Source organism: Benincasa hispida, chromosome 8 (genome assembly GCF_009727055.1).
Source record: "Benincasa hispida cultivar B227 chromosome 8, ASM972705v1, whole genome shotgun sequence".
NCBI lineage: Eukaryota > Viridiplantae > Streptophyta > Magnoliopsida > Cucurbitales > Cucurbitaceae > Benincasa > Benincasa hispida.
Window position 1 is genome coordinate 61,581,099 of NC_052356.1, and position 72,089 is coordinate 61,653,187.

The 72,089-nt window shown below is 32.0% G+C and overlaps 6 protein-coding genes across 10 annotated transcripts; 2 read left to right on the top strand and 4 right to left on the bottom strand.

Annotated features, from left to right (window-relative positions):
* The first annotated feature begins 12,141 nt into the window (after positions 1-12,141).
* LOC120083029 lies at positions 12,142-16,179 on the top strand. Of its 2 annotated transcripts, XM_039038520.1 has the most exons (6): positions 12,142-12,359; positions 12,479-12,668; positions 12,905-13,801; positions 14,339-14,539; positions 14,958-15,153; positions 15,726-16,179. In XM_039038520.1, the coding sequence occupies exons 2-6, from the start codon at positions 12,543-12,545 to the stop codon at positions 15,908-15,910; spliced, it is 1,605 nt and encodes a 534-aa protein (XP_038894448.1). In that variant the 5' UTR covers positions 12,142-12,359; positions 12,479-12,542; the 3' UTR covers positions 15,911-16,179. The 2 variants fall into 2 exon arrangements, with proteins under 2 accessions (XP_038894448.1, XP_038894446.1); XM_039038518.1 differs by having other exon boundaries at positions 12,142-12,668; positions 15,726-16,163.
* A 111-nt stretch (positions 16,180-16,290) lies between these two features.
* On the bottom strand, positions 16,291-19,244 carry LOC120083030 (BES1/BZR1 homolog protein 4-like). 3 transcript variants are annotated; one of them, XM_039038521.1, is made up of 3 exons: positions 18,891-19,244; positions 16,605-17,368; positions 16,291-16,530 (listed from the first exon to the last, which is right to left on the bottom strand). In XM_039038521.1, exons 1-3 carry the CDS (start codon positions 19,104-19,106, stop codon positions 16,527-16,529), a joined length of 984 nt encoding a protein of 327 aa, XP_038894449.1. In that variant the 5' UTR covers positions 19,107-19,244; the 3' UTR covers positions 16,291-16,526. The 3 variants fall into 3 exon arrangements, with proteins under 3 accessions (XP_038894449.1, XP_038894451.1, XP_038894450.1); XM_039038523.1 differs by having other exon boundaries at positions 16,605-17,487; positions 18,891-19,075; XM_039038522.1 differs by lacking the exon at positions 16,291-16,530 and having other exon boundaries at positions 16,601-17,368.
* A 9,167-nt stretch (positions 19,245-28,411) lies between these two features.
* LOC120084169 (calcium-dependent protein kinase 4-like) lies at positions 28,412-28,969 on the bottom strand. Its single transcript, XM_039040064.1, has one exon. It carries the CDS (start codon positions 28,967-28,969, stop codon positions 28,412-28,414), a length of 558 nt encoding a protein of 185 aa, XP_038895992.1.
* A 6,183-nt stretch (positions 28,970-35,152) lies between these two features.
* LOC120084170 (mitogen-activated protein kinase kinase kinase 17-like) lies at positions 35,153-35,817 on the bottom strand. Its single transcript, XM_039040065.1, has 2 exons — positions 35,322-35,817; positions 35,153-35,214 (listed from the first exon to the last, which is right to left on the bottom strand). Exons 1-2 carry the CDS (start codon positions 35,815-35,817, stop codon positions 35,153-35,155), a joined length of 558 nt encoding a protein of 185 aa, XP_038895993.1.
* Positions 35,818-49,721: 13,904 nt separating this feature from the next.
* On the top strand, positions 49,722-52,152 carry LOC120083392 (heat stress transcription factor A-4a). Of its 2 annotated transcripts, XM_039039142.1 has the most exons (3): positions 49,722-49,930; positions 50,093-50,682; positions 50,791-52,152. In XM_039039142.1, exons 2-3 carry the CDS (start codon positions 50,464-50,466, stop codon positions 51,799-51,801), a joined length of 1,230 nt encoding a protein of 409 aa, XP_038895070.1. In that variant the 5' UTR covers positions 49,722-49,930; positions 50,093-50,463; the 3' UTR covers positions 51,802-52,152. The 2 variants fall into 2 exon arrangements, with proteins under 2 accessions (XP_038895070.1, XP_038895068.1); XM_039039140.1 differs by having other exon boundaries at positions 49,722-50,682.
* A 3,227-nt stretch (positions 52,153-55,379) lies between these two features.
* On the bottom strand, positions 55,380-58,285 carry LOC120083072 (U-box domain-containing protein 17). Its single transcript, XM_039038606.1, has one exon. The coding sequence runs from the start codon at positions 57,772-57,774 to the stop codon at positions 55,627-55,629; it is 2,148 nt and encodes a 715-aa protein (XP_038894534.1). The 5' UTR covers positions 57,775-58,285; the 3' UTR covers positions 55,380-55,626.
* Positions 58,286-72,089: the final 13,804 nt, after the last annotated feature.

Here is a 72,089-nt window from a genome sequence, read left to right on the forward strand (position 1 = left end):
GATGTATGTGGATCTACAAGAGAAAACAACGTGGAGATGGAAAGGTGCAAACCTTTAAGGCTAGACTCGTGGCAAAGGGTTATACCTAGGTTGAAAGAATGGACTATGAGGAAATCTTCTCACTTGTTATCATGTTGAAGTCTATCAGGATTCTCCTATCTATAGCCACATTTTATGATTATGAGATACGCCAAATAGATGCCAAGACTGCCTTTCTTAATGGTAATCTTGAGGAGACCATCTATATGGCTCAACTAGAGGGTTTCATTGTTCCAGATCAAGAGCAAAAGGTTTGCAAGCTTAATAGGTCCATTTATAGGCTGAAACAAGCATCTAGATCATGGAACATTAGATTTGATAGTGCAATCAAATTATGGCTTTGATCAAAATGTTGATGAGCCTTGTGTTTACAAAAAAATCATCAACAGCTCAGTAGCTTTCCTGGTGTTGTATGTGGATGATATTCTACTCATCGAGAATGATATAGGTTTTCTAACTAATATTAAAACGTGGCTAGCCGCCCAATTCCAAATGAAAGATTTGGGAGAGGCGCAATATGTTCTAGGGATCCAGGTCATTCAGGATCGTAAGAACAAGAGGTTGGCCTTGTCTCAAGCATCATACATTGAAAATATGTTGATCAAGTACTTGATACAGAATTCCAATAGGGGTTTATTACCCTTCAGGCATGAAATTATTTTGTCTAAGGAACATTGTCCTAGGACACCTCAAAAGGTTAAGGAAATGAGACAGATTCTCTATGCTTCGGCTGTTGGAAGCCTCATGTATGCAATGTTATGTACTAGACTTGACATTTGCTATACAGTAGGGATTTTTAGTCGATATCAGCCCAATCTAGAATTAGACCACTGGATGCCGGTCAAAACGATCCTCAAGTATCTTCGGAGAACGAGGGATTATATGCTCGTGTATGAAGATAAGAATTTGATCCTTACAGGATACACAGACTCTAACTTTCAGACTGATAAAGATTTTCGAAAATTAACATTAGGGTTAGTTTTCACTCTGAATGGAGGGGCTATAGTTTGGCGAAGCATGAAGCAAGGATGCATCATGGACTCCACTATGGAAGTCGAATACGTAGCCACTTGTGAAGCTGCTAAAGATGTTGTTTGGATTAGGAAGTTCCTTACAGATTTGGAAGTTGTTCTAAATATATCTTTGCCGATCACTCTCTATTGTGATAACAGTGGGGCTGTGGAAAATTCTAAGGAACCTTGGAGTCACCGAAGAGACAAACATATTGAATGGAAGCATCATTTGATCAAGGATATTGTGCATCACGGTGATGTGATAGTCACAAAGATCGTGATGGAGCACAACGTTGCTGATCCGTTTACAAAGGCTCTCACGGCTAAAGTGTTCGAGGGTCATCTGAAGAGTCTGGGGCTACAGGACATGCGACACCTTGTCTAGGGCAAATAGAAGATGATACTGGGGTATAGAGTATGCCCTAATTTATTGTATATTGTACTATTTTTATGTATTGTACGTTAATCTCCTAAGGCATTAGGACAAGTAGGAGATTTTTGGAATTGGTGTCCTAATTCTCCTGGTGGTCTCGTAATTTGTAAACATTTTGTGCACATTGTTATTAATAAGATAAATGTTAGTTTTTTTTGTATTTACTCATATCCAATAAATAAAGATCTGTGGTTATTTCATGTAAGTTAAGCATGTATGTGAGACATACAAGTGGATCATGCCTTAAGTAATAACTTAAATGGTCTGTAGTATATGGATAAAGGAGGGATACCTTATCCTAGTGACACTAAGGATACACCCCGCTTTGTAGATTTTACAAATGTTGTAAAGTGCTACAAATGATCTGATCCTGACCATTCATGTAGAGACATATGAACAGGGGTGTCTTATACAAAGAGTTTATATAAGACCTAACCACGAGATGATTAGTCTCTTTATATAACGTCGTTGATAATTGAGACTTAGATTTCACTAAAATGACCATAAGTGACATGACCTTAATCTTGAGTGAGTTGGAACTCTTGCCTATGAGGGCAGTTCTTTGATTAATATAGGTGAGAGTGGTCAGATTGCTAACTCGATAAGTCTACCTTTTCGGGGATTCGTCTGATTGGAGAGCTGAGAACTCAACTACACATGACAAAATTCACTCATTCGCCCAAGTAGGGGTAAGTAGATAAATTGCTCTCTTAAGGGCTGATTCCGGGTCTTGAACATAGTGGTCACACCCTCTCTTTGGAAGAGAGAACTTAGTCATGGTAGGACTATGACTTATTGTTCATTAGAAGAATCAGTGGTACTTAAGGAGTTAGATGTAACTATAGGGAAAAACCGGTAAATTGGCCCAGCTGTACTTACAAGCGATATGTGAAGGGTCATCGCATTGTTGATTGATCATATGGACACAGAAATATATCTCTAGTGCAAAAAGTGCAGTTGTTGGTCTTTAGTGGAGTGACCAACAGTTAATGGATGGTGGATCTCGTGACTAAAGAGTTTAATCAGTTCACGTACCATTGGAGCTTCAAGCTATAGGTCCATGAGGTCCCCTTGGTAGCTCAATGGGTTCAAGTTGAGAATCAAATTTTAGGTTAGTTTGAAGTGTTCAAATTAACAAAAGGAAATTCAATTATATGTAATATAATTGATATGATGTATTAGATACATTAATTGGAGGAATTAATATAAATATGATTTATATTAAGTATCATAAAATAGAAAAAGAACAATGGTTTATATGTTTCATATGATGAAATATTAAAACTATAGGTTATAAATATAGCATGATAAGTTGGTTATCATATTTATTTATAATTATATGATAATTAATTCTTTTCTCTAATAACTGAATTGAGTAGGAGGTTATTGGAAGTTTTATGGTAACCGTAAGATAAAAGGAAAATTATTTTTTCCAAAATTAGTTGATGATTCATTCGGAAAATCTCATGAAAAAGACTATCAAGTAAAAAGTGCTTTTATTAAGCGATAGGGTTAAGAGCATACACGATCGAGCTAAAAGTTAACTACATGATATTTACTCATTTATCGTTGCTACACAACCGAGTAGCAAAGTCTATACGATGGGCTTCTGTTTTCTAAATGATTGAGTATATTGCCTATACGATAGACAATTTTCATCTCCCACTTACTCGATCATCTATTCGATCGTATACCTCTTGTCTTCCTCAATCCAAGATAATACAGAGCCCAAAACTTCTGAATTCTCACGTCGAGAATACCAAGGTAACCATTGTAGTGGTGTTCTTGATTCGTTCGTGGATCGAGTTGGATTCGATTGGGATCGGGGCTCATTTAGACATTCGTGGAAATCGTGTTCTATTCTTTGCGTTCGAATGCTGCTTTGGACGCATTGGAAACTGATCGAGGGATATTTGAAGAAGAATTCTTCAAAGGTTTGCATACTCTATCCCTTGTATTTTTACTATTTTCTTGTAACATGTTGTAATTTATAATTATGCATAATATGTTTGTTTCCGGTTAGACTGTGATTGTTGTGTTCATTCTGAATGGTATTGGAACGATCCACTTCCGTTGCTCATGGAGAACTTTGTTTAGATTTCCTTCATGTAATCCATCCATAATGGTGAAGAAAATCTAAATAGAGATCCTTTGAGCAGTGTAAGTAGATCATTTCAAATCCCATTGAAAAAGAACACAAACAATTATAGTCCACACAAAAATGATTATGCATATTCATAAATTATAGCAATATGATACTTATAAAGGAACAAACAGGGATAGAGCATGCAAACCTTTGAAGAACTATTCTTCAAGTATCCCTCGATTGATCAGTAGCTGGTTCAACAGCACGAACTCGAACACAACGATCAGAGCTTGATCTCAACGAACATCTGAATGCACCTTGATCCTAATCGAGTCCATCTGGATCCTCAAATAGAACGGGAACTCCACCACAAGTGTTACCTTGGTATTCTTGGTGTGAGAATCCAGGAGTTGTGGGATCTGTATGATTTTGGATTGAGGAAAGCAAGAGGTAAACGATCGAGTAGACGATCAAGTAAGTGAAAGATGAATACTATCTATCGTATAGACGATGTACTCGTCCGTTTAGAAAACAGAAGCCTATCGTATAGACTTTGCTACTCGATCATGTAGCAATGATTAAGTGAGTAACTATCATATAGTAAATTCGTAGCTCGATCGTGTATGTTCTTTATGCTATCGTTTAGTAAAACCTTTTTACTTGATAGCCTTTTTATGAGATTATTCCGAATGAATCATCAAATTAATTTTGGAAAACAATTTTCCTTTTTATCTCACAGTTACCATAAAACTTCCAATAACCTCCCACTCAATTTAGTTACTAGAGAAAAAGAATAATTAATTATCATATAATTAATATGTTATAAATAAATATAATAACCAACTTATCATATTATATTCATAACCTATAGTTTTAATATTTTATCATATGAAACTTATAAACCATAATTCCTTTTCTATTTTATAGTATTTAATATAAATTATATTTATAATAATCCCTCTAATTTATGTATCTAATACATCATATCAACTATACCATATATAATTGAATTTCCTCTTGTTAATTTGAACACTTTAAATTAACCCAAAATCTTATTATCAACTTGTACCCATCGAGCTACCAAGGGGACCTCATGGACCTGTAGTTTGAAGCTCCAACGGTACGTGAATAACTGATTAAACTCTTTAATCACGAGATCCACTATCCATTAACTGTAGGTCACTCCACTAAAGATCAACAGCTATACTCTTCGTACTACAGATATATTTCTGTGTCCATATGACCAATCAACAGTGCAATAACACTTCACAAATCACTCGTAAGTACAATTGGGCCAGTTCACCGTTTTGCCCCGTGTAGTTACATCTAACTCCTTAAGTACCACTAATTCCTCTAATGAACAATAAGTCATAGTCTTACTATGATTAAGTCTTCTTGGGCTAGGAGAGGGTGTGACCACTATGTTTAAGACTCGAAATTAGCCCTTAAAGGAGCAATTTATCTACTTATCCCTGCTTCGGGGAAGGAGTGAATTTCGTCTTGTGTAGCTGAGTTCCCAACTCCCTAATCAGATGAATTCCCAAAATGGTAGGTTTGTTGAGTTGGCAATGTGGTCACTCTCACCCATACAAATCAAAGGACTACCCTCATAGGCAGGAGTTCCCAGCTCACTCAAGATCAAATCATATCACCTATGGTTATTTTAGTGAAATCTAAGTCTCAATTATCAACGGCATTATATAAAGAGATTAATCATCTCGTGGTCCGGTCTTATACAAACTCTTTGCATAGGACACCCCTGCTCGTATACCTCCACATGAATGGTCAGAATTAGACCATTTGTAACACTTTACAACACTTGTAAACATCTACAAAGCGGCTCGTATCTATAGTATCAACAGGATAAGGTATCCCTCCTTTATCCATCTACTACAGACCATTTAGGTTATTACTTAAGTCATGGTCCACTTGTATGTCTCACATACATGCTTAAGTTACATGAAATAACCACAAATCTTAGTTTATTAGATTTTGAGTATATGCTTATAAAATAATATTTATTTTATTAATAACAATATGTGTACAAAATATTTACAAACTACGAGACCACCGGGAGAATTAGGATACCAATCCCAATAAAGGGTACCCATTATCATGTGATTGTGTCCATTTTTTCAAGTCAATATAAGAAAAATTGCTTCAACTCAGATACAATTTAATTAATTATGTCATATATAATTAATTCCCTCAATTAATTTGAGCACTTCAAATTAATCCAAAATCAATTCTCAATTAAATCCCAATTGAGCTACAGAGGGGACCTTATGGACCTGTAGATTGAAGCTCCAATGGTACTCAGATAATTAATTAAATTCTTTAATTAAATTAACAACATCCGTTAACTGTCGGTCATTCCACTAAAGACCGACAGCTGCACTCTTCGCACTATAGATGAATTTCTGTGTCCATTGGATATAACCAATCAACAGTGCGATGACCCTTCACAAATTGCTCGTAAGTGCAGCTAGATCAAAATTGATGTTTTGCCCTTGTAGTTACATCTGACTCCTTAAGTACCATTGATCTCTCTAGTGAACAATAAGTCATAATCTCACTATGACCAAGTCCCTCCCGAGGTAGGAGAAGGTGTGACCACTATGTTCAAGACTCGGAATCATCCCTTAAGGGAGCAATTTATCTATTTGCCCCTGCTTCAGGGAATGAGTAAATTTCGTCTTGTGTAGCTGTGTTTCCAGTTCCCTAGTCAGACGAATCCCCAAAATGGTAGGCTTGTTAAGTTGGTAATCTGGCCACTCTCACCCACACAAATCAAAGGACCGCCTTCATGAGCAGGAGTTCACAACTCAGTCATGATTCAGGTCATGTCACCTATGGTCATCCTAGTGAAATGTAAGTCTCTATTATTAACAACGTTATATAAAGAGACTAATCATTTCGTGGTTTGATCTTATACAAACTAGTTTTATAGGATACCCTCACTCACATGTCTCCACATGAATGATCAGGATCAGATCATTTGTAGCACTTTATAATACTTATAATACCTACAAAGCGGGTCGTATCCGTAGTGTCTCCATGATAAAGTACCTAGCCTTATCCATTTACTACAGACCATTTAGGTTATTATTTAAACAAGATCCACTTGTATGTCTCTATATACTTGTTTGAATTACATGAAATATCTCAGATTTTAGTTATGCTTATAAAATAACACTTATTTTTATTAACAATAATATGTTTATACAAAGTTTACAAACTACGAGATTACAAAGAAATTTAGGACACCAATCCCAACAACAACCTGATCGTTACTTCAGTTTAAACAAAAACTCAGGTTGTCATACCAAATGATGGTGTTGAGGACCCATTGTCCTATAAACGGATAATGAATGACGTAGACAAGAACCAATGGGTCAAAACCATGGACCTTGAAATGGAGTCCATGTACTCCAATTTAGTATGAGAGCTTGTAGATTTACCTGAAGGGGTCAAACCCATAGGGTGTAAATGGATCTACAAAAGAAAGAGAGATGTAGCTGGAAAGGTACATACCTTCAAAATTAGACTAATAGCAAATGGTTATATCCAAATAGAAGAGGTTGACTACGAGGAAACTTTTTTCCATGTTTCTATGCTTGAGTGTATAAGAATTCTCTTGTCCATAGCCACATATTATGACTATGAGATATGACAAATGGATGTCAAGACTACTTTTTTAAATGACAATCTTGAAGAGAATATATTTATATCTCAGCCCAAGGGGTTCATAACCCAAGGTTAGGAGCAAAAAGTTTGCAAGTTGAATTGATCCATTTATGGGTTGAAACAGGCATCTAGATCTTGGAATATTAAATTTGATACAGCGATCTAATCTTTTGGTTTTGATCAAAACGTTGATAAACCTCATATCTACAAGAAAATCATCAACGATAAAGTAGCTTTTCTAATACTTTATGTGGACGATATCCTACTCATTTGAAATGATGTAGGGTATCTTATTGACATTAAGGAATGGTTGGCAGCTCAATTCCAAATGAAAGATTTGGGAGAGGCGAAGTATGTACTTGGGATCCAAATCATCAGGAATCGCAAGAACAGAATGCTAACTCTGTCTCAAGCAACTTATATCGATAAAATATTGACTCGATATTCGATACAAAACCCTAAGAAGGGTTTATTACCTTTTAGGCACGAGGTTCACTTGTCTAAGGAACAGTGTCCTAAGACACTTCAAGAAGTTGAGGATATGAGACGTATTCCTTATGTCTTAACTATGAGCAGCTTAATATATGTTATGCTCTACACTAGGCCAGACATTTGTTATGTAATAGGAATTGTCAATAGGTACTAGTCCAATCCAGGGTTAGACCACTAGACAATAGTTAAGAACATCCTCAAGTATCTTAGGAGAACGAGGGACTACAAGCTGATGTATGGAGTTTAGGATATGATCCTTACATGATACATCAACTCTGATTTCTAAACTAACATGAATTCTAGGAAATCCAGGTCAGGATCAGTATTAACCCTAAACGGGAGAGCTGTAGTACGGCGTAGTATCAAACAAGGATATATTGCAGATTCTGCTATGGAAGTTGAATATGTAGTTGCTTGTGAAGCAGCAAAAGAAACAGTTTAGTTAAGGAAGTTTCTGCATGATTTGGAAGTGGTTCCAAATATGAACTTGCCTATCACCTTATACTGTGACAATAGTGGGGCAGTAACAAACTCTAAAGAACCTCGCAGTCACAAACGAGGAAAGCATATTGAGAGGAAGTATCACCTGATATGGGAGATTGTGCAAAGGAGAGATGTGATCCTCACAAAGATTGCCTCAGAGTACAATATTATTGATCCATTTATGAAGGCTCTCTCGGCTAAAGTATTTGAGGGTTATTTAGAGAATCTAGGTCTACGTGACATGTACATTGTATAATCTAGGGAAAGTGGGAGATGTATAATGGGTATATGGATGCCCTAGTTTATTGTATTTAGCATTATCCCGCCTTTTGGATTGTGTACAACCCACTAACTAGAGTTTTAGTTCAAGTGGGGGTTTGTTGGGTTTTATGCCTTAAAACTCATAGATAGTAAATGTTATTAATTGACGGTCATCAATAAAGAATTATAAATGTTAAACCAATAAATATTATTGTTTGTATTGTTGTCTATTTTATCTTAATAACCTTAAATCTAATAAACTAACATCGAAGGCTATCTTATGAGTCTTGAAGTGTATGTAGAGACATACAGGGATCAATGTTCAAGATATAACCTAAAGGGTCTATAGTATAGGGATAAGGCTAGATACTTATCCTGGTAACACTATAGATATGTCCCACTTTGTATTTGATACAAACGTAATGATCCAACATGTTTGAGTAGGTGAAATGCGAGCGGTGGTATCCTATACAATGAGTTTTCATAAGACTAGATCGCGAAATAGTAACCACTAGATGTAACACCATTGACTAGTTAGGTTTCTATTCCAATAAGATGACCTAGGCGACTTAGTCTTAATCCTGAGTATATTATGAACTCCTGTTCACGAGGGATTGTCCTTTGATTTGTATGGGTGAGGGTGGCCGGATTGTCGACCCAATATGCCTACCATTTTGGGGACAAGACAGAGTGGGGAGCTGGGAATATAATAATACAAGATGGAATTCATTCCTTCCCTCCTTTAGGGTAAAAAGTAGATGAGTGTTCCCTTAAGTGGTGTCTCCGGGACTTGAACAAAGGGCCCTTACCCTCTCATTGACCTGAAAGGGGTTTCTGTTTATTGGTTGGACTATAAGCAGGTTATTCATTAGAGGAACACTAGTACTTAAGAAGCCAAAGGTAACCCAAGGGTAAAATGGTAATTTGACCCAGTTTGAGTTACGAACACTCATGAAGGACTAACTTGCTGGTATTGGTCTATATTCGTGGACAAAGAAATATATTTATAGTGAGAAGAGTGCAACTCTGGGCCTTTAGTAGAGTATACACACAGTTAACGAATATTGATTAACTTGGTTAATGAGTTTAACCAATTAATCTCATATCATTGGAGCTTCTGATCTACAGGTCCATTAAGTCGCCCTGTTAGTTCACTAGAGAATACTTAAGAGGGATAGTTTGAATTGTTCAAATTAATTTGAGGAAACTATATATTAAGATGATTAATATATAATCAATTATGGATATGATCTATAATCAAATTGGAAAGTAATATTTGAATAAGATTCATATTAATTAACTCAAGTGAATTAGATACACAAAGAATTAATTAATAGAGAGATTTTGCACATATACATGGGATTTATATGACAATTAAATGTATACATTACATTAGATTTAATGTATAAGTAGTTATTTGATTGGGCTAATTAATTGAATAAGTATTATTTAATTAAATGAGCCGATCAATTAAGTAAATGTTATTTAATTAATTATAGAAAAAGAAAATATATTGGGAAATATCTTAACCCTTCTTTATATGAAGATCTTCCCATGGCCCTTTGGGAATGTACTAAATACACAATTCTCATTGTAAAGGAACTTTGACAATACACAACTCCTTATTATTATTGTGCAGAATTTTCTCTAAGCCATAAATCCTCTCTACTCTCCAAAACCTTATTCTCCTCTCCTCTCCTCTCCTAATAGTTGGATACCACCCATCTTTCTATTGGAATCGCATAGAATAACGAGGTAATTCTTGTGGTAGAGTTTGAGATCATTCAAGGAGTTGTTCGTGATCAATACCGTTTTGGAGATCCGTTTATTAGAACCTTCGAGAGGATTGCTCATGGCACTTGGAGAATCTACAAAGGTAAAAATCGTTCTAACTCTTTCCCCAATAGCATGCTAGTTTACTTGTTTATTCATTCTATTTAGTAGAACGATTTTGTTTAATGTAAAATTGAATCGCGGGATGCAAGGCGATCTCACACGAGAATGCTTCTGCTGCGAGATTTGATCCCTTCAGTGTCAATTCTGAGTACAAAAATGAGTGCTCCCTTCAAGTCTAGTAATTTCAAACATCCCATGAGTTTACACCTACAAGCATATAACCTTCGGTCACAATCATCCTTTCACTGTTTGCATCTCACGTACCAAATATCTTGGTTCGATTCTATTACGAAAATTTGATAGTGTTCTATCCGCAATACTTTTATATGACAAGTTCTAGATCGTCTTAGTGTTAAATAGCATTTATTTTTGTATTAAACTAGAATTATCTATATATTTACTTCTTTCCTCCAATGTTGATCCTTGTTCACAAATTGAATAAGTAATTTCTCAATCTATTTGGGTGAACATATTTGACAATATCAACTCATTTTCATGTTTATACTTCCTTCATTTCCAAATAATTCATAAGTTCTATATCAATATCACTGTTCCCAACATTTCTAGGTTTAAGAATGACTAATTCATGACGCAACAACATATTTAATCAAATGTTTACAACTTTTATAGTACACAAAATATTAATCTAACTTAATAGGTTAATACCAACAAACTAATCCAAAAGATAATCCAAACTCAAAATTATGACCAGTCCAAAAAAAAAATTCTTAAAAAATAATAAACCTATAGCCTAAGCCCAAATCCAAATTCAAGATCAGTCCAAATATTTCTTTTTTAAAATAAAACAAACTACAACCCACTTCAATATCAGCCTCCATTACAATAATAAACTAAACTAAAAAAAAAAAAGAAATAATCCAAAATTTCAAGTCTAAACTCGAACAATCCAAAAACAAACTTTCAAATCCAATCTAACAGTAGAAAAATATTAAAGCTCGGACAAAACAAACTTTACAACTGGATCTTCCAAATTTTCAACAAAACTAGTTCAAGACTCAAAATTTTCATCCATAATTACGAGGGTTGACGATGGCGACACAATAGTGGCAGTAGAGGAGAACGATGGACGACGGAGAGCACGACAGACAATGGGCGCGCGGGTGGCGGCAGGCTGGGAGAGAGTGGAAGAAAGAAAGAAAGTTAGAGATTGAGGAAGAAAGTGATCGGCGAGTGGTGATGAAGGGTTTTGAGACCATTAACTCGTTACTCGGTCCACAATTTCGTGGTCAATATATCATGTTAGACATGTGGTAGTCATCAGATAGCATGTCAGTGTCAGGTCAACGATTGGTCACGTGATGTGGAGGGAAGTCGTGGACTAGGTACATGTGTTATGTGCTTACTCAGTACTTGTCGACCTGGTCTACGATTTCATTACCCTATTTCTATCAATTCTTTCAACTCAACTCTATTTTTGTCAATACGTATTAAAATAACATTATTTAAAAAACAATCTACAAACTAAATGAAAAATGAACTCAAAATTTAAAAGAAAAATGTAATATTCTAAAATTTAAGAACCAAATAGAAACTAAATTTAAAAAATTCAAGAGTAGAAATGAAATACTTTAAAATGTAAGGTACCACAGGAATAATTTTTCCTAAACGAAATTTTATATAAATGCTTTATTCAATTTACATAATTTATCTATAAGGGTTCAATTTAACCAATATATTCATTTGAAAATCCAAATTCCAAACTCTTTCCCATTTCTTTTTTTAATAATATTAATCCAAACGGAATCAGAGAATTCAAAGAAGAATCATCAACCAAATTTCCACCATTGGCTCTCTCTATCTTAAAATTAGGGATTTATGTACAGAGCATAGCTTCGAAAATTTGACGACAGCAGAAGTTGAAGCTGGCTTTTACAACAGTTCTTCCATTAATTTATGATGGAAGGAGATAAATCCCCATAAACACCAAATCAATACTGTATCATAAAACGTAAGAGTGAGAGAGACGTAAAACAACGGAAACCCATCCTTCTATCTCCTCCACTTCCTTCTGAATCCATTGGAATTTCTTCAATTTCACAATTTTATTGTGCTTTTTGAATTCTTCAGGGATTTTATTCATCTGGGTCTGATCGATCGTTCTTGGCTATCGGGGCGTTCATCATTTTCTTCGATGGAGGAGAATCATCCGTGTTCTCCGACTGATTCCCAAGCCATCGAAGCTTCTAGGACTGCTAAAGCTTCCGATTATCCCAATCCCCAACCGAGCTTTATTTCTGACGATTCCTCTTCTCCTCTGGTAAGCATATACAAATCTTTCGGTTCAATTATGTGGTAGCTATGTTTTTCCCCAAAATTTTTTGTTCTGATTTTGTTCCTTTTGATTATCTGATATTAAAGTTCGTTCTCTGGTTCAAGCAGTTGGCAATTATTTTTTAATACTTTTACATGAACTATCTATTATGGTGCAATCTGATATAAACTGGAAATTTAAAGATTTAGAACTGAATATATGATGATGATGATGTTGTGTAGGGTTATCCAAAACTTGATTCTTTTCGAGAGCTTAACACTTCGTTGGGCCCTCAGTGTTCTCGGAGTGGCAAAATTGTTGATTTTAGAGAAAGTGATTCTGAGTCACTCCAAAGCATTGGGGAAATTCAAAAGTCTTGTGATCAGAACAGGGGAAATTGCTTCTATTATGATTCACCTCTATTGGAAGATACTGGAGTATGGATACCCATTTCTGTTCCACCCATGTCTGAATCTGATCATGAAGAGTGGGCCAAAGGTTTTCACTTGAACGGAGGTTGCTTTCCCGAAGGCGACTCGGGGTGGAGCCAGTGCTTTGAGGGAGAAAAAGAGTTGACAATGTGGGATGTGATGGTAGAAATGTTGCTTGCAGCTCGAGGAAAAGTCGGTTCGCTGGCTTCCACCAGTAATAGTGGGTGTAGGTTTTCATGGATATCTAGCCATATGGTGGAGCAGGCTTTGAATGAACTGGCTCATTCACTCACTGAAGCTAATTTTGGGAATATAAGAGAAATTATTGAAGCAGAGCCACCCAGATGGTTGTCTGATAGTGCTGCTTCTTCTTGTATGTTATGTGGTGTGAAGTTTCATCCAATCATGTGCTCCAGGCATCACTGTCGATTTTGTGGTGGAATATTTTGTGGGGATTGCTCTAAAGGGAGGAGCTTGCTGCCTGTAAAATTTCGTGTTGCAGATCCACAACGAGTGTGCGATGTATGTAATGTGCGGCTTGAATCTGTGCAACCATATTTAATGGATAAAGTGAGTAATGCTGCGCAGCTACCAACTCATGACCTTACGGATCTCAGTACATTGAGGTCATGGTTAAACTTCCCCTGGGGACAGTCAATGGAACATGAGATTTATAAAGCAACAAACACCATTCGAGCATATAATAAAGTTAGTATTGAAATCTCAAGTATCATCTGTCACTACTTTCTGGTTATGTCTTAATTTCTTTTTAGTTTTTGATGCATATGCTTTGAAATGACTATTCCTTAGAAGTATGAGTATCTCATTTTTGTAACTTCAAAACTATCCAAGAGATTAGGTTTGATAGTCAAAGATAGTTTTTTTTATTATTTGTGAACAATTGAAAGGCTGTCTCCGTCTATCCTCTGACAATGTTCACCGGAAGTTTGTTTATAAAATAAAGATCCTATATATGATGTAGCTTGTGTTAGCTCCAGCAGGCTTTCTATTCTTCTATTAAGTTTTGCCTTTTATTTTAATGTTTTCTACGGACATTAGTTTTTAATTTACTCTTTGAGTGACTGTTCAAGATTTAGTTGTAACTCTGTATTTTAGGCTCAGTATATAAACTTTCCTTTGTTCATTAATAAAGAATTGAAGTATTCTTTTAAAGTTTGATTTCTGGCTACATCTATATATCTCAAGCTTTCGTAAAGCTGGTTATGTTTTCTTGCTGTTACTCAGGTGGGTTCTTTAAAGCCCGAGAAACTAATTCCAGATGCCATTCTAGGACAAGCAAAAGGCCTAGCAATTATTACTGCTGTAAAAGTGGGAGCAGTGGTGACTTACAATGTAGGAACTGGTCTAGTAGTTGCACGTAGAGAAGATGGCTCATGGTCTCCTCCATCTGCAATTTCATCAATTGGTATGGGCTGGGGAGCACAGGTTTGTAATTCTTCTCTAACAAAACGCACAAGTTTTTGTCAGTTTAAAGTTTTAAAAAGAGAGACAGATCCCTCTGCTATTGCATCCACCATTGGAAATGGTATGTGTGACATTATATATGCAGTTATGCAATATTTACAACCTTAAAGGACCTAAGATGCAGAAGGCGAGGGCTTGGATAGGTTAGTTGAGTACTACAAAAACCACCTATTTCTTGGTTTAGTTTTAAGTAGAACTAGAAGCAAGAGGACATTTGATTTGACACTCCCAGAAGGATCACATAATGCATAGTTTTTAAATAATGCAATTAATAAGTAAATACTGAATTAAGGTTTCTCCTCATATCAATTTGTGATATCCTGATTTCTTCCTTAGTGAACATCTAAACTATAATCTGGCCATTGCCTCTCTTTCACAGATTGGAGGAGAACTGACTGACTTTATAATCGTCTTGAGGACAAGTGATGCTGTCAATGCATTCAGCGGTAATATGCATCTGGCCATTGGGGCTGGCGTAAGTGCTGCAGTTGGAGTTATTGGAAGGACGGCTGAAGCCGATGTACGAGCTGGTGATGGTGGTTTTGGCCCCTGTTATACATACAGTTGTAGTAAAGGTCTGCTGTTCATATCTGACATTATCTGTTTCAACTTAGACATGTTTTTTATGCCATTTTTCCTGGTATTATATGATTGGAAAACGATATTTTGGTTTGAATATTGTTCGGAGTTTATAAGAGCTCATCTTGCTTGTTAGATAATATAATATTAAATTTATCTTTACCCATAAACTTAAACTTTTGGGTCATCAATGACTTAAGATGGTATCAAGATCCAGAGCATGTGGTCTATGCGATTTTGTGTTCAAACTCGTGTAATATTATTTCCTCTTCAATTAATATTGATTTCCACATGTTAGGTCAAACCCACAAGTGAGGGAATTGTTAGATGATATAATATTAAATTTACCTTCACCCACGAACTTAAGTTTTTGGGTTAATTAGTGATTTAAGAATCACGTTGTGTGTTGTCTATATCCTATATTGAATATTCATCTTTGGTTCCAATGCCTTTTTGATGTCATTTGTATTCTATAAAATGTTGCTTTCTCCTTTAGATTTCTTGTGAACAAAGGAAGAATTGTATATGTAAATGTTCATTGTGAATAACGTTTCCGTATGACTTGCAGGTGCATTTGTTGGATGTTCACTTAAAGGAAGCATTGTTACGACTCGGACGCAAGAAAACGCTCGATTCTACGGCAATCAGTCACTAACCGCCTCGGACATTCTCCTTGGTTCACTCCCTAGACCACCTGCCGCCGCCATTCTGTATCGTGCTCTTGCTGATCTTTATCAGAAGATCCATAAATGATCAAGCTCAGCCTAAGTTTATCATCTTGATCAGCCTGATGAGAAAAATCTTACAGTTTCTTTCAGGTGAAGCATTTGCCTCATTAGGTACACAAAATGTATAGCTCTTCTTCACCATCATTCTTTGTAAGTACATAAACCTTCGCCTATTGTCTTTTATGCACAGCATGTACATATTAAAGGGGGCAAAGTAAAACAAAATTGAAATGTGATCTGATTCTTGGAAGTCGTGTATTGTATATACATTGATGTTATGGAGCTGTTCCCACCCTCCAAGTATTTCATTATTGTTGGAATGTTTGTCTCTCGTTTAACTGATCTTTTTATAATTGCTTTGTAATTGGGGGTAGGGAAGAATTAGAACAGTAGGTGAGAACTTTGACATCCAATTGAATTGAATATTATATGGCAATGAAATATCCCTTTCAACAACCAAGACCAGGGAATCCATTAGTGGAATCTAATTTTCATTTCAAGGAACTAGAACAACAAATCGATTAGGAAAGAATTAAACTATCAACCGAGGGGCAAATCTTTGTCAAACCAAAACCCACGGACATTCAGTTGAATTTTTCCCTTTGAAGAAAGAACCAAATTTGAGAACTTGCAACTTTCTCTCACCTGCGTTTGAACAACTATAGTTACTAATTTAGTTGCCAAAATTGGATTTATGAGAAGGGGTTAACTGAGTTTACCTTGTCCTGGAATTCCCAAGTGTAAGTTCGAGATCATCAGAGATGCATTCCTCATGAATTCTCTCTCCTTCCCAAGGCTTCACCAACCCATTCGAACAACTTCCAAAGGCAAACTCTGCTGCAGTTCCATCCATCATAGGAACATCTGAATTATGATCAGTGCCTGCAGCAACCGTGGGCGAGCATGTCCCGCTTTGTGCAGGAGTCCAATTACGAGACCCTCCAGCGGACATTGCCTCCTTAAATCCGAAAGGATTCCTTGCCACAAGGCTGAAGGTTGGAGATGATGGTCCACTTTGAGGAATCCGCATACTATCAAGCCATGCTGAATCAGCCAACACCTGACGCCCAGGGCTCGGTGGGGTCGATGCAGGCAAACATGAGAAGCGCTGTGCAGCCCAAGCAGGAGCAACTGCTGGATGATTGTCCCAAGCATTTGGTTTTCTGGGTGTTCGAGCAGTTGGGGAACTCGACGGAGGGGTGACGGGCGCACTTATGGAGCCACAAGTAATAAAAAGATGGTGAGGCAGCCTGGAGGAAGCTGATGATGAACCTGAGGAGAGATTCTTCAGCCATGGGATGAGGGAGTTGGGATCAGTAGCATTATCATTGCCATTAATGGCGTAACGAGAAGACGTGGGGCTTGGGAAGGAAGAAGACACAGGACTTGGGTTATAAGATGCACGTGGGCTCGGCTGATAAGATGAACATGGACTTGCAGAAGCTGATCCACCCATGATATCACGTTCCACAGGTTTGCATCCCTGCAGAAATATCAATTGATTATCAGTGCTGAATACAATCGACAACAATTGCAGAAAAGGGAAGGCATCCCATGTTTTCCTTATCACAAATGTTCGAGTGGAACAGTAGAAGGAAGAATCTGTGTACAATCCGGACAAAATAATTTCAACGATTAGAAGATTGATCAATGACTAATAAAGTTGATTCAAATCATAAAAAATCGACCTATGCTGGAGAAATATCATTGACAAATATGATGAGCAAATACAAGTGACACCAAAAGAAAACAAAATACCCCACTACATGTTGTCCCCCAGCGAGTTCCTGTAGCCTCGTGTTATAATTCTAAAAAGGGAACGTTGTTTGCCAAAAAGGACCGAAAAGGTTTGATTTTTCAAAATTTAAAAACGCAGATAGTCAAAGAAGAATCGTGAATGCTTAGTCTGAAATTATTCATTGGGCTGACTGGGATGCAGATTTTCACGCAGCTTGCTGGCCCAGCTCCACTATCAAGCTGTGCTCTCAATGAACTGGAAAAAGAAAGTATCTCAATGAAGCCCGGGAATCTCGGTAAGAGTGACCATAAGTTGATTTTGTAAAAGATGAAAGCAAGCAAGCCAAAAGGAAAAGGGACCGTAATTGCTCCATGATACTGCTATGAAATTGCAGACACCGAAATCCATCCACTGTACACCAGCATGCTGAACTAAAGGATCTAAAAAGATAAGTGGGTGGGTTGGTGGGTGCAGAGAGAAACCGGACACTGAAGCTTTTCTTGCTCCTTTTGACATCATTTGCTGAGGAGAGCAATCCAGGTTAATCATTTGATGCCATTTAACAGAGTTGGGCAACACGCAACGCCTAAAAAATTTGTGTTTCTACAGAAACTTTCCAATGAGTTTGGATAATTAACGAACCCAATGAAAGTAAAACTCAAATCAAGGAGATAAAATTAGCTTCAAAAAGAACAAACACATTCCTAAAAAGTAGCTAAACTTTCAGAGACAAGTGGAGGGTAATTTTGATGGTCAGGGAGAAACATTTCCTTATGTTGGAAACAGCTCTGTGTTGGCGTCTGAAAAAACTCAGAGAAATCCTCGTCGTCTTCTACCAAGGACTTAACCAGAGCGAATCTCATAGTGGGCTCCAATAAAAAAGTAAAGCAGTCAACAGAATTAAGATTGAGAGCTGACCATCAGAGTCTCAAAAACAGGTCCGTGATTCCAAAATTCCCCTAATCGAACCAACTTATTATGCCCAACCCCACTTCCAGAATGCAGACAACATCTCTATTGTTACAAAATTATGTATGCTTAGGTCTAAAAAAGACAATGTCATAAAATTACAGAGAGAGATACAATTACAACATCCTAACCTAACACCGACAGATCATATTAGCATCATTTTCGCAAGTGCCGATCCATATTCAAAGCAATTACAGAAAACAAGAACATAACCTTATCAATCAATGAATCAATCAATCCGAGCGAACCAATTTCAAGTGGCAATTGAAAAGGGTGGGGAGAGTTAGATTAGATATACCTTCCGATATGTAGTGCCGTCTTCTTCGACAGTCCATCCAGCTTCATCACAGAGGGCTTTAAGGACCTCATTATTGTCGCAGTGCTTGGGGAGCTTGTAGTTTCCGTACATTCGCAAGCCGAGAAAGATCTTAGCGGCGATGGCACGACGACGCCTCTCACGACGTTTGTTGTTTTCCCTCTCCTTCCAAGTCGGCATTCTCGTACCGGAAGTCATAGTTGATAAGCTTTGAATCGGAGATTTCGTATTCAGAGTACTGTGTATGAAGATCGGTGGATAAGCTGATGAAGAAGAAGAAGATGACTGTAAAATGGTGCATAGTTGAACAAAGTTTCTTTGTCGAGAAAATTTGTGAGAAAATGTGTTATTATATATAAGAACCAATCAGCTGAAAAATTATAAATAAATAATTAAATAAAAGAAAAAAAAAAGGAGGAGAGAGAAGAGACGTTGGGTTTGGGTGTGAGTAGTAAATTACGAATGTACCACTGGCTTCCTTTGTTTCCTCTCGTCCCCATAATCACGGAGTCGACACGTGTTTAGGATTTTTTTTTTTAACCTTATTATTATTATTATCATCATCTTGATTTTTGAATGTTACATTTATGATTTATAACATAAGATTATTTCTCCGACCCTACATGTACATATATATACGCATTATATACATATACACGTAGATGTATATGGGACTCCCAGCTTAGAAGAGAGAGATTGTTTTTGTTTAATTTTTGTGAAAGATTATTGGTAGACTATAAAGACATTTCGAAAGTTGATCATAAGTAGAACTAGAGAAATATCTAGTTGTCTTAGTTATATTGGTTAAACTCGTTAGATAAGTCATCGGTCTAAATGACCACTTGGTGATAAAAGAAGTAGAAGTGAGAAGTGAGAAGTGAGAAGAAATTGTCGTGTGAGTAGAATCCATAAAAATAAATGCATTTAAGTATTGTTTAAAGTGGAAATATAATTTGTAGGTTTGCCAAACAACATTTACTTGGAGGGAGAGAGTTTTGTATACCTTTCTTTTAGTGATATATTTAGTCATGAGTGTTATTGGTAAATATTTTCAAATAAATGTTTTCTTTATTAAAATAGGATAATACTTATTGATCTAAAACATCACTTAAGTGTCCATGGTTCAAGCCTGTACCTCTCACTTTTTTAACTAAAAAGAAAACCATCACATATTTTTCCAAAACTCTATACAAAAATGTATAAATAATTGTAGTGGTTAGTTAAAACTATCAAAAGTAACTTTCCCACTGATTTTTTTTTTTTTAAAAAAAAAACTATAATAAAATTAACATAATATATATAAAAATTACATTGAACTATTATGTTTGTTGTTTGAGTTTTCTATCGACTTGTGATATATTATTATAAAGGTAGGAGTCGATCTAAATATTCACTTAAAAAATTATTGTTGTTATTATTTTGACAATATTGTAAAGTAAGTAGATTGAACTCCATACATCGAGATTGATAATATAAACTCATATTAGTTGAGGTATATGTTCGCTAGAAAAATGTTAGTTACATACTATGCTGAAATTGACTAAGCATATTAAATTTGAATTACTTATATTATATATTGTGTAGCTAAGTAAATACTTTTATTTATTAAAAGTTAAAATGCAATATTATTTTTAATCTGTCTAAAGTTTAAAAAAAATGGTTGAAAAATGGAGTTTGGGAAAACGGTGGTAAATGGTATCCAATGCTAACTTGTCATCAAATGGCACATAGAAAGAATTGTGACATGATAGGTATGACAAAATAAATCAAATTTGACAAATGTTCGCAAACATTTTTAGACAGAGATTTATACACCAAAAAAAAGAGTATAGAATGGATTTTATTCATTGGTAAAGAAAAAAAAACAAAAAAATTTTCTTTAACTATTTATCCTTTTAATAATTCTTTTTTTTTTTTTAAAAAAAAAAAGCACTTCAAAGAAAAATAGACGTAACTCGATTGATATAAAACTTTATTTTTAACTCGAGATTAAAAGTTCAATTTTCCACGCTATGTGTTGTCTAAAAAAAGAAATTTGTAAGAGAGTTGAGGAATGTATAAAGCGTTGATAAAAAGAAACAATAATTAGGTTCAATAACTATTTGATTTTTAAAATTGTACATGTTTTTTTACCATTATTTTTTTTTCAAAATTTTTCTGTTTTTTGAGCAAATATTTGAATTCTTAACTAAATTTTAAAAACAAAAATGAAGTCTTAAAATTACTCTTTTTTTAATTTTCAAAATTCTTCCATTCTTCTAAAAGATAAAAAAACAAAATAGAGAAATTAAGAGATGGAAATAATATATATAAATTTATTATAAAATTTCACAAATAAAAAAGTTATCTTAATTTTAAAATGTGTATTTCTTTTACATGTTTTATAACTTTGAAAATATTAAAAATTTAAAAATAATACAACTATTAATTTTTTACAACTACACTTTTCCAAGAATTAAAAGTAAAGACAAAAACTTCACATTTTTTAGAACCATAATTAAGAATGGGAGAAACAAACATAAATCTTAAAAACAAGGGAAAATATAAAACCTAAATTATTTCGAACATAACTAATTAAAATGGTAAAGTTAAATACAAACTATATGAATATAGCTCCATTAATTAAAATATATGTTATTAATTAAAGGATTCGATGTTTGAATCTCTCATCAAGTTAATCAAATTTGTAATTTAACCTATATTAAAAAAAGAAAAAGAAAAAAAAAAACATATATAACTCTTAAAAGTTTATCAAATTTGAACCTAAATTTAAATAACTAAACTTGGATATAAGTGTTACAGATATTGAAAAAATATATTTTCGCAATTGATAGAATTTTGACAAATATGACAGTTAATTTCTAATGGAAATTCGTAAGTTTGGGTGGGGTGGAATAATTTAGAAGTCAATTATTCGTGCATTAATCAAATTAAATTTTGTGCAATACTTTCGTTTTGTTAAATTAGTGAGTTTTTAAAATTTTCCGCTATTTATTTGTTAAAATGAACTAGTGAATTAGCAAAATTTATATAGAGGGTAAAAATTACAAAATTTGTTTAAGTTTAGGATATTAATCGATAGAATTTAAAATTTTATGTTGAAAATTGATATCTAGAGAAAATTTGACTTTTTGGGTAAAAAAATTAAAATCAAAATATTGAAAAGCAGGCCTAATCCTAGACTTTTAAAATTCATGAAAAAGTTAATTTATATCCTTAAACTTTAGGAGTTGGATTACTAAAAATCGAAATTAATAATTACATAAATTAAAACGAAATCAATGTTAAACCAATTTAGAGCATTATCTTTTAAGATTCCATTTTGAAAACTTTAATTGTATAATTTTGACACGTTTATTATTTAAATTTATATATTTATGTAACATTATAGTGAAATGTTTGAATTAGATGGATAACGAAAGGTTTTAATTTATCTTATTTTCTTCTTCTATTTTTTCCTACTTGTAAGGAAGAAGTGATAAAATTGCTTGCTATTTTAATAGGATGTTGAGATAAAAATACTTTTATCCAGATAATTTTGAGTTTGAATTAAAATTGAATTATGTAAAGTTAGTTGTAAATTAAGTCCCTAATAAAAGTTTTTAACATTTAAACTAATTAATTAAAGGGACACCCTACCCCACGGGAGGGCGCCGGTTGCCCCTTCCACGTGAGAATCACGCCCTAACCAGCATCTTTTTCGTGACGAATCACAAAGCATCCTGAATGATCACATCCAGCCACGTGTCCCGGTCTCCCAAAGCTTACTGTGGTCCCGGCTGTAGGCACCACTTCCCGCTGGCTAACCTTGGTTTAATTAGAATTTCGCCTCATTTTACCGTAAAGTACACGTGGCACCATTCTAGACATTGATCATTTGGAGTACTGATAATGACACCCATAGTTTACATCACCGCCTAATAGAAATCTCCATGGCGTGGGAAAGACCCCACATGTTAGACATACAGTTGGGTTTTCCTCCATTTGGAAAGTCTAGGAGTCATTTCATCTTCCAAGATATTTTCTTTTGGACATGTTTTTGTTTGTATATTTTTTTATTTTTATCACATAAAGTTTGATATCCATACGTTGTTTAAATGGTTAAGAAGATTCGAAAGACATTGTTTGTATGTGTCAATAATGTATAGTCATATATGTTGAGAAGGTGACTGTTTGATTTTGGTTAGAAATAACACTACGTGATATACGAGGGTCCGAGAGATATTTAGAGTGGGGGAATTAAGTCGAACCTAAACATAACTTTACTAGTTAAAAATTACTTTGAGTATCACGTAACAAATATCAATTCGTATCTTGAATTTTGGATTGTATCAATTTAAATTTTGAATTTTGAAGATTCTATCAATTTAAACCTCGAATTAATAATGGTATCAATTTAAACACTAAAATTTTATACATACGTCAACTTAAAACATGAATTTTCGTAAGTTGTGTGTGTGATGTTTTTTATCAACAAATTTGAATATTTTTATTTGTTTTGAAAAAGGTAATTCCACATCTTAACAATAATGACGTTAGAAATTGAATCATGTGATAATGTTGCATTTTTTTGTGTGACTAGTTTGATATTACGTGTATTATTATATACGTTTTTTAATATTTAAAATGTAATTTAATTACAAAAATTTAAAAATATAATTTAGGCTAAATTATATATTTAAAAAAGGCCACTCAATTTTGTATTTTATGTGAAAAATATTTATGAACTTTCAAAAGTTTCAAAAATATTTTTAAACTTAAAAAAATAGTTTTAGAATACTGTTGTGTTAGTTTTGGATAGAAATTTTATTTAAAAATGTACTCCTAAACTTTCAAGAATTTCAAAAATACCCTTAAACTTAAAAAAATTCAAAAATACATTCACCATTAATATACAAACGAAAACGGTTAATACACTACAATAAATCTGGCTTTTAGCAATGAAAATAATTTATCACTAAATTTATTTTTTCCTCACAAAAAAGGGTCTAATAACGAATTTTTTTCGTTGCATGCATTTGTCACTAAAGCCTAGTCACTAAAAGGTTTTTGTGATGTTTTATTGAAAATGTCGCAATATGTGACGAATCCTTAGAACGTCGCATTCCTATTGCAATGAAATATAAAAAGTCGCAATATGTGATGTCTATCAGGATGTCACATTGTGTGATGTTGTATTGTTTGTTGCATTTTGCAACATTTCTTTTCTCGACGCAATAATTTTGCGGTATTTTACGTTTCGTCGCAAATTTTAATAATATTTTCTAAAAAATTATTATTATTCTTTTTGAATAATTTTTTAAAAACATTATCCTTGATAGCAAACACTTAGTGCAAATCTATGTACAAATCATGAAATTAAACAAATATGAACAAAAAAATATCGCACTATATTAAAATAGTTTATAAAATCTTTAATATCCACTATAATAAAAGTAAGTTTCCCATTACAATTTGAATATTGCTACTAACAAGTTTGGTTTAGTCTTTAAAATGTATTCTTCCAAAAAGATTTAATATTACCATCAACAAATTCTAGTTAAATCATGCACATATAAATACTACACATATCAAATTATTTTTAAACACGAGTCTTATATATATACATATTCACCCCGATTAAAAAAGATTAATTCATTTTTAATTATCAATCAGAAGTTGGTCAAAAACATAATTTTGTTCACAGACAAACTTCAAAACAAAATTTGAAGACAATAAATAAATTTTTAATCAAACAATGAGTCCTTTATTAAAATCCAATTCAATAAATAGCATCCAAACCACATCTTAACCACACAAATATTCTCAAAATCAAAAGTTTAAACAAAAACCTACACTCAATCACAAAAATTACTTCCAAATCTCAATTTATTTATACAAATGAAATGAATAGTACAAAGATTTATTCGTACTATTAATATGTTAAAGTCAACTGAAAAACACAGAAAAAAATAGAGAACAAGGAATCCACACTAACGTTCTCGAACTAATTCAATAACTAATCCACACTAACGTTCTCGAACTAATTCAATAACTAATTCCATCCCATCATTTGCAAAATATTGAACAAGAAAAAAAAAAAACAAACCCCACAAAAGTTAAAACCCAAAATCAATTATCAAACGACAGCAACAAAATAGAGAAATCACAAACATGTTCCGCTTCTGTTCGCCTTCTTCAAAATGAGGTTCAAGTGAATGGAGATTTTAAACTGCTATGGTCAATCACCAAAAATTTCATTATCAGCAAATGGAAGCTCCTTTGAATTGTGATGGTCCTCTAAACGTGTAGGTAAAATAAAAAAAAAATGGGGCGGTCCTCTAAACGGCAACGACGGTCCCCCTCTTTAAATGTTCTTCTCAGCTTCAGACAAACAGCGCACGACTCCTCTTCTTATACGAACGACAGACTAAACGGACAAAAGACTAAACCTTGAGTAAATGATTCTAAAAAAAAACTCTTGCAACTAAATCTTATTTCGTCTCAAATTATTGCAACTAATTCTATTTTCGTTGCAGATTATTGGACAACCTTTTTGTCACAAGGCGGGCTTACGACTAAAGTCCATTTTGTCGCAAACCCACAGATTGGGCGCCAAACATTTCTTCCAATTAATTGACCTAACATGCGTCAAAATCATTTTTCGTCGCTCCCTGCGACAACTTTGAAATATGTAGCACACCATTTGCGACAATTCGAGTGTTCGTCGCACGCCACTTGTGACGATTAGATTTATTCGTTTCAAGTTTTCGATTTATCAGTTTTTTACACATGGATAGAGACGAAAGATTTATTTTGCGTTATAGTTGCGATATTGTGAATTTCGTCGCCAGATATTCGTCGCTAAAAGTCATAATCTTGTAGTGATACTTTGTTGGAAAAATAATTCGAAAATTAAAAAAAAAAAAAAAAACCCATTAGTATATGAACTTAAAAAAAATATTAAAAAATACATTCACAGTTCTATATAAATAAAATTGTTAATACCTCATTGGAAAAATAACTTTAAAGTAAAAAAAAAAAAAAAAAAAAAAGTTTAAAAATGCTTCTACAATATGGTGATGGATATGTTTAAAGTTTTATTGAGTTTAAGAAAAAGCCAACTTTAAAACAAATTATATAGATATATATATATTTTTTTATATCTATAATATCACTTCTCTCTTATTTTTCTAATTCTTACACTAAATTTTTTAACGACCAAAATAAGACCAAAATTTCAAGTTAAAATGAAAAGATATAACAAAATAAAAAATCTCCCCTTAAAACAGGCAAAGACGATAAATAGTCAAATAAAAAAAAGTATTAAACCAGTTAAGTCATAAAATCCTTTGGTGTTTTCATTATTCTCTTTCACTTTATTATAGTCCATATATCTCAATTGAAGTGTACAATTTCATTGCATTATTTTTTTTAGATATACAAATGTTAAACATTTAACTAAAAGGGGAGTAAGAAAGTATTGAAGAAGAAATAAGAGGAAAAAGAGAGAAAATACACGAAATTAACGATTTTTGTTAATATAATAGTAAATGTATTTTTTTTATTATTATTTTGTTATTTAAAATTTAAGAGTATTTTTGACACAAAACACTAATGGTTTCCATCCGAAGTTAATGTTGGGTATTTTTAACTCATTTGGAGTTTAAGGATTTTTTTGAATCTAAGTTCAAAGGTATTTTTGATATAAACTAAAAAGTATGGAGGTATTTTGTATAGTTTAGCATACAATTTATGTATAAGAGAGTATTGAATTAAAATGATTGAAGAGAATAGTTTTGGATTAAACTTAATTAGTTTATAGGTAATCAATTAATTAATTAATTATTGTTAATTATCTATTAATAAGTAAAATATATTATGTTATTAAAATAATATAAATAAAACATAGCAAAAAGAACCCACTTAAACCCTCAAATTATTAGTTTTTATTTTCATTGCTACCCATTACTCCCAATAAGGCCCAAAAGATAGGAATTCGAAAACTTTGAATAGAAAATCTAATGTAAAGGAAGATACCAATTCAAAATTTGATATTTAAAAATATCATTGAAGTTCAAAATTTCCATATTAATAGAAGTATCAAGATCCTGAATTTATGTAAAACTATAAAAATATCAATGAAAGGTTGATTTTATGGAAATTTTAGAGATATACTTAGATCCCTCTTTGTAAATCATCTAAGAGGGCAAAAACTGAAAAATAAGTACAATTTATACATCACGCTATTATCATCTTTGTCATAAATCAAAAGTTTTTATTTATTTATTTGCTATTTTCAATTTAGGCATTCCTTTCATGCTTTAAAGCCAATGTCTCATTTAGTTGGAATAATATATAGTTAATTACGTGTAATTAAAAAAAAACAAAAATAATGATCTTAAAGGCATGAAAACAAATAATAAAATCATCAAGTTTGAATATTCGATCCAAGCATACGTTGTAGATGAGACAAATAAAGCTCTTTTGGAAATTTTGGTATCCGTGGAAGTTTTCTTATACCATAATTACTTAATCGAACCTCTCTTAGAAGTATAGGTACCTCATTACCTTTATTTCTAGTTTTTTTTTTTTTTTTTTTTTTTTTTTTTTTTTATATAAGATAGGAATATTCAAGTAATATATCGGCTGTCCATCATTGTTTGTGGTTTTGTTTAAAGCATCTTTTGATAAAATCCTTTCCTTTTTCAGATAATTCCTTAGTATTTTCAGTATTTCCATATCATGTGTAAGTTTTAAAATCAAATGTGTGAGACTTGAGAAATCTTCTCACACTGGCACTCTAGTAACCATTTCAACTAAAATGCAACCCAATGACTAGATGTCAGTAGCACTATTGAACTCATTAGAAATAATCGATTAATTGACTTTGCTTAAATCGTAGAAAATAACAGCCCAATGACATTCGGGTAATTATGGACAAATGACAATTTTGTAATTATTCTTTTCTTCTCCAAAAATAGGACTGTGTTTTCGTGTGATTTGATTTGGCTGAAGGCAGAGGCGCAGCCGTCGGTGAGAAGAGAGAGCAGCCGACAGAGACCCGGAAAAAGGCAGCAGCCGAGCAGGGTCGAGAAAGAATTGTCGTTCACGTTTCGTCTGGCCTTGACATCAGCTGCAGTGAAGTCAGTGCCGACGTGGGTTTGTGTCTGCGGCATGAGCGTGGGTGTCCGCGCTAGTTCGGTCCAGTCTGAGCAGCCATTAGGTTCCGATGGGTTCCAGTTCAGTGGTGGGTTCCGGTTTGGCGCGTAGGTTGCTGCAGATCTGGGTGTGGTGGTTCGCCCGTCAGAGGCGGGCTGTTTTGGGTTGTTTTGCAGCTTGTTCTTGGTTTTCAAAGACGACGTTGTGTGCGGATCTCTCGATATCAATAGATAATCTGTAATTTGTAAATTCTTTATTGGTCATAATAAAAATTAATTAAGCTGATTCTCAATGTGGATAGACCAAACTGGTCGAATCACTATATATCTTGGTATTCGTTCTTTATTGTTTTTTTTATTTATTTATGTTGATTGTTTGCGTTTTGTTTGGCCATCTAAGTTCTCACATAAATGTTGGTAAATGTTATCTTCGTCCACCTCATCCTTCTCATCACATCTCCTCGAAAGCCTAAAGTCAGCAATCTTCAACTTCATCTTGCCATTGTTATGAGGGAATGCAAGAATGTTATCTGGTTCCAAATCGACGTGGACAAATCTATTGCGATGAATACAAGAAAGCCCTCTTAGTATCATTTTCAAATACTCCTTCACTTCATCTTCTAGCAACTTCTTTCGTTGTTCAATCAAGTTAGCTAAAGTTCCACTAGTAGCATATTCTAACTTGAGATTGTAAAGAAGGTAATTTTCATCTATAGTTATCTCACTCCCTAAACATTGAACAATCTCTGGACATCCGATGAAATGTTTTAAAATGTTCTTTTCCCACAATAATGAAGAACTATTATAAAGACGAGCTACTTTAATAGCAAAATAGTCAAGAGGTTCCATTGTTGAATTTGGTAAGAACACCTTGCCACATGAACGTTGGCCTAACACCTTCACTAGAACCCAATTTACCATCGTGAGTGAAATTGAAAAGGAGGTAAAAAGTTAAAATGATTAGCAGATATTGGAGAAATGGATAACCTTTTATAGGGAGAGAAAATCCGTCTCCTAAAAGGAAAATAAATGTAAGCATTTTAATTTATTTATATCTATTTTGTTTTAGTGTAGGATAATGTGTTTGAATTTCAAGAAAAAGAAAAAGAAGAACCGACTTATTCTCCATATTAAAAAAAAAAAGCCAAAATATTAGCATTCGTAAGCTTATTTCCAGTTAATTTGAATGTTCACTTCCTTGGACAAAATTCATATGTATGAAAGTTATTTTCGGTTGATTTATAAAAATTTTAAAATACAACTTATATATGAAACAACTTAAATTAGACTGATTGAAGAGAATAACTTTCGATTAATTTTTAGTCGAATAGGTAAGTAATTAATTAATCATTAACAGCTAAAATATATTATATTATTAAAATAATATAAATGAAACATTGCAAAGAAGACCGACCTACATAACTTTTACCTTGATTACCTACATAATTTCAAGCTCAGTTTAAACCAATATAATAATTTAAAATTTTTCTGAATTAATTATTTTAGTCTAATTGTAAAGGAGAGCAAATTTAAAGTTGATATTTGCATATATAGCATTTTTTTAAAAATTGTAAATATCGCAAATTTTAAATATCTCCTCATTAATACTTTCCATTGTTCCTATTTTGTGCTGAAAATTATGCATGTTTTAATTTTCTAGTTAAGTTATTAGATGAATGAGAGTTAATTAATAAGTTGTAGGTGAATTAATTAAGTATATAAGAGTTAATTTAGTAGATTTCATGAACTAAAGTATGAGGTTTAATATGAGTTTCATTAATTTATGTATGAGAACTATGGACCCATGAGAATTCTATAAATAGAATTGGTTTTGTATTGTTTAAAGCAAGCAAGCTTGTGGAGAATATACAAGAATTCAATTAAAAGTGAGAATCAAGTTTCAAGAGTTTTTCAAATAAAAGTGTTTTTTGTTTTCTCTCAAATATTCTTTGTTGGTTATTTATTTGTGAGCGTCCATCATACACCTCGAACAAAGTGATATCAGAGCTTGAGTTTGAATTTAGAAAAATAATAATCGTTTTTGCAAATGGAAAATAACAATTTGGTTCCCTTGCAAGTGTCATGACTTGAAAGGAAATTATAGCAGCTGGTGTATTCATATGAAAGCTCTACTCAGTTCACAAGATGTATAGGACATTGTTAATAATGGTTATGAAGAACCAGAAAGTGATGCGTCTTTAAATCAAGCTCAATGAGAAGCTTTGCAAAATGCAAGAAAGAAACACCAAAAGGTTCTGACAATTATTCATCAAGCCATTGATGATCCCAATTTTGAGAAGATTTTTAGAGTAATTACTGCACATCAAGCATGACAAATTTTGGAGAATACTTACAAACGAGTAGATCAAGTCAATAAGTTTTGCCTCTAAAAATTGAGAGGTGATTATGAATCACTACATATGAATGAATCTGAATCGACTTCAAATTATACTTCAAAATTTCTAGCAATAAAATGAAAAGATATAGTGAAGCAATAAATGATGAGCAAGTAGTAGAAAAAATATTTCGCTCACTGGATGAAAAGTTCAATTTCATCGTTGTAGCTATTGAAGAATCAAAGGATTTGAGTATAATGTTTGTTGATCAGCTTTGGGTTCTTTACAAGCTCGTGAAGAAAAGTTTTTCAATAAGAACAAACATACAACTTAGCAACTTTTTGAATCAAAGTTACAATTGAGAGATAACGAAGATAGCTAAGAAAAAGGCAATCGAGATCAAGGATGTGATAACAATCATGGACATGGTGATTTCAGAGGCCGATATCGAGGAAATTATGGTCAATAAAGAAAATTTGAATATTGCTACTAACAAGTTTGGTTTAGATTTTAGAATGTATTCTTCCGAAAAGATTTAACATTCCCACCAACAAATTCTGGTTAAATCATGTACACATAAATACTACACATCAAATTATTTTAAACATGAGTCTTATATATATATATATATATACACACACATATTCACCATTGCCATGAAAAGAGCAATTCATTTTTAATTATCAATCAGAAGTTAATCAAAAACATAATTATCACATAACTAAATTCACATAATTTAGAACATAATTATTATAAAATTCAAATCACAACAAACATAAATTCTCATTCATCCTCTCCTCCCACTCCCAAAACCACATTTTTTCACAACAATCACAAATATGAATACTCAATAGTTACCATATAATACAATTATAAACATGCTAAAAAAACATGACTTAATAGTTCAGTAAAATAAATGTAAACATGATTTTTCCACATTCATTATAAAAATATAAAAGAAACAAAAGTATTTGAATGAGTAATCATACAATCCAGTTAATAAAGAGAACAACTTCTAATCACACAATAAATTCCAAATAAAATTTTGCTCACACATAGACAAACTTCAAAACAAAATTTGAACACAATAAATTATTTTTCAATCAAACAATGAGTCCCTCGACAAAGTCCAATCCAATAAATAGCGTCCAAACCACAACTTAATCACACAAATATTCTCAAAATCAAAGTTTAAACAAAAAACACACTCAATCACAAAAATTACTTCCAAATCACAATTTATCCACACAAATGAAATTAATAGCTTTCCAAATTGAGCCATCAAATTGAAATCAATAACTTCCCAAATTGATTCACTATCATGCATCAAATTGTTATCGTTTAAAATCATGTCTTATTGATTTCTTCCTTTTATTATTAGTTTCTAAAATAGGTTTCTTCATAAAATGACCTTCCTCTTAATTTTGCCCTTGTTCCTTTGCTACACAAAATGTCATTTCGCAAGCAACACAAAATTTCCCTACATGTCTATATAACACAAAATTTTCCTACATTTTGTGCCACGTGGAATATTATTTGAACTCCAATTTTGATTCAAGGCAGAATGTCACCTCTTAATATGTTAAAGTCACTAATTCAGTAACGATCAATAAATTTACCTCCAACCGATCATTTGAAGAATATTGAACAAGAAAAAAAAAACCAAACCCCACAAAAGTTAAAACCTAAAATAATTATCAAATGGTAGCAGCAAAATAAAGAGATTACAAACATGTTCCTCTTATGCGTCTTCTTGAAAATGAGGTTTAAGTGAATGGAGATTTTAAACTGCTATGGTTAATCACCAAAAATTTCATCATCAACAAATGGAAGCTCCTTTGAACAGCGATGGTCCTTTGAACGTGTAGGTAAAATAATAAAATGTGCAGTCCTCTAAACAACGACGACGATCCCCCCTTTAAATGTTCCTCTCAACTTCAGACGAATGGCGCACGACGACTCTTCTTATACGAACGACAGACTAAACAAGCAAAAGACTAAACCCTAAGTGAATGGTTCTAAAAACAAATCTTGCGATTAAATCTTATTTTGTCGCAAACTATTGCAACTAATTCTATTTTCGTCGCAAATTATTGCGACAAAAGCCCCTTTTTGTCGTAGGGTGGGTTTGCGATTAAAGTCCATTTCGTCGCAAACCCTAAGATTGGGCGCCAAACATTCCGTCCAATTAATTGAGCTAACATGCGTCAAAATCATTTTTTGTCGCTCATTGCAACGACTTTGAAATATGTCGCACACCACTTCCGACAATTCAATTGTTCGTCGTATGCCACTTGTGACGATTAGATTTATTCGTTTCAAGTTTGCGACTTAACCGTTTTTTGCACATGAATAGAGATGAAATTTTGGACCAATCATAAACTGCATTGTCATTCATTAGATTAATGACCAAATTCCAAATCATCAAATTTGGAACCAATTAGGAGTGGACATGTGTCTCGAATTGAAGTTGAAGAAAAAGTCCAATGACGCCAAGTAATCATGACCGTTGAATCGGATAAGATTAATTTGGACCAATTTGATATTATTATTTGGGTTAAAATTCAATTAAGCCCAAAAATAGGTTGAATTTGAGCCGATGTCAAATCAAACTCAAAACCAATTAATTGGGCCCAAAGGTCAGGCCATATACCAACCTAAAACCAGCTAACCAGGCCCAAGCCCATGAAGCCCATCAGAGAACTCTATAAATAGATGAGCTCTCCTCCTTTGTGGGGGTCAAGAATTCTAAATTTCAACCTAGAGATAATTCTCCTAACAACCAGAGGACCCTTTTAATCAAATACTAGAGATCTGACCACAACTCAAGTTCAACTCCACGAAACAAGTTTCTCTGGAAGCAGAAATTAATTCTCGAAGAAGATCATCAAGCCTAAAGGTCGGTCGATCATTCGGTCGATCATCCAAGAAGATCATCAAACCTAAAGGTCAATCATCCAAGAAGATCAACAAGCCTAAAGACTCTTTATCTAAGAAGATATCAAGTCCAAAAGCCGATATTAACAAGTCCAAAGGTCGATCATCCAACAAGAAGATCAAGCCCAAAGGTCGATCATATCATATAAGAAGACCATCAAGCCCAAAGGCCGATCATAGGCTTATTGGAAAAATAAAAGTTTGAAAATGCCTCCACCATTAATATGGTGATCAATATGTTTAAAATTTTCTTGACTTTGAAAAAAAGTCAATTTTAAAACAAATTATGTAGATATTCTCATTTTATTTTAATATCCATATTATCACTTTTCTCTTATTTTTCTAATTCTTACACTAAATTTTTCAGCCATCAAAATAAGAACCAAAAATTCAAGTTAAAATAAAAAAAAAATCTAACAAAATTTCGAAATAAAAAATCTCCCCTTAAAACATGCAAAGACGATAATAGTCAAATAAAAAATACAGTTAAGTCCTCTTGGTGCTTCCATTATTCTCTTTCACCTTATTATAATTCATATATCTCAATTGAAGTGTAAAGAGGAGTAAAAGAGTATGGAAGAAGAGACTGGAGAAAATAGAGAAGTAAGACAAAGTTAACAATTTTTGTTCATATAATAGTAAAGATATTTTTTATTTTTTATTTTTATTTTTTTTAAGTTTAAGAGTATTTTTTACACAAAATACTAATGGTTTTTATCCAAAACTAACACTAGGTATTTTAAACTCATTTTGGGAGTTTACAGATTTTTTTGAATCTCTTGAAAGTTCAAGAGTATTTTTTATATAAAGTAAAAAATTTAGAGGTATTTTGTATAGTTTAACATATAATTTATGTATAAGAGAGTTTTAAATTAAAATGATTGAAGAGAATAGTTTTGGATTATTTAATTAGTTTATAGGTAACAATTAATTAATTAATTATTGTAAATTATCTATTAATAACTAAAATATATTATATTATTAAAATAATATAAATAAAACATAGCAAAAAGAACCCACATAAACCCTCAAATTATTAATTTTTATTTTCATTGCTGCCCATTACTCCCAATAAGGCCCAAAAGATAGGAATTCAAAAACTTCGAATCGAAAACCTAATGGAAAGGAAGAAACCAATTCAAAATTTAATATTTAAAAATATCATCAAAGTTTAAAATTTACATATCAATAGAAATATGAGATCTAATTTGATGTAAAACTATAAAAAATGTCGATGAAAGGTTGGTTTTATGGAAATTTTGGAGATATACTTTATCCCTCTTTATAAATCGAGTGAGTTGTGAGGACAAAAATTGAAAAATACAGTATAATTTATATACACTATTATCATCTTTGCTATAAATAAAATTTATTTATTTATTTATTTGCTATTTTTCAGTTTAGGCATTCGTTTTATGCTTTAAAGCCAATGTCTCATTTAGTTGGAATAATATATAGTTAATTATATACCATTTAAAAAAAAAAAAAAAAACAAAAATAATGATCTTAAAGGCACGAAAACAAATAATAAAATCATCAAATATTCGATCTAAGCATACGTTAGATGAGGCAAATAAAACTCTTTTAGAAATTTGGGTATCCCTGGAAGTTTTCTTATACCATAATTACTTAATCGATCCTCTCTTAGAAGTATAGGTACCTCATTATCTTTATTTCTAGTTTCCTTTTCTTTTATAAGATAGGGATGTTCAAGTAACATATTGCTATCCATCATTGTTTAGGTTTTGTTCAAAGCATTTTTTGATAAAATCCTTTCCTTTTTCAAATAATTCCTCGGGTACTTTCGGTATTTCCATATCATGTGTAAGTTTTAAAACCAAATGTGTGAGACTTGAGAAATCCTCCCAACTGCCTCTTCAGTAACCATTTCAACTAAAATGCAACCCAATGACTAGATATCAAGAGCACTATTGAACTCAATAGAAATAATCGATTCAGGTGACATATAATTTGGCATTCTTTAAATGTTGGTAAATTACTATCTTCATCCACTTCATCCTTCTCACCACATCTCCTCGAAAGTCCAAAATCAGCAATCTTCAACTTCATCTTGCCATTGTTTTGAGGAAATGCAAGAATGTTATCTGGTTTCAAATCGACGTGGACAAATCCATTGTGATGAATACAAGAGAGCCCTCTTAGTATCATTTTGAGATACTCCTTCATTTCATCTTCTGGCAACTTCTTTCGTTGTTCAATCAAGTTAGCTAAAGTTCCACTAGCAGCATATTCTAACTTGAGATTGTAAAGAAGGTAATTTCCGTCTATAGTTATCTCACTCCCTAAACATTGAACAATCTCTGGACATCCGATGAAATGTTTTAAAATGTTCTTTTCCCACGACAATGAAGAACTATTATGAAGGCGAGCTACTTTAATAGCAATATAATCAAGAGGTTCCATTGTTGAATTTGCTAAGAACACCTTGCCACATGAACCTTGGCCTAACACCTTTACTGGAACCCAATTTACCATTGTGAGTGAATTTGAAAAAGAGATAAAAAGTTAAAATGATCAGCAGATATTGGAGAAAGGGATAACCTTTTATAGGGAGAGAAAATCCGTCTCCTAAAAGGAAAATAAATGTAACATTTTAATTTATTTATATCTATTTTGTTTTATTTTAGGATAATGTGTTTGAATTTCAAGAAGAAGAAAAGAAGAACCGACTTATTCTCCATATTAAAAAAATAATTAAAAAAGCCAAAATATTAGCATTCATAAGCTTATTTTAAGTTAATTTGAATGTTCACTTCCTTCGATAAAATTCATATATATGAAAGTTATTTTCGGTTGATTTATAAAAATTACAAATACAATCTATATATGAAACAACTTAAATTAAACTGATTGAAGGGAATAACTTTCAATTAATTCTTAGTCCAATAGGTAATTAATTAATTAATTATTAACAGCTAAAATATATTATATTATTAAAATAATATAAATGAAACATTGCAAAAAAGACAGACCTACGTAACTTTTACTTTGATTACCTACATAATTTCAAGCTTCAATTTAAGCCAATATAGTATTTTTAAATTTTTCTGAATTAATTATTTTAGTATAATCATAAAGGAGAGCAAATTTAAATTTGATATTTGCATATATAGCATTTTTTTTAAAAATTGCAAATATCACAAATTTTAAATATCTCCTTCTTAATACTTACCATTTTTCCATTTTTGTGCCGAAAATTATACATGTTTTAATTTTCTAGTTAAGTTATTAGATAAATTAAAGAATGAGAGTTAATTAATATATTATAAGTGAATTAATTAAGTATATAAGAGTTAATTTAGTAGAGTTTCATGAACTAAAGGATGGGGTTTAATATGAGTTTCATTAATTTATGTATGAGAGTTATGGACCCATGAGAATCCTATAAATAGAATTGGTTTTGTATTGTTTAAAGCAAACAAGCTTATGGAGAATACACGAGAGTTCAATTAAAAGTTAGAACCAAGTTTCAAGAGTCTTTCAAATAAAAGTGTTTTTTGTTTTCTCTCAAATATTCTTTGTTGATTATTTATTTATGAGTGCTCATCATACACCTCGAACAAAGTGATATCAGAGCTTGTGTTTGAAATTAGAAACCAATAAACGTTTTTGCAAATGGAAAATAACAATTTGGTTCCCTTCCAAGTATCATGACTTATGAAACAAAATTAAAGCAGTTGGTGTATTCGTATGAGAACTCTACTCGATTCACAAGATGTATAGGACATTGTTAATAATGGTTATGAAGAACCAGAAAGTGATGCATCTTTAAATCAAGCTCAATGAGAAGATTTGCAAAATACAAGAAAGAAAGACCAAAAGGTTCTGATAATTATTCATCAAGTCATTGAGGATCCAAATTTTGAGAAGATTTTTAGAGCAATTACTGCACATCAACCATGACAAATTTTGGAGAATATTTACAAAGGAGTATATCAAGTCAATAAGATTTGCCTCTAAAAATTGAGAGATGATTATGAATCACTACATATGAAAGAGTTTGAATCGATTTCAAATTGTGCTTCAAGATTGCTAGCAGTAGTAAATAAAAAAATATATAGTGAAACAATAAATGATGAGCAATTATTAGAAAAGATATTCTCCTCACTGGATGAAAAGTTCAATTTCATCGTTGTAGTTATTGAAAAATCAAAGGATTTGAGTATAATGTCCGTTGATCAACTTATATTTTCTTTACAAGCCTATGAAGAAAAGTTTTTCAAGAAGAACAAACAAACAACGGAGCAACTTTTTCAATCAAAGTTACAGTTGAGAGATAACGAAGATAGCTAAGAAAAAGGAAATCGAGGTCGAGAACGTGGTAACAATCATGGACATGGTGACTTCAAAGGCTGATGTCGAGGAAACTACAGTCAATAAAGAAAATTTGGTGAGAGTAATTCAAACTCTAATTCATCAAGAGGCCATGGAAAACAAAATTATTGGCCAAATGGAGAAAGACCAAATAATGACAAAATGTATGATAAAAGACAAGTAGAATGTTACAATTGTCATAAATTTGGCAATTACTCCTGAGAATGTAGAAGTAAAGTTGAAGAAATTGCAAATTATCCTGATAAAGATGAAAAAAGCGGCGAGTCATTTTTTATCCTAGAATGAAAAGGTGAAGAAACATGTGAAAACAATGCATGGTATCTCGATAACGGTGCAAGAAATTACATGTGTGAATGTTAGTCGATGTTCGTGGAACTGGATGAATCTGTTGGTGGTAATATCATATTTGGTGATGCCATAAAAGATCCTGTTAAATGAAAATGTAAGATTTTGATCAACTTGAAGAATGGGAAGCATAAGTTTATCTTTAATATTTATTATGTGCCTGATATGAAGAACAATATTTTGAGTTTACGACAACTCCTATAGAAAGGCTATAATATTTTGATGAAGGATTATAGTCTTTCCATAAGGGATAATCATGATAATATGGTTGCTAAAGTGAAAATGACGAAGAATAACATGTTTTTATCAAACATTCAAACTGATGTTGCCAAATGTTTGAAGTCATGTTCGAAAGAACCATCTTGGATTTGGCACTTGAGATTTGAGCACTTAAACTTTGTGAAGGGTTTGGAATACCCCGAAATGGAAGCAATTGAATGCGTCATGTCTTGCTTTCGTTTTACATAACTTAAGAATACAGAGATGACGGAAACAGGATAAACTTCCCTAAGCATGCATTTCTACTGAATATACAGAAAAGAGAAGGGATCGTGATACTAACCCTTGGAGAGCCATCTTTTTGCTTCCTCTCCATTCACAACATGAACTTGAAATTCTCCTCACGAACTCAGCAAGTCCACGAACACAACAGTGACAGGGGATACCACCACGCAAGGTGAGAATCAACAGAGAGGTGTGGATTTCTGTTGCTTAATTTTGGTGAAAGGAGAAGAGATTTTGGCTGAGAGAATTTTCTACACAGAGAGATTGATTTAGGATGAAGATGATGAAGATCGAGAAGTTTATGAAACTTTTTCACTTAATAAAAAAAAACCCCTCTGTGTTTCACGTAATTGAGAGAAAAAGGGATTGAGAGAAGTTATCAAAATAACAACTTCCCCCTTTTTAATTTTCAAAATTCAAATAATTTGAATTTTAATAATAATAATAATAATATATTAACTAACTTAATATATATATAAATATTAAATTATATGTTATATCACATATAATATAACTTATAGTTTATTATTCTCTCATATAACCTATAGTATTAATATGATCTTATTCATATTGTATTTAACCTATAGTTTTTATATGAATCGTATTCATATAAATAATATTTGAATATTATTTCTCTCATCAAAACTTTATATTATAATATATCATATACATTATATTAATTATATCTTATATAATTAATTCTCTTTAATTAATTTGAACAATTCAAATTAATCTTAAATCAATTTGATTCTCATTAATCATTATTGAGCTAATAAGGGGGTCTTATAGACCTATAGATTAAATCTCCAATGATATTTGATTAATTAATTAAACTCTTTAATTAAATCAATCAACTTTCATTAACTGCCGGTCACTTTACTAAAGACCTACAACTGCACTCTCCGCACTATAGATATATTTTTGTGTCTATTAGATATAACCAATCAACAGTGCATTAACCTTTCACAAATTGCTCGTAAGTATAGCTATGTTAAAACCGTTTTACCCCTATAGTTACATCTAACTCTTTAAGTAGCACTGATCCCTCTAATGAACAATTAGTCATAATTCAGTTATAACTAAACCCATCTCCGAGGAGAGGGTATAGCGCCACATTGTTCAACACCCGAAATCAACCCTTAAAGGAGTAATTTATCTACTTATTCTTACAATGGGGAAGGAGTGAATTCCTACTTGTGTAGTTATATTTTCAGCTACCCAATCAGATAAATCCTCGAAATGGTAGGCATATTGAATTGACAAATCTAGCCACTCTCACCCATGCAGATAAAAGAACCGCCCTCATAGGCAAGAGTTCACAACTCACTCAGGATTAAGATCAAGTCACCTATGGTCATCCTAATGAAATGTAAGTCTCTTTTAGCAACGGTGTTATAGAGAAAAACTATTCATTTTGTGGTCCAGTCTTATACAACTCTTTGTATAAGATATCTCACTCACATTTCTCCACATAAATGATTAGGATTATATCATTTGTAACATTTTACAACAATTGTAACAATTACAAAGCGGGTAATAGTAGTGTCATCAGGATAAGATACTTAGTCTTATCCATCTACTACAGACTGTTTAGGTTATCATTTAAACATGATCCACCTGCATGTTTTCACATACATGTTTAAGTTTCATCTAATAACCTTCAATCTTAGTTTATTGGTTGTTAATACAACTAAATGTCAAATAACATAACACTAATTTTATTAAATAAATAATATGTTTGTACAAATATAATTTTATAAACTACAAAACCACGAGATTTAGGGCAGTTACCTCAACACTTTGATGCTTAAGACTGTTAGCGAGGAAGGACATGGTGAAAGGACTGCCACATGTTAAACATCCAGATCAATTTTGAAGGTTGTCTTTATGGCAAGCAATCGAGGAAAGTTTTCCGCAAGAATCTTCTTCAAGAGCAAGGAGACAACTAGAGTTAGTTTACACTGATCTTTGTGGATTAATCGAACCAAATGCTTTTGGTAAGAATAATTATTTCTTATTATTCATTGATGATTTCAGTAAAAAACTTGGGTTTATTTTGTCAAGAAGAATCATGGGTATTTGGCATGTTCAAGAGATTTAAAGCTCTTGTTGAAAAGGAAAGCGGTTATTATATAAAAGCCTTGAGATAAGACGAGGAAGGAGAATTCACTTCAAATGAATTCAAAGATTTTTGTGCAAAAAATGGAATTCATCTACCAATGAAAGTTTCATGAACTCTTCAACAAAATGGTGTTGTTGAGAGAAAGAATAGAACGATACTTAATATCACTTGAAGCATGTTGAAGAGTAAGAAGATGCCAAAAAAATTTTGGGCACAAGCTATTGAAAGTGTTGTACACTTGTCTAATTGTTGCCCTCTAAAAGCTTCTAGAACAAAACGCCTCAACAAGCATGGACAGGAAGAATACCATCTATCGCTCATTTGAGAGTATTTGGAAGTATTTTTTATGCTCATATTCCTTATCAAAAGTGTAGGAAGCTTGATGATAAAAGTGAGAAGTATTTTTGTTGGCTATGATGCAATCTTAAAAGGCTACAAGCTTTATAATCATGTTACAAAGCAGAGAATGGTAAGCAAAGAAGTTGTGTTTGATGATGAAGCAACATTGAATTGGAATCATGAACCAAAAGACTACAAGTTTTCTTTTTCCTAATGATGATGATGAGTCTAGTGACATTGCTTCTCTATTAACATCAACAATGTCGCTAATCCTTCTACAACAAATCCCACCTTCATCATCTACAAGTTTAAGTTAAGGACCTCATGGCATAAGAAGTTTATGAGACATATATGATGAAACTGAAGAGTTAAGTCAAAGTTTTAATAATCTTACTCTTTTTTTTTTTTTTTTGTTTATTTGGTAACAATGAACCTTTGAATTTTGAAAAATCTTTGCAAGATGAAAAGTGAAAAACTACTATGGGCGAAGAGACAAAAGCCATAAAGAAGAACGATACGTGGGAACTTTCTATTCTTCCAAATGGAAAGAAAGTAGTTGGTGTTAAATGGGTGTTCAAGTCAAAAAGAAATGAAAAGGAGAAGCGAAGGGACATTAAGCAAAATTAGTTGCAAAAGACTATTCTTAAATAAAAGACATTAATTACGATAAAGTATTTGCTTCAGTTGCTCACTTGGAAACCATAAGGTTGCTGATTGCACTTGCTCCTCAAAGAAAATTGAAGATCTTTCAAATAGATGTTAAATCTGTTGGAGTTAGCAAGCAATCAACGGAAGAATTCAGGATCATTAAGTATTCTAATTCATCAATTTTAGCATCAAATTAAGCCATTAAATAAAAAGAGGGTTTTAGAAAAGACTCATTTTTTATGACTTTAAACTTCAAATTCAGCTCTAATCTCCTCAGCTACAAGGTGTAGATCACCAAAAAAATCTTCCCTACTATTCTCTTTGGATCTTAGATTGATTTGTGAGAATCAAAATGAGCTGAATTGATGGAATTAAGAGAGAATTTTAATGGTTTTAGATGGACATGAAGAACTCCTTCTTCATCAGTTTTCTCTGTAGAATTCAGAACTGATGGAGTTAACTCAACTGAAGTCTTCAGCTTTTATCAAACCAGCATGTAATTTTAAGACAACATGAAGTAGACACCTCCTACTTCAATAATTGGAGTGGAATTGTGAATGTTTATGCAAGTGGGAAAATCCCACTAAGTGGGTTTTTCCAAAAATAAAAAATAAAAAATCTTTTAACTTTAAAAATATTTTTCAAAATTAAAAAAATAATTTAATTAATTCTATTAATTTAATATCAAATATTAAATTAATTAAACACTAGTTTTACAACCATGAATCCCTATTCATGTAATTTAATATTTAAATCAAATTTAAATATTAACAAATTCTCCAATTTCATTTAATTCGATAATTAAATGTGTAATTATATCGCATATAATTACTAATTCCCCTAATTCGAATTTGAACATTTCAAATTAAACTCATCACTCTATTCTAAGGTTTAATCGGTTTGTGAGCTAGTAGGGGGACCTAATGGACCTACAGATCATGGGCTCCAACGATCTGAGATTAATTGGCTAAACTTTTTAAACCGAACTAATCAACATTCGTTAACTATCAGGTCACTCCACTAAAACCCAATAGTTGCACTCCCCTTACTATAGATATAATTGTGTCAATTTGATATGACCCTAATTAGTAAGTTAACCCTTCACAGGTTGTTCGAAAAAACAGCTGGGTCAATAGTTGTTTTACCCCCAAGATTACCTCTTGTTCCTTAAGTTCCACTGATCCTCTAATGAACAATTAGTTTGTAATCAGCAAACCGAGTCCCTTTCAGGCCCATGAGAGGGTGGGGCCCCTTGTTCAAGACTCGGAGTCAGTACTTAAGGGAACAACTTTTCTACTATTTGTAAAAGTGGGAGGGAGTGAATTCCATCTTGCACCCTATGTCCCCAGCTATCTACCCGATCTTATCCCTGAAATGGAAGGCTTATTGAGTTGACATTGTTGAGCCAACCCTCACTCATGCAAATCTAAGGATAATCTCGAATAAACAAGAGTTCATAGTTAGCTCACGATTAAGGTCAGGTTACTTAGGTCATCGCTTTGAAGTAGTCAAAGTCTTAAACATATAGCGTTATAAAATAAGAGTGACTTATTTTTTTGGTCCGATCTTATACAAACTCTTTGCATAGGATGCCTCCACTCACATGCCTCCACATGAACGAATTAGGATCACTTCATTTGTAGCAATTGAAGGAAATCGGAATCGGGATTTCCGTGAGCAGCAGAACAATACTATTCCAAATTACAATCATGAATCAACAAATTATTTACAATCGACTTCAACATAGACGGTTATACAATTTACAAAGAAATTATAGCATGAAACAACAAATGCATAAAGAGAACTCTACACACATATGCAGAAACGTCTTCATGCTCTGATGCGCGACTCTGATCAAACAACCAAAACCACGAGCGCTCGATCTACACGACCGCAACACCGCACGAACACTTCGCGCTCGTCATCAACGATCTTCTCGATCACGAACTCCTCCGCAGCACCACGAACGGCCTCCAGAAAACCTCGACGATGTTGAGTTGAGTCTGACACCACCAACAAGGCGACCTTGGTATTCTCGGTGTGAGAATCTAGAGGGTGGGCTCTGTTTGAACTTGGTGTGAGGAGACGAACAGAGAAAAGAACGGTCGCATACACTACTGGGCAAGTGGGAGAGGTCGGAGACCTATCGTATAGGTGATGCCAATCGTTTAGATAAACTATGCGATCGTCCAGCAAAAACTATGCGATCGTTTAGTTCTATCGTTTAGCTCGGTCAACTCTATATGATTGTTTACCTTGGGCCAACGATCATCTAGCAAAGCTATGCGATCGTTTAGTAAACACTGCACGATCGTTTAGCTAGCACCTGCACGATTGTTTAGCTCGTCCAGCCGTCGTTTAGTAAATCTATATTTACTTGACGACTTCCGTGAGTTTCTTTTCGCCGGAGAGAAAACTCAAATTCTTTTCAAAATTTTGTGAAAACTTCTACTTTTCAAAAATAGGAAACTACTTTCCTTAAAATCATGGTTACCATGATCCAATAACCACCCACTACTTTTGTTATTTTAAAAGAAAAAGTATTAATTATCTAATAATTAATATTATTATAAATATAAATGATAACCAACTTATCATACTATATTTATAACCTATAGTTTTAAATATTTCATCTCATGAAACATATAAATCATAGTTATTTTTCTATTCCATCGTACTTAATGTAAATCTCATTTACATCAATCCTCCACTAGATGTATCTCATACATCATACCGATTATATCATATATAATCAAAATACCTCTTGTCAATTTGAACATTTCAAATCAAACACAAGAACTGATCCTCAACGTGAATCTAAGCTACCAAGGGGACCTCATGGACCTGTAGATCCGAAGTTCCAACGGTACGTGAATAACTGACTAAACTCTTTAGTCACGGGATCCACCATCCATTAACTGTCAGGCACTCCACTAAAGATCGGTAGCTGAATTCTCTTCACTACAAATATATTATGTGTCCATCTTAACCAATGAGCAGTGCGACAACCCTTCACAGATCGCTCGTAGATACAGCTGGGCCAATAACCGTTATGCCCCTGTAGTTAAATCTGTCTCCTTAAGTACCACTGATCCCTCTAATGAACATAATCATAGTCCTACTATGATCGAGTCTTCTCTTCCAAAGAGAAGTTGTGGCCACTATGTTCAAGCCCCAGAATCAGCCCTTAAGGGAGCAATCTCTCTATTTATCCCTACTTCGGGAAAGAAGTGAATTCCTTATTGTGAATTGAGTTCCCAACTCCCAGATCAGACAAGTCCCCAAAAAGGTAGGCATGTTGAGTTGAAAAATCTGGCCACTCTCACCCATACTAATCAAAGGACCACCCTCAAAGGCAGGAGTTCACAAAACACTCAGGATTGAAGTCGTGTCACCTATGGTTGTTTAGGTGAGATGCAAGTCTCTAGTATCAACGGCGTTATATACAGAATCTAGTCATCTCGTGGTCCAAGTCTTATACAAACTCTTTGTATAGCACCTTGCTCCACTCTCCACATGAATGGTCAGGATCTACCATCTGTAGTAGTTTACAACACTTGCAAACCTATACAAAACAGGCCGTATCCATAGTGTCACCAGGATCAGGTATCCCACCTTAATCCTTATACTACAGACCGATTTAGGTTATCACTTAAGACATGATCTACTTGTATATCACATATACATGCTTAAGTTCACATAAGATAATCAATGAGCTTTGTTTATTGGATATGAGTAAATGTCAGAATTAAATAACACTTATTTTATTCATTGAACAATGTGTATCTTTACAAAACAACGAGACTCTGGGAGAATTCGGACATCAATCCCAACAACAATTTACAACAATTGTAACATCTATAAAATGGGTCGCATCCGATAGTGTTACCAGAATAAGGTACCCAACTTTCTCCGTATACTATAGACCGTTTTGGCTATTTACTCAAACTTGATCCACTCTTATGTCTCCACATAAAATTCAAGTACTCATGTAATAGCCATGGATCTTTAGTTTATTGGATTTCGATTATTTCTAAAATGAAATAAGCAATTCATACTTTCAATAATAAATTTATTGAATCAACACTGCAATAACATCTTGAATAAGTTTATTGTTTACAAACCACGAGTTTTAGGACATAAAACCCAATAAAATCAGCATTCTTGTACGGATATTTGAAAGAAGAAGTCAACTTAGAACAACCTCTTGGCTATGTTGTGAAAGATCAAGAAGATAAAGTCATGAAATTAAAGTAGGTGTTGTATTGATAAGTGTCAAAAACGTGGAATGGCAAAATCAACAAATATTTTCTTGACAATGGGTATTTGAGATGCCCTTATGAACATTCTCTTTATACTAAGACTAATGATCGTAGAGATATTTTGTTGGTTTGTTTGCATGTAGATGACTTAATTTTTACAGAAAGTTTTGCAAATACGTTTGAAGATCTCAAGAAGGTGATGACCCATGAAATGATAGATATTGGGTTGATATTATATTATCTTAACATTGAGGTGAAATAGTAAGAAGGTATTTTCTTCTCTCAAGAACGATATGCTAGAGAAATTTCAGAGAAGTTCTAATTCTGTCACAACTTCGATAGAAATTGGGACAAAACTGTCCAAATATGATGAAGAAGATGTCGTTGATCCTTCATATTTCAAAAGCTTAATTGAGAGTTTGAGATATTTGACTTGCACATGACCAGATATTTTTTTTCCGCATTTGACTAGTGAGTCGATTCATGGAATTTCCTATAACTACTCATTTGAAAGTGACAAAATGATTTCTTTGTTACCTCAAAGGCACGCTTGATTATGAATTATTTTATTCTTCATCTAAAGAATTCAAGCTTGAAGGTTATTGTGATAGTCATTGGGCTAGAGATATTAATGACCAAAAAAGTATAAGTGGATACGTTTTATTTGTTGGTAGTACTGCTTTTACTTGAAGTTCTAAGAAGCAACCTATTGTGACATTATTTACTTGTGAGGCAAAATATATTGTTGCTGCTTCATGTGTTTGTCATGCAGTTTGGTTAATAAATTTACGGAAGATAGTTAAAATTTTGCAAGATGACGCAAATGATCCATGTAGACAATAAGTCAACAATTGCTCTAACAAAGAATTCAGTGTTTCATGATCGCAACAAGCACATTGATACAAGATTTTATTTTATCAGAGATTGCATTACAAGGAATGAGGTTCAAGTTGAATATGTGAAAACATAATATCAAATTACGAATATTTTCATGAAACCACTTAAAATTGATGTGTTCAACAAATTGAGAACTTTTCTTGGAATTTTTAGTTGAAAATTAAACATTTTTTAGCTTTCTAGTTAAGTTATTTGATGAATTAAAGAACGAGAGTTAATCAATAAGTTATAAATAAATTAATCAAGTTAATATAAGAGTTAATTTAGTAGAGTTTCATGAATTAAAGTATAGGGGTTAATATGGGTTTTATTAATTTATGTATGGGAGTTATGGACCCATGAGAATCTTATAAATAGAATTGATTTTGTATTGTTTAAAGTAAGCAAGTTTGTGGAGAATACACAACAAGATTTAGATTAAAAGTGAGAACCAAATTTTAAGAGTCTTTCAAATAAAAGTGTTTTGTTATTCTTTGTGAGTAGGGGTGTTCAAGAAACTCGATGACCCAAAAAAATCGATCAACCCAATCCAACCCGTGCGGTTTGAGTTATGTTATCAACTCATTTGGGTTGGGTTGGGTTCAAATAAATGAAAATTTTATGAGTTGGTTGGTTCATGGGTTCACCTAATATAACTCAAACCAACCCGAATTTATTATTAACTTTAAAATATATTCTTTTATTACTTATAATATAACTGTTTATACATATATTGATTTTAGTTTTATTTAATTACAATATTTTTTTTATTAATTTATTCTTTAACAGCTTTTAAAAGTAGTTTCTCTACACTTTAGAAAGAAAATTTTCACTATATAAATTGAAATTGAGTTGTTAATCTTAATTCAATATATGAATACAATTAAATTAGATTTTTACATATTTATATTTTACTTCTTTTTATAACAGAATTTTAAATAAATGACCCGATTAATCCGAAACAACCCAACTCAAATAATTCATGATCGGGTTGGGTTGGGTTCATTTTTTAATAAGGGTTATTTGGTTGAAAAAATTTATAATCCGAACAATTGGGTTTGGTTAAAAAGTCTTTCAACCCACCCATGAATACCCTTATTTGTGAGCGTTGATCACAGGCTTCCAACAAAGCCGTTGTTTTATTGTGATTTTTGTGCTTCATCTTCATCTTCTTCATTCTTCATTCTTCTTCTTATAAAATTCCAACTAATAAGCAACGAAGAAACAATCACAGGGTTTCCTCTACTTCTCTACTCGCAGTAGCTTTTCGAGATTCAAATGTATATTTTTGTTATTTTCTTTCTTTCTTTCTTCTTCTTCTTCTTACAATCCTCCTTAAATTTCTCCTTTTCACTTTATGGCCTCCGTGGAGAATCCAAATCCACTTCTGAAAGCATGGCATAGCAGACCCTCCCGATCGTCTGATATCCGTCGATATCCGTCGTCTTTCCGGAAAGGGACTGCACGAACTAGAGGGAGAAAAATGGGTCTCGCTTCGGATAATTGAAATTTAAGTTCAAGAATTGTATGTGTTTGTCGTCATCAAATTAACCCAGTACCCAAAAAAAAAGGGAAAAAAGCTCTTGAAGGGAACTAAAATTATTATCCGTGTATTATTACGGTATAATGAACTAAAACTCTCAAATTGATAATAGTCATGATAAAAATTTATTAATGACAAACAGTATGTTTACTGATAATTTTTTATTATTGGTAGATCTTTTAAAATTGATAGTTTTCTTTTTAAGTCAATAATCACTTATAGAAATTTATCATTGGTACCGAACTTAATGAATTTAAGTAAAAAATTGATTCTTGAATCAAAGTATAAATGAGATGTTCAGAAGTTATCATTGATAGCATAAGATTAATGAGATCACTATTAACATGTTATCAATGATATAAACTATTTGTGATAACTATGACGCAACAGATGATATAGGAAGTATGAAATATGGGGTTTAGGAGCGAAAGTTGAAGAAGATGCTCTAAGTTGGTTATGGGTTGTGGGCTTTGGGCATTTTAGTCTTTTCAAACACCTGGGCTTAAGTTTGTGCTATACCTACAATATTTTCCCCTTATGCTATAAATGTTAATATTTAAAGTATGATTGCTATTTATGCAACTATTCCATTATTTTAATGAGTTCAAAATAATTTAGTTTTTGGATCCAATTGTCACGTGACATAACTTGATTGGATGAATGATATTGTCCAATGAATCAATACTTAAACAAATGACATCATTTGATTTGTCAACTTTTATGTCTTTAATTTTAATTCAAGGACATTTGTAAATTTGTAATTGGTCTCATATTTACCTATCGTCAATTTAAATTCATAACATGACAATTTGTGATTAACAAAAATTTATCCGACAACAATTGTTTTAAAATAAAATTTGCATGTTACACCAACTATTTGTTAGTACTTAGGAGGAACCTTGCCGAATTAAAATGCTATCAAAATCAAATTTTAGAAATTAAGGTCTCATTTGATAACCATTTAATTTTTTGTTATTGTTTTTTAAAATTGAGCATATTTCATCCACATTTCTTTTTCTTATAATGATTTGTATCTTTTTTTAAGTATAGTGATTAAATTCTTAGCCAAACTCTTCAAAATAAAATAAAATAAAAGTTATTTTTTTAGTTTTCAAAATTTGGTTTTATTTTTTAAACCATTGGTAAAAAATAGATAATCAAAAAAAGAAATTTGGAAGCATAAGTAGTGTACATAAATTAAATTTTTTTTTAAAAAAAAATGTTTACGGTCAAAAAACGTTAATTTGTAAATTTAGAAGCCATGTACTTTAACTCAAAATCTCATTATCTAAAATGCACACAATAGTATATATATTTTAAAAAAAAATAAAATCTAGAAATTAAAATTAAGATGAAGTAGTTGTGGTCAATCTTTAGTGCACTTCCTTCAATTTCGATCATTTTAATAATTGGACGCCTAATAATGATTGCCTTATCCTTCAAGTTCCCATCTTTTATCTTTTCCACCATTTTAGCGACTTGATAATTTTCTTTAAGATTTCTCTTATTTCCGATTTCCATGTATCTTTCTTCTAATCAAAGTGAAGGAAAACAACTACAGGTGGCTTGTCTATGGTTTCCACAGTTTTCCCCTCAGAGCTCGAATTTTTAATGGTCTCTTTTTCCCTCTCCTTTTGTTTGTTGAATTGAATTGAAGTCGCCTCCCTTTTCCCCTTTCAATTCAATTGTTTAGATTACATCAAGTATACTATTAGTTCAATTCAAACTGTTAACCTCCATTCCATAATTTTTTATTTTTTTCTCTCTCTTCTTTAGGCTATGTTGAGCAAGTTCAACTTAATTCCTATTCTCCTTCAAAAACCCTTTTGGGAATTCGAGAATTCTGAACTGGGTTTGCCTGGAAATCAAGCTTCGATGGAAATTTCTGGGATTTTAGCGATGCTTTTGTAATTTAAATGTGACCCAACTTGGGGTTTTCGATTTTGAGGTTTGAAGTTCTTGTCTAGTGGGTGGATTGTTTTCATTGTTCCAGATGGTGAGTTCTTTAGATTTCTATTGATATTTTTAAGTAAGGATTTTGATATTTGGTATTCTGTTTACAAGGATTGGAGATTGTTAATGTATAGCTTCTGGTTTTTTAAATTGGGGGGTTCTTATATTGTGGATTGGAGAGGTTAGGATATAGAATGGATGAAGCTCAGGGAGGCGGCTTGACTTCACTGCCTCCATTTTTAGTTAAAACGTATGATATGGTTGATGACCCTTCAACCAATTCGATTGTTTCGTGGAGTTCTAGTGATAAAAGCTTTGTTGTATGGAACCCACTGGAGTTCTCATCAGTTTTGTTGCCTAAATTCTTTAAGCATAGCAACTTCTCCAGCTTCATCAGGCAGCTCAATACTTATGTAAGATGATGAGTTTCTTGTTAACTTGCTTTCTGTTGTCTGTTTCATCACTATAGTTGTGAGTGTGACTGTGTTTTTATTTTTTGTATATTTTATTCATTATTGTAGGGGTTCAGAAAGGTGGATCCTGAACAATGGGAATTTGCTAATGACGATTTTGTTAGAAGTAAGCCACACCTGATGAAGAATATTCACAGGAGAAAACCAGTCCATAGTCATTCTTTACAGAACCTTCATGGACAAGGAATATCTCCTCTAACTGAAGTGGAAAGAAATGGTTTAAATGATGACATTGAAAGGCTGAAACTGGATAAAGAGCAGCTTCTTCTTGAGTTGCAAAAACACGAACAAGAGTATCAAGGAGTTGGATTGCAAATGCAAAATTTGAAAGATCGATTTCAATGTGTGCAACAGGAGATGCAATCATTTATCAGTTTAATGGCTCGCATTTTGCAGAAACCCGGACTTCACTTGGACCTCCTGCCACAATTGGAAACTCCCGAGAGAAAGAGGAGATTACCTAGAGTTTCTTACAACAATAATGAAGACAAACTTGAGGACAATCAGATGGGGACAACTCAAACCATTGGTAGAGATGATATGGGTTGTAGTTTTGATTCAATCTTTAAAAAAGAGCAGTTTGAACTTATTGAGACGTCTCTCACATTTTGGGAAGGCATTATCCTTAGTTATGGTCAAACAGTTAGTCCACTTGATTCAAGCTCAAACCTGGAGTTGGGTGGATGTGTAAGTCATGCCAGTAGCCCTGCTACATCTTGCAGACAAGTTAGTGAGGAATTTCGGTGTAAATCCCCTGGAATAGACATGAATTTGGAGCCCGTTCCAACCGTTGCTCCTGACTCTCTAGCCTCGAAAGATCAAGAAGCTGGAGTCAATGCTCCAGTACCAACCGGAGCTAATGATGTTTTCTGGCAGCAATTCTTAACAGAGAATCCTGGTGCATCTGATCCACAAGAAGTTCAATCGGCCAGAAAAGATTCGGATGTCATAAATGATGAAAACAGACAGAGTGATCACGGGAAATTTTGGTGGAACACAAGGAGTGTAAATAATGTTGTAGAACAGATAGGACACCTTAAACCAGCTGAGAAATTTTGATAATAGGTTGACTGTTTTTCTGAATTACTGATTCCCCTTAGCTCACATGTAACACAGTTTATTATGAATAGAAACATTTGAGCTCTCACCCATGTCTTTTTTCAGTTGATCACGTTGATTTTGATTCCCTCATAATGCTCGACTTGTTTAGAGAATTAGTGGCTGTACCTACGAATGAACAATGTTTTTTACTGCTTTAGTGATGTAATAGGGACAGACATTGTCACATTAGTGTTGGATCAGTGTATAGTATGCAGGTGATTATTTCTTAGGAATTAGAATCCTGCGGAAATATATTCATATGTTGGCTCATTATTCAAGTTTGCTGAAATCGACTTCATAGTATTCTAATGTTCTCTCTTGTTTTCATTTCATCTTTCCATGGGATCATTTTAGGTGAGGATACAGTTCGCATCAGATCGAAATCTTGTCAAAGTTGGGCTCATTAGTAATGGGCAGTCTTTCCTTTTTCAATGAGTGCATTTGATGCTTCCATTTTGTTCACATATGCTTCAGGGATCATGAATAGGGAAAGAAATTTAGGGAGAGTGGTTTCAGCCAAACACTTCATTCCCATTTGTTCTCTGTTTTCTGTAGTCTGTGAATATTGATGGTTTATATTTTGTTGTGGAGATATCAGTGAAGCATCATGAAATTCTCTAACATGAGAAGAAAGAGTTTGTATTCTTGTTTAATATTTCATTCATTTAAATCCTTTTCAGTAATCATCTAGTATTTGATTTTTGAAAATTGTGCTCTTTCACCTTGGCCCGAGGATTTACAGGAAGGATTGGAATTCAATTTTGTAAGGTCTTCACTTCATGCTTGCTTGTTTTTACATAAAGTGTTCCAAGTATCTCAAACTCTTATCTGATATTCCATCTTGAATTATCCGAGGGGTATATGTTCATGGTTTTTAGTATCACTTCATGATTCTTTTGGAAGAGCCGATGAAGGACAACTTTACTGCAACTCCGTGAAATTGACATGGAATCTGCTAAAGAAAAGCATCAAGATCTCACCTTGTGATTGCTGCTTGTCTTTGGATGTTGGTTTACACTACTGAACTGTTAATCCAAAACACTCTGGCACTTCTCAATTGTTATGTGGTGATTACTATCAGAAACAACGCAGTTTAAGACCTTGTTCATTGAGGTGTTTGGCAATAGCTTCGCGAGCTTTCACAGATGCAGGGAGTTGATTAAGGAGCTTCTCCTCCATCCACCTTTCCATGAGAGAAGATTGTCTCTGTAGTAGACTCAAGTTTGTGCTATTCTATGGGGTACGTGGGGCATCAAACAAGTGAATAGTCATGAATGAAAATGGATCAAAGAATTATTCTCCGGATTTATTCTTAATGATTGCCATCAGCCAAATCTTGGTATTTTATTATGTCATCGTTCTAAAATTCAGTGACATTTATTTTTTTTCCTTAAAGTGTTAAGAGGAATCACATTCTCTTTGAAACACTACATATTTTAGGACCCGTCGTCTTACTTTGAAGTCTCATTTCAGATTTAAGTAAATTACTTCAGAAAACACATAAAAAGAATATTATTATTGTTTTGATCCTCTTCTTTTCCTCTGTTTTCTTTTAAATATATTTATCGTTTAGTGGGACATTACATAATCGAATGTCGTCTTTTTACATAGAATCATAAATCTTCACTAGTCCAATCAGCCGTCTATCGGCATAGAAAGTTTAGAAGTTGTTTGGGTTATTAGAGCTGGTTAAGGTAATTGCACTTTAAGATGACGCTTCTACCATTGTTGAATCGGGTCCCGACAACTCTTTGATAATATGAAACCTCTTAGAAGGACAAGATCGTTTCAATACCGAGGTCCAAATTCTTGTGGATATTATTAAAGCATACCTTCAAAGCGGTAACATAATCACATATTGCCTAGCTTGCCATGCAAGAAAGACATACTCATGGTGTTCGGATTGAAGAGCAACCACCACGTCTTAAAAATGTGATTTTCCTGTAATTTTCTTTTGAGCAATATTTAGATGCAGTTTATACTTATCATTTGTCTATACAAAAGAAAAAACAAACAAAGAAACAAATTTTTAATTATTATTTTAAAAATATGTAATTGTCAAGTGACAATTTTTCATTGGGTGCAGCAGAGGTTGCATATTAGATGGGTGTAGCCGGATTGCAACTGAATTTTTTCCTTTCTTTTTCCTTTTAAATCCTTTAAAGGGTATCTGAAGAAGCTTTGAGAAGTTGGGATAGGTGAAGTTGTAGTGTAAAATTTAAATGAGGGAAGGTTGTATTGAATGGCTTAATGGGCACAAAGTTTCTTTAAGAGGAAGGAAAAATACAGTAGCCTTGTCATTTTGAGGTTGAAAACAAAGTGTGACCCATTATCATAATGAGTCCACCATATTAATTTCTGTTATCATATAGGTGTCTTCATCTGATCTCCAATGGTTGCTGAAGAAAATGGCCAACTCTGCTTCCCACTTTGAGTGCCTTTTCCTTCAACTCATTGCATTTTTGTAGTACACGGGTGGTGAAACCCTATGCCCCACCATTCTTCCTCATTTCTTTAAATGGATCATTGCAAATACAATAATCGGTCTAAAATATTAGTGAATATAATATAATATAAAAAAAATTGTAGATATGACAAAATTTAAATCCGACTCTCGAAATCTATCAACAATAATATATGATTTATAGATTTTACTATATTTACAATTATTTAAAAACACTGCTATATACTTGGAGGGTGTTTGGATCAACAACTTCGAGAGAGTGGAGTGGGTTATATAGCTCACTCCATGTTTTGGGCTCCAATAATTATAGTTGGCATTTTCTACTATCATAAACTACAATTAACTACAAGATTATTATTTCAAAACACTTTTTGTTACGGTGTTTACAAATGTCTATCTAGACTAATTTGCAACTCAACCACAGACTATTATAATAACTCATGAATTATAATAATCGACTTAGCGCCTCAAATACCCTCTTAATTATTAGTCTTAAAAGTGCTGCTAATTATAATTACTCTTTCTTAACCACTTTTTACTGTTTATGAGAACATAATGTTGCTTCTAATGTAAATGTGACTGCTCTGAGTGGGACTTCCCCAACCCAATGCTTGTTACTTTGCCACCTAAAACAGCCATTTGCTTTTATTTTCTATAAAATAAACAAGATTGGAGAAGAATTGAAGTTTCAATATACAACTGATATTTATCATTTGAAGCTGTTTTGTGAAGTCTATGTGTTGCATTTGTTGCTTTGAAGAAAGCCCGAGGCCGATTAAAGTAATCCGCAGCTTTGCTTAGACTTGGCCACATTATTGGTCTTTATCAATCAATTAGAAATATTATTGAGATCATGATGTCTTTCTTAGTAGGTTTTCCGAGGGATATTGAAATGAAACTTCATCTGTTAAACAGAGAAATGATGACTGATTTGATAGGAAACAAATCTACATAAAGTACTGTTTGATAAATTGATGCCATTGTGAAAGATACCCATATTTAAACTTCCAAACATTTGTACTTTTTTATGGCAATGGAAAGAGGCTATCCTAGTTTAAGGATCAAAGTGATGGATTTTGTAACAGAGACTTCATTTTTGCCAATAAATATTTTTCTATCACAGCAAGGATACAATACAAGTATTTAAAATGAAGAGTAGTTTACATGATTAATAGCAACCATTGTTTCATAAAATATGGACATGGTTGTGCTATAATCCTTACGTTCTAATTCTCAATTAAAGAATCGGTCAACCTTTTGAACAAAATTGGGGAACCCATATAAAAAGCTTGAAGACTATAAGACAATGGCGAACGTGATTATACGACCGGTACCGAGATGGATATCGGCACAGATACCTCACTAGCAAAACTTGAATCTCTACTAGGAGCTGAGTTACTTGCATAGGCATAACCAACCCCCAATCCGCCGTAATGCATTGTGACATGCTCACATCTCTGGAACACTCTAGCTAGCGAAGCAGCCTTTCTTCGTGCTCGCTTTGTACCGGTAAATAGGAGTGTTTGGAGCAAGCCAGCCAAAGCGGGAGCCTTGAACACTTGCTCGGTCGTGGCAGCTCCACCACTTCGACATAACTCAAGCAAAGCTGCTACTGCATTCTCTTTTCCTCTTGGTGTTCCACATCGCATCATTGCTATCAATCCTCCCACAGCTCTCTCCTCTTTGGTGACTGCTTCAGCGCCAACGGGCTGTCTAACAATCAAGGCCAATGCACCAGCTGCTTCCTCAGCAACACCTTCATTCCCCAATGCTCCTACAAGAGCTGTTACTGCCCCGGCCTCTATCATCCGAACGCAGTTATCGGTATGGGTTGAGAGATTAAACAAAGCTGTTACAGCATCTTTCTTTCCTCTTGGGGTACCATCTCTCAATAGCCCTGCCAAGGCTTCAACTGCACCATCCTCCTCTGCTATTCTCTTCTTGTAGTCATGAACTGCAGAGAGGCTAAATAACGTAGCTGCAGCGTTTTCCCGTGCTTCTGTACTATGTCCAAACCTCAATACTTTGGTTATCGCTCCTAAACACCCTATCTCACTCATAATCAAGCTTTTGTTCTTGTCATATATTGAGAGGTTAAGCATAGCAGTCACAGAATTCTCCTGTGCAACTGGGTTTTGAGAAGCCAGTAGAGTTTGTAGATGGGGGATGGCACCGGCTTCTGCAATGAAAGCCCGGTTTTCTTTCCCTGTTTTTGCCAACAAACGAATTTCACGTGCTGCAATTGTCTTTGCATCTTGCGATCCAATGGATAACTGTTGGATAAGGATCATAGCTGTTGCTCTGTTGGCTTCTAGTGCAGCCCGTGTGGGAGAAGCCATTGCATAACTTTCTGCAGATGCATCCATCCCTTCTGGTGGATCATAAGGAACTCCATGGGCAATGCACCACTGCACGATCAAATTCCTTAACGCGCGGTTGGGAGCCAGGCGAGTATGAATGAGCACTTGCCCCGTTTTCGGACAATTGTTGTGCCCTTCTTCCATCCATCTAGTAATCGAACTGCGGTCGTAAGTCTGACCTGTGGAAATGGTCACTGGATCTTTCATTAAATCCAGTGATATTGGGCAGCAAAAGTCCCTCGGAACGGTTAAAAATGTCTCGGCAATCTCCTGAGAAATCAAGTTCTTCTTCAGCTTCTTCTGATTTGATGCACCTGAATCAACTTCATCTTCCTCAAATCCAAAGAGGAAAAACCTACTGTATCTAGTAAAAGCAACGAAACCGTTTAACACTGCTACCGTGGGCTCGATATCCCCCTCATGATTGACAATCTGCTCCTCCAAGAACTCAATTTCAGCTCTACAACTCTTCGCATTCCGAATCTTCAACTTATCCACAAAAAACTCCCTCATTTCCCTCGGATTGGGAAGCCTCCCGTTCTCAAACTCGTCGAGAAACGATAGGAAACGAGTCCTCAACACCTCTTCACGTTCATCAACAAACATTCTAGTTCTTCTCAACTGCTTCTGCAAAAGCTCAAGCTGCTCTCTAACATCCACCCCCAATTCAACTTCCTCAAGAGGGAAAACATCAAAAAATGTCAACAACTCTAAATTCAAATCATTGAAATGCCCCGAAATCGAGTGGTTCTGAAGCAACAGCCACAACTTACTCGATTCAGAGCAATAATCAAGAAGTATCTTAGACCGATACAACAACAAATAAAGCTCCTTCAAACAGAGCAACGCCGTATGAGGCAAATTCGCATCCGTTTCCTTCAAGAACTCCAAAAAGACTAAACAAACCTCCAATTTCCTTATCAGAGATCGCGAATTCCTCCGCTGGAAGAAGAAGGATTTCTCTGAAAATCGAGAAACTAGCCCCGTCGCCACTATCGCCAAGGTTTGAACTAAAGCCACATCGGAGAGGTCAACGGGGGCCAAAAAGGCCTCCAACGACGGCGATCTCCTTCTTCGTAAAGACGAGAAAATCGCAGCGGCGGCCATAAACAAAATAATTCCACCAACCCCCAAAAGTTCTAGGGTTCCTGTAATTCAACAAAACACAGAAAAATGGACGATACAAGAGGAAAATCCAAAAGGGTCTACGCCCCTTTCCTCCTTAGTCAAAGATCTCTTCGGTCTTACAACCGACTGGCGAAATCGCAAGTAAAGAACTGAAAACTCAAAAAAAAAATGGAAGAATAAAGAAATCCCAGATGAAAATCAGAGTCGAAGGAGACGAAAAACTGTTGATTGTAGAAAGGGTCGTGAAGGTAAGCAAGTTTTTGGAATGGTAAACTGTTGAAAAGCACAAGAAGATAGAATTGGAAAAGGAAGGGTTTTTAAAAACGAAGATGAAAAGAAGAGAAATGGGGATTCCGCGTTGGATGAAAGGAAGTGAGAAATGAGAAATTGTTAGAGTATGTATGAATTAGCAATGGCAGCCATCGTAGGAAAACTTTGGAAAGTGACGTTCCAAAGTTTTGACGATAAAAAAGAAAAAATTATCAGAGATTCCTGTCCATTCCCTTTCTTCCTTTTCCACCTTTCTTCTACTCTTTACCCTTTCCCCTTCATTTCCTCTCTCCCTTGTTTTATGTTCTCAATTAACATTAACAATTTTCTTTTTAGATTTTTTTTTCTTTTTCAATTATAAACACAATATCCTTTCAAAACTACTTATTGGAATAGAAGTTTTTTATGATTATAAACATAAAGTGAGACTTAAAAGTAAAACTGTGGGATAATCTACGTTTTCTTTTTAAGTCACGTTTTCTTTTTAAGTCACTACTACTGTGTCACGTCGTTTTATGTCTCAAATTCTATCCAAAAATTGAAAACTTTTTCTCTTAATGTATTTTTGAAATATTTGTGATAGTTGATGGGAACTTAACAACATTTTCGAAATAAAGAACAGAGTCTGAGGACAAGTTTTATAATTTAACACTTTTTATGGACTTGTAAAAACTAAAATAGGATATGAGTAGACTTTTGAGGTCAAAGTAAGCATAATTTAATAATAATTGACATGTATTATTTCTCTTAAGGTTGAAAGTTGAAATCTATATTTGTTTTTAGGGGTGAAAGGGTTCGGCCAAATCGAACCGAACAAAAAATTTTAAAAGTCTCTATGTGAAACCGATTTAAACCGAACGTGGTTCTGTTCGGTTTGATTTTAATTCGATTTTGTTGTTTAAAAAAAAGACTAAAATCATATATATATATATAAACTAAAAGTCATTCAGTTCAGTTTCAAATTCGGTTTTTGAAATTGAAACCGAACTGAATTGAATTGATTCGGTTTCAAAAAAAATTTAAACCAAACCAAACTGTATTTTTCGATTTTTGTGAGTTTTCAGTTTGGTTTTGAGAAACAATGCGGTTTTTGCAGCTTAAATGGTCACTCCTATTTATTCTACTAAAAAAAGTCGATTTTCAGTTGAGTTGTTGATATTGGTAAATTAACTTACACTACTTAAGTTCATATAAAAAGATATTTTATTAACATCGATTCAATTCTCCTTTAAAAAAACAAAAGTGAGCATTCTTTTTCCTACATTTTAAAAACTACTTGATGTTCCAAACAAAATAAAATATTATGAAAAATGAACAAAAAAATTTTCTCATCTTATATTTTAGATCTCACCTACTCTTTCTTATCTTCTTGTGGGAAAAAAACACACACATGAAAGAAAATAGGGAAAATTGTTAATTAAAAATATATTATTAGAAGTGTTTAAAAAAAAAAGGTAGTTGTAATCTAATGGTAATTAATTGATTGTATTTGTATGTAGTGGAATTTGAGGAAGAGTTGACTAGAAAAAAGATTTGTGGGGCCCAAGAGTTAGTGTGGTTGAGCTGGCAATTGAAAATAGCATAAAAACGCGATTCTCTATACTTGACGCTCTCCTACCAATTGAGTTGACCTCAAACATTTTAATCATTTTAATTTAAACTTATTAACCCATTTTCAAATTTATTGTTTTTTTCTTCTTCTTCCTTTTTCTTTGAAAAACAAAACAAATTTGTATGGTTTTCGAATATGCTCTTGCTTTATATACTCTACTCTCTATTTACGACTATGCCTTTTCTATATTCTTTTTGGTTGTTTTATATTTCTTTTCTTCTTCTTTTTTTTTTAAGATGTAAACGAAGAAATTACGTGAAATCGAGCATAGTCCAATTGATATTCGAGTGTGCTAAAATTATGAGGTTTGTGGTTTAAATTTCACTATTCTAATTGTACTAAAATATATATATATGTTAAAGCGAGCATAGTTCAAATGACATATCTTATTAATTCAAAAATTTATGTTCAAAATTTTTTATCTTTTATAATTAAAAAAAAAATCTAGAAATGATTATGTTAAGAATCTTTGAATTTTAGAGTGTTGGATGAATTTATAGACTCATGTCACTTTTTTGGTATTTCTAGACACGTTGGACTTCAATGTTTTAAATTCTAGAAATTTAGTGAAAAAATGTATGCTATGTTCAATGTTCTTGAATTTAAAAAAAAATAATGAGAAAAAGATTGAATTATTTTTCCCTTGATTTTAGTTATTTTTAAACATATTTGTGGTCTTATTATACAAATTAAAATATTCGTTTACAATAGATTAGACTCCTCTTTGATGGTCGATAGGATGATAATTCTCACTACCATGATTTTCAAAATTTTGAGGTATATATTCCATCAAATTCATGGTTTCAACAAATTTTGGAATATGTCCAAGATAAACTTTTTCTCTCTGGTGAATTAACTATATCTGGTTTGACAATGTGTCGGATTGGTTCTGCCAATTCGAATCTTATTGGGATTGTTGAAGATAAAGATATTTTGTGGTTGATGTCATTTTTATCAGAGTCCCCCAAATTGATTTATGTGTAGTGATTGGTCATGTCTCATCTGTTGCCTCGAACACTATAAGTATTTGAATAATGAATTAACAGACATTGATCATTCTTCCCAACCTCTTGAGAGCAACACTGAAATCGTTGATTTCCAAGATTTTGAATCCTTTCAATCTTGTATTTCCATTAGAGTAGGTTTACTTTTTAGGAGCAAGTTTGTATTGAAGAAAATAGTTTATTTCTTGTACATGTGGATTAGACATTTTGTCAGAATGCATTGTTTAGTGTGTGATAGTTGTCTAGATATAGTGCATTTATTGTTTCAAACGGTTTTGAAACTCTCACACATTTAGAATTTCATGTGGGGTAAGTTTTGACAATTGTTAATCATTATTTTCTAATTTTATAAACCGATTTGCTATTTTTACAATTTTAAAAAGTTTTTACTATTTATCCAAATGAAAACTTAAATTTTGCTATTTATCTAGTCCATCTTTATTAAAATTCACTTGTATAATCTGTGAAAAGGGAGTATTATGTAGTCTTTTTTTTTTAAAAAAAAAAAAATTAAATTAAATTAAATTAAATAAAAATCCAGAAATAAGGCATTTTAACTTTAACCTATGATGTTTTTTTAATTATTAAATATGTTAAATTACGAGTGTAATCTCTGAACGTTTAGGTTTTTGTCTATTTAGTTTTTAAATTTTTTAAAACATATAATAAGTACATGAATTTCAATATTGTGTCAAATGGGTATATGAATTTTAAAAATGACTAGTAAATTTTTATAATTTCAATTTTGTATCAACTAAGTCTATGAATATAAAAATATCTATAAATTCTTAAACTTTCAATTTATATCAGCAAAGTCTTTAAACTATAACATTATCTAATAAATTCTTAAACTTTCAATTTTGTATCCATTAAGCTCATAAACATAAGTGGACGTTTGGGACAATAACTATCCTAACACTATAATAACCACCTCTTACAATAAATACTATTTCAAAATCCTAGATTAGCTACGATCAACACTATTTCAAAATCCCAATTTACTACCATTTTTACTATTTTAATTCATCATTTTTTATTATTTGTTATAGTGTTTACTATTTCCTTTTCAAATTAAAATAGTTTACACCTCAAACACATACTATTATAACCCAAACTAAAATAATCAACAACTCAAACACAAACTATTATAACCTAACTATAATAACCTATGACTGTAATAACCAATTCCTTGCCTCAAACGTCTCAAATGTCTAATAATTTCCTAAAATTTTCAAATTTTGTATTTAATAGGTCATTGACTTATTTGATTTATTTTATAAATTTGTTTATCTACTAAACATAAAATTGAAATTTTAGGCTCCGTTTGGTAACCATTTTGTTTTTTTAAAATTAAGTCTATAGATACTAGCTCCACTTCCAAATTTATTCCTCTGCTATCTACTTCTCACCATTGGTTTAAAAAATCTAGCCAAAATTTGAGAACTAAAAAAAAATAGCTTTCAAAAAATAGTTTTTGTTTTTTGAATTTGGCTAAGAGTTCAACTTTTGTACTCTAAAAAGATGCAGTTCATTGTAAAAAAATGTAAATGAAATAAGCGTAGTTTAAAAAAAAAAATCAAATAGTTATTAAAGGGGTTTAAAAATTTCATGTAAAGATATTTATATTTTTTTTGTCCGTGCAAAATTTTTCATTTGATTTCGTTGGAGATTCTTTGTGGAAAATTTGCGAGGACTGAATTCTTTGGGAGAATTATTTTCCATTGTTTTTTTTTTTTAAATAATTTCAACCATGTTTTTTTTTTTTTTTTTTTTTGAAAAGCTATATGTTTAGATGAGTACTTTTCAATATAAGTTTTATTTTTAAAAAGATCTTTTTTCTTAATATCCCATTAGAAATACTAATATTTCATATGCCAAAGCAGAATTAAATTGTAAACCATAATTTCTAGATTTTTAAAATTTAATATTATGACACATATTCTTCAATTTTAATATTACCAAAACAAAATCTCAAATACGCAAGCATTCAGTTTAAATATAAGATTTTAACTTATATACACACGTAATATAAAATTTTAAAAAACGAGTCGAGATGTCATCTGTGTTTCTGTCCCCATTTAGTCAATAGAAAGAAAATCATCCTTGCTCTCTTCCTATATTTCGAGTAAATAGGGATTCCCTATCCTATGCGATGCGAGCCTTTGGAGGTAAATTGACATCTATAGTTCTCGTTAGATGTCTAATAAAATAATTATCAAATTTTTCTTAAAAAAAAAGTTGAATATATCACAGACCTATTAAATAAATTTTTGAAAGTTTAAGGTTCTATTAGACCAATTTTTTTTTTTTTTTAAAACTTATTAGATACAAAAGAAAATTTCATAGATCTTTTAAACATTTTTTAAAATGTAGAGACCAAATGGATGTAAACCTAAAATTTAAAGATTTTTTTCCCCTTAGTATAATAAGGGGTAGGAAGAGTAATTCAAAGAATAAGCTTGTAATTTAATGGTTAAAATACTATTTTGGTCTCTATTATTTGAAGTTTGTTCAATTTTAATATTTATATTTTCATTGTCCGATTTTAATCCACCTACTTAATACAACTAAGATTTAATCCCACATAGTTAACTTTTATTGAAATTGATTAAATAATAATCATAATTTTCATCCAGGAAAATAAAATATGTGAATATGTTATCAAAATTTATAGTAAAAATGTTATAAATAACTATTTTTTTAGAGTCAATAATAAATTAGCATTATGATTAAATTTAAGATTTATTGAGAGTATAAAAACTAAAATTAAACCACTAAAAGTACATGAATTAAAATTGAACAGACTTTCTAATCTAATCTTTTTTAGTATAATTGAGGGTAGAAAAATTTGAATAACAGATATTGTAGTTTATAGTTATTAACACACCTGTATGTCAATTGAATATTTGCATAATTTTATTCCTTACACATTAATTATAAATGTCTCTTGTATTTACTCTTTTAGTTGACTATTTATTTGTCTCCCAAAATCGTCCATCAATCTCTATCGCTCTTCTTAAACAATAAAAATCAAATGACTAATTCAATTTTCTCATATATCATAAATATTAGAAGAAATAAAATTATTTAGTCAAAAATTAAATAAAAAAGTTTCTAGAAAGGTATACACACACCACAAAGTGGGCAAGATTTAAACATGGTAAACCATCTTCATTTATTAAGACATCAAATTTCAATCCTCATAGTCCCTATTGCACTAAAAAAAAAATAGTTATAAAATTCTAATTTTGAAAAAAAAATAAAAACAAGATACTTTTTTTTTTTTCAAGGATTGTAAAAATAAAGAATATATATATACGCATATATTAAATTTTCTTTTCTTTTCTTTTTTATATTAAAAAAAAGAAAAAAAAGAAAAAAGAAAAAAAGAAACAAACAAAGAAACAAAGAAAGAAAGAAAGGAAGGTATGGAGGGAAGCGTGTGGGCTGTGGGCAGAATATTCAAAATGGTGTAATATTAAATTGTTGTTTATTTCCACTGGGTCCAATTGGAAAAGACAAAGAGCCAATTATAAACTCCCACGTGTCTATAAGTTGTCCACGTAGCCTGATGGCAACCTTAATAGGCCGACAAGTAGCGTACCAATCCGATAATTTCTAACCATTAGTGAAGCGCCACGTAGTTAGAAATGTCAGCGGCTAAGGCCTAAAGTCAAAGATTTTACTGGCTGACGTCAGACACCGAATTTCCTCATGGACATGGGAACCCGTGCTTTTGACCTGACTCGATTAAATAATGCTGTCGCCGTGAACTTTTTAATTGCATTTTTTTTTTAAAATTTAATTGATGAGGTGGCATAAACTTATTTCGTGAGTATCACCGTAGCGGTGGTGGTTTGGTAGCTAGCTAAGTCCATTTTCCGCACCTACCCCTCAATCTCTTAATTTGGGGCATTGAAATGGTGTATATATATATATATATATATATATATTATCCTCTCCCTTTTAATCGAATTTTTGACATCTATCGACTAAGATCATACCAATTATGATTAAACTAAATTTATTTTAACAATTGACATGGATGATAATTAGATGGAACTAGTCCAAAATACAGTCTCCATCTCCGTCCTCACTCCATTCCTTTTTTTTGGATTCGAATGAAGAATCTCCGTTTGAGGATTCTAAGTCCTCGTAAGAAAAAATATTTTTGGTGATAAATTGTTATTATTATTATTATTCATTATATTTGTTTAAACGAATAATTAAAAATATTTTAGTATTTAATAAAAAAAATTAACATTAAAACAATAGCTTATATGCTATTATATATACACATGCACATGTATAATTGAATTATTTTAGTATTTTTTATTTTATATATAAATAAATAATAAAAATTTGGGGTGGGGTTGAAGTCGGAGAAGGGATCCGGGGACCCGATTTAGTCACCATTTTGACCCTCGTACTAGGTCAAATCGGGAATTACCCGACCCCAAGGAGAATTTTTCCATCCCTGTTGTTGTATTGTTGCCCTAATTTAAAATTTTTTTTATAGACATCTCAATATAATTTATATTTGTATGGATTTAATATTGATATGATTGGTAAATCGAAATTTTTATTATATTGTATAATATTTATTAAAAATTAATATAAGCAATAAATTTTCATTAATATAAATATTTAGCATGTTGATTTAAGCGTAAATGTTTATTTACTAATTTACATATATATTAAATTTTTTAATAATTATAATCAACATTGATCTTCCATCGACATTCTTGTAAATTTAAGATCTATTTAGTAGAGAATCTGAAAACAGAAATTTTAAAACAAATGATTGAATGAAAACATAGTTGTATATCATATTTTCATATAGTGTTTGGTAGCAAAATTACAAAATTGAATTCTAATCAAAACACTTGTAAACGAGTTGTAGTTATCCACAAAATATTAATTGACAATAAACTATGATTAGTTTATTTATAAATATGTTTTATGTTAAAAAAAATTGTACAATTATTATTTTGTAATATTATATAACTTATATGAAAAATTGAAATTTTGGTTCCTATAGTTTGGAGTATGTTAAAATTTAAGTCTTATGGTTTATAGTTAGAATTTATCCCTATGATTTGATAAAAACATCATAATAAATAGTTCCTATAATAGGGATTATCTTTAAGAGAATTTAACAAATCATATGGATTATCAAACCATAGGAACTAAATTCTAAATTTTAAAATCATATGGACTAACTTTTAACTTTATCCAAACCATAAGAATCAAACTTGAAATTTAAGTTAAGTTAATTTATTACATATTTTAATTTTTAAAAAATTGAATTGGATATATAACAAGACATATTGTATTTCTAAATGTTTTTATCTTTATTTAATATAATTCTACATTTAAAATCTTAAAATTCAAATTCTGGATATAAAGAAAATATAAAAATGTTGTTTTTAGAATTTCCATTGTTTGAATCACAGAATCCGAAAATAATTTTTAGAAACAAAAATTGAGTTGTCTACCAAATATATATTCACTGAACTCAATAAATCTGAAAACATAAAACAAAATTCGAATTGCGAATCAAATAGATCTTCAAGAACTTGACTTTTATCATTTAAAAAAATAGTAAATAAATAATTTGACATTTTCATTGACGTGATATTTTAAATCCGATTCTTGCTAAGAAAAAAATATATCAATTTTCTTTTCCTTTTGAAAAGAGGGGAAAAAAAATCAATTTTTACCTTTAAATTTTGTTGAGTCAATTCAAAATAAAGTCAAATATTTGTAATAATTTAAGCCATAAGAAATAAGTCATTTTAGATCTCTTATTAGTGTTTGTAACTATTTTAACTTGATTCCATTTAAATTTTGCTCAAAATCATCCAAATAAATTTATTATTTTCCAAATACCTCACCAAAATAGTAAAAAAAAAATTATCGCGTAATTCTTTTTAAATTAGTAGAGAAAGAAGAATAAGACCACATGAAAAAACCACTCCAATCTATTTGGTTCTCTCATTTTCTCTCTAACTTAATTATTCTATCTAAAGAAATCTAAACCTTGTGATAGATATATATTGAAAAGTTGATAAGGAAATAAATAGCAATGAAGTGAGCTAAAGTTAAAAGATTTTAAAAAGGATTAAATGCTTGCATCCAAGCTAAGTCTTTAAAACGAAGAGTTGCACTGATCTTATATGCATAAAAAAAATCAATATGAATATGAAAATTCAAATTCATCCACATCTTTATGATTTATGTACCAATTTAATTTCATATATTTACATTTATTAGAGTAGTTGAAGGGGTGTTAGATGAATTTAGATTTTCAGATTCACAGTGACTCTTGGATGAAAACGTGTCTTTTCATGCATGGAGAATTGCAACTCTTCACTTTGGCTAGAAGATTTAGTTTGGAAGCAAATATTTAACATTCTTAAAATCTTTTAGTTCTAGCTCGTTTCAATGCCACTTATTTCCTTATCACAAGTTTTAAAATAAAATTTTATTAGAAAGACTAAATTGATTTATTTTTTAAAAATTAAGACTTAAATTGATACGATTATTATTATAGGTTTTAATTTAGACAACTTCAAATAATTTAGGACATAAATTGATATGTGTTTTATTATTTATTTATTTTTAGATGTTCAGATTTAATTCATTCTCATTAACTACTTTTCAATCCCAATTATAATCTATAGGTAATCTACCTTTCCATTTTTTTTTTCTCAAGTGGAAAATTCAAATTGAACAAAAATAACACTACTTAATTGATTCCATTTCTCTTTTATTTCTCTTAATTTATTTGCTAATAACAATACTTTTCCTACCAACAATGTAACTTGAAAGTTACTGCCTAGTACTAAACATGTGTTTGCGAATTATTATCTAAAAACTTAAATTCGAAAACAATCAACTGAATAAAAAAAAAAATTGTATTTTGTGATTTTCTATAACAAAATACAGCAAAATTAGCAAAAAAAAAATTTGTATTATGAGTTATTAGAAAAAAAGGTAATTTTTTTTACAAATATAGAAAAATGTCACTATTTAATAGTGATAAACTGTAATAACATCTATCAATGTCAAATATAGATGTCTATCGCGGTCTATCACTGAAAGACAGTTATATTTTACTATACTTGAAAGTATTTTCAATAGTTTTACCATTTAAAACAGTTACCTTTTATATGTGTTTGGTAGTAAACTCACATATCAAATTTCAGTTTAAGAAGTGGTTCAACATGTGTTTAACAATATATTGATAAACAATAATAATGTAGGTTTGTCTAGTTGACATTTTGAATTCTATGTTATGTTTTCAAATTTAATAAATTTATGAAATAATATGTTTGGCAAATAACCCAAATTCTAAAAATTATTTTCTATGTTCTAGGATTCAAACAGTGCAAAATTGTGAAAATAGCATTTTTATGTTATCATTTATACACCATCTCGAATTTTAAATTTTAAAATGTAAAATTATATTAAATAAAGATAAAAATACAATAAGTCATGTTATAAACTCAATTCATTATTTTATATATATGTAATTTAAAATTTGTTTTCAGATTTCTTATCAAACAAGCTTGTAGTAATTGTCAATGATTTAGCTTGGTTAAGACATGATTATCAAATCAATGACTATATTACGAGTTTTCTTGATACTCAAATGTTGTAGAGTCGGACGGGTTGGTCCATGAAATTAATCGAGGTGCACGTAAGCTAACCCAAAGAAATTCATAAATAAACAAATTTGTTTAATAGTGTGTTTAAAATAACTCTACAATCAATAAATAAATACATAAATAAAAGTAATTTTTTAAGAAAAAATCTGAATAAACACACACACAAAAAAAACTTAAATATTGAACTAACTCAAAAACTAATTTCAAGAAACACATTAGATATGAATTATCCAATAATGACTTTAAAATAATTTATTGAAAATCATTAAAATATATAGTAAGAAAAAAACACAAATTTTCATTGATATAGTCACTTTTGAATGTTGTATAACTAAACAAATTTGCTATATCAGAAAATTTTCTTTTATATATATATATATATCACATCCCCTCTCGAGTACACCTTTAAAATTCGAAAGGAGGCGTGAGGACGGTAGACATCACCCTTTTGTGATATCTATTATTAAACTCTATTAACTCGCTTAAACAGTAAACTTGCAGAGATATTTAAGAAAACAATTGGAAGGATAACTTATTTGAAAATTAATTTATACGAGTTAGAATGTTACTAGATTAGTTTGTTGCTTATTTACTTTGCTTTAAGTTTAATGAGCGAAACATGTTCAAATAGATAGTAGGTATTATAAAAGGGTGTGATATTTGTCGTCCTCACGTCTCCTTCTAGATTCGAAAGGTAGGCTCGGGAGGGGACGTAACAAGATATATATATATATATATATAAAATTAAAGTATACAAAGGAGACTCTTTAACTCATTTTCAAATAGCAAGAGCTTGCTTGGACAGTAATAAAAACAAGACGCAATTGACTTGACTGCCCTCCATTTTCTTAGTAAATATTATAATTTTAGTTCTAGTTCACACATTATTCTTATTTTAACTGCTTTTCATTTTACTCCTTTTACTTTTACTTTTTTAATTTTTAATCCTTTAACTACCACTGAACTTCACAAACACACACACACAAAATAAGTTATTTTTTAAAACGCACATATAAATATCCATTATTCACTGTTACTATTAAAATAAAACTAAACGAGACCGTAAGCTAAAAAGAAAATACCAACTTAAGGAAAACCTTACCGTAAGCTAAAAGTTGGAATTTGCAATTTAAAATTGCATGCATATTATATATATTTTTTTAAAAAAAATATCTTAAATTTCTTTGTTTTTTCTTTTTCCGTAAACGATAAGTAACACAATTAAAAAAGAGGAAAAGAAATGTCTACAACCCAATAGCCATCTTATTCCTTGATGGCAATGTTTATGATGTTAATTAAAATAAAAAAATATTGGTATTATTAAATTTACAAAATTTTGAGTCAAAATTTAAAATTAAGGAGAGGCATTTAAAATGACTTGTTATGCAAAAGGTAGTATAACTCAACTAGTTATTTACAGTTTAAATTTCTTCTACTCTTATTTGTATTTAAAAAATATGTTTATATAAAGATAAAAAGTAATTAACAAGTTGGATTTTTTCTACCGTCTTTTTGATAAAAAGGAACCAGAGTTTAGACCATCTAACCACACCGACAAATTAAGACAAGAAAAAGGAAAAAAACACGTTAAATTATCTTTTTTAACAAACAAGTATGATGTGGAAATTTATATTTAAAAGAAGTAGTCTACATGTTAATTACCGTTGAAGGTTTCCAGATTGTGTTAAAAAGTTCTTAGACTTTTTAAAAAATATTTAATATGTTTTTTAACTTTTTATTTTATGTCTAGTAAGTTTCTTTATTGTAAAAATATTTAGTAAGTTTCTGACCTTTTAATTTTGTGTTTAATAGGTCTATCAGATCAAAGTTTTAAATATCGATGTTGATGAAAATGTCGGAATCTCAATTTAATGAAATTATCGATAAAATGTTGATGTTAATAAACATTTTTAAAGAAAATTAAATAGATATATCCATAAAATATTTTAAAAAAAGTTTTTCATTCTTTTAAAAAATTAAAATTTTAATTAATAACATTAGGTCTATATTAGTTGTATTTTGTTGACATTTTATTTATAATTTGTCAATATTTCAAAGTAATAATAGAAATATTGATTCACTTCTAATATTGGTGATTGAGAAATCCATATGCATATAAAAATGTCTATAAAAATTTAAAACCATACATAGTATAGTTAATATTTTAAAAAATAATTGATATATTAAATATAAAATAAAAATTTATATTAATTCATAAAGCTTTCAATTTTGTATCTAGAAGTTTGGTAGATTTATAAAAATGTGAAATAGGAGTCAACATCCATTAGTAAACTTGTAATATAATAAAAAAGAAATAGTAATAAAAAAAGGTGAGGAATTTTGATTTTTTTAAAAATTATTTTTAAGTATTGTAATTGATAATTAATTAATTACCAAAACTTTATAAACGTGAAAGTTAACTCAAAACCAGCGGCTAAATAAAAGCGGATTAAAAATTCTATTCATTGAACATAGACACACATAAACAACACTACTTTGCTTGTGTTCATACTTTCTAATCTTCAAAATTTCAAATCAAACTCTCCTTGCAAATTTTCTTAAATGCAATTTCAATTTTTTTAAAACAAAATTTTCATTTTTCTTATGTCTATATTTGTCTCCCTACCATTTTTTTAATAAAAAAATCATATATAACAAATCTCCAATACAAGTAAATTAGATTTACCTTGCTTGGCCTTTTTTTTTCTGCCAAGTATTTGAGACAATTCATCTTCCAATGTTCCTTGTGGTTACAACAGAAACAAATTTCCTTTGCAGCCTTGGCCTTCTTGCCCTTCTAGGCAGCAACTGATGGGTTAGCTTTCCCCTTTCTACCTTTCTTCTTCTTCCACTTTTTGATATCGGAAGAAGAAAACACAAACTTAGTTCCAGAGGACGATCCTCTTTATAACTTCTTTGAGGATGAGGCAACATTTGTCTCTCCCTTTTTCTCCTTGCTTTTCATCAAGGACTAAAAAGTCTGAAGCTCATTGAGCAAGGTGGTTAGGTTGTAGTCAATCATGTTCATAACAGGATTGCTACAAAACTGTAGGAAACTTTCACGTAAAGATTCCAAAATGAAGCTAACCTGACTGGCTTCATCAATGATAGACTTATTCATCTCCGTCACGTTGAAGTGGACCATCATGTTGAGAACGTATTCTCTAACAGATGCTCCTTCTTGTATACATGCATTGAAAATGTGTTTAAGAGCATCGTGCCTGAGTTGTGCAGACGGTTGTCCAAACATTCCTTGCAGGGACTCCATGATCTCACAGGCAGTGATCATGGGCTCATGCTTCTTAGCCAAGACTTCAGAAAGGCTAACCAAGATACATGCTTGAGCCTTTTCATTTTCTCTGATCTAGCGCTTGTATGCCTCTCCAATGGCATTTTGAGTAGGAATAGGAGGACAATCCTCCATAAGGACAAAACTCAAGTCATCGATGATCAGTATTGCGTTGATTTTGTTTTTCCACATTGTATAATTTTCATCGATAAGTTTGTCGGCAGGAGTAAGTTAAGTGTCGGGGAAGTCATAATTTAATTTGCTAAAACCATACAATTTATTTATATTAGTAACCTATGCATTAATCCATTTGCAAAAACCAATCAAATTTAGCAAAATAATCTAATATACCCTAAGTTGCATCTATTTTGCAATGATGTTTCAGTGAGTCAGGACAAAAGCCACCATAGGGTGATCAGGTGCCCCTTCACTAAAATGAGACTATC

Excerpts from the sequence above, each read along its gene's own strand:
- LOC120083029 (XM_039038520.1), top strand. The coding sequence starts at position 12,543 with ATGGAGGAGAATCATCCGTGTTCTCCGACTGATTCCCAAGCCATCGAA. Across the intron at positions 13,802-14,338 it reads CCATTCGAGCATATAATAAA|GTGGGTTCTTTAAAGCCCGA; the intron begins GTTAGTATTGAA and ends GCTGTTACTCAG. Across the intron at positions 14,540-14,957 it reads GTATGGGCTGGGGAGCACAG|ATTGGAGGAGAACTGACTGA; the intron begins GTTTGTAATTCT and ends TCTCTTTCACAG.
- LOC120083030 (XM_039038521.1), bottom strand. The coding sequence starts at position 19,106 with ATGACTTCCGGTACGAGAATGCCGACTTGGAAGGAGAGGGAAAACAAC. Across the intron at positions 17,369-18,890 it reads ACGGCACTACATATCGGAAG|GGATGCAAACCTGTGGAACG; the intron begins GTATATCTAATC and ends ATATTTCTGCAG.
- LOC120084169 (XM_039040064.1), bottom strand. The coding sequence starts at position 28,969 with ATGGTAAATTGGGTTCTAGTGAAGGTGTTAGGCCAACGTTCATGTGGC.
- LOC120084170 (XM_039040065.1), bottom strand. The coding sequence starts at position 35,817 with ATGGTAAATTGGGTTCCAGTAAAGGTGTTAGGCCAAGGTTCATGTGGC. Across the intron at positions 35,215-35,321 it reads GGATGAAGTGGATGAAGATA|TTGAAATGGTTACTGAAGAG; the intron begins GTAATTTACCAA and ends GTTGCATTTTAG.
- LOC120083392 (XM_039039140.1), top strand. The coding sequence starts at position 50,464 with ATGGATGAAGCTCAGGGAGGCGGCTTGACTTCACTGCCTCCATTTTTA. Across the intron at positions 50,683-50,790 it reads TCAGGCAGCTCAATACTTAT|GGGTTCAGAAAGGTGGATCC; the intron begins GTAAGATGATGA and ends TCATTATTGTAG.
- LOC120083072 (XM_039038606.1), bottom strand. The coding sequence starts at position 57,774 with ATGGCCGCCGCTGCGATTTTCTCGTCTTTACGAAGAAGGAGATCGCCG.